This window comes from Mercurialis annua, linkage group LG8 (genome assembly GCF_937616625.2).
Source record: "Mercurialis annua linkage group LG8, ddMerAnnu1.2, whole genome shotgun sequence".
NCBI lineage: Eukaryota > Viridiplantae > Streptophyta > Magnoliopsida > Malpighiales > Euphorbiaceae > Mercurialis > Mercurialis annua.
The window spans coordinates 13039250-13111338 of NC_065577.1; the positions used below are offsets into that span (position 1 = coordinate 13039250).

Sequence of the window (72089 nt, forward strand, 5' to 3'; positions counted from 1 at the left end):
CGGATATCATCAACTTTGGATTCGGGACGTCGATGTCCCTAAGATTGCTTTCAGAACATGTTATGATCATTTTGAGTTTTTGGTCATGTCGTTTGGGTTGAATAACTAACCAGCAGCATTTATGGACATGATGAGTTAGATTTTCAAGCCGTTTTTGGATCAGTTCGTTATCGTCTTCATTGATAACATACTGATTTACTCTCGAAGTGAGGAGGAGCATGCTTTCCACTTGAGGACTATACTACAGACGTTGCATGAGCATCAATTGTATGCTAAGTTCTCAAAGTGCGAATTCTTGTTGGACCATGCTACCTTCTTAGGAAACGTGGTGTCGAAGGATGGGATTAAGGTTGATCCGGATAAAATTGAGGTTGTTATGGATTGGCATAGGTCGAGGTCAGTTAATGAGATCAGCAGTTTTCTTGGATTAGCTGGCTACTATCGTCGGTTCATGCAGGATTTATCCAGGATATCTGCACCATTGACTAAACTGACACAGAAAGGTGTTAAGTTTGAGTGGACTGACAAGTGCGAGGCGATTTTGGAGAAGCTCAAAGAGATTTTGACAACAACTCTAGTGATGGCTTTGCCGTCTGGCATTGAGAGGTTCACTGTGTATTGTCATGCTTCTCGTATCATTTTGGGTGGCGCGTTGATGCAACATGTTAAGGTGATTGTCTATGCTTCTCGCCAGTTGAAGAAGCATGAGGTGAATTATTCTATTCATAATCTAGAGTTAGTAGCTGTGGTTTTTGCTTTTAAGATTTGGAGGCACTACTTGTACGGTGTGACTTGTGAGATATTCACTGATCATAAGAGTCTGAAGTACATCTTTGATCATCGCGAGTTGAATCTGAGGCAGCGGAGATGGTTAGAGTTACTGAAAGACTACGATTGTTCTATTCAGTACCATCAGGGTAAGGCTAATGTGGTAGCCGATGCGTTGAGTCGCATGTCTTCGGGCAGTTTGGCCCATATTTGTGAGGTTAGGCGAAGGCCCATGGTTTGCGAGTGGCATAGTTTGTTAGCTTTGGGTTTCAATTTTCCAGTTTCTCAGAATGGCTGTTTGTTGGCACAATTGTAGGTGCAACCAGTTTTGATTGATAGGATTAAAGCTCTACAAGCTGAGGATCCACAATTGAAACGGATTATGGATGAGATTCATTTGGATGGGAATTCCGAGTTTGTGTTTGTGGATGGAGTTCTCAAGTACGGTTCTAGGCTGTGTGTTTCAGATTCGGATGGTTTAAGAGACCATATTCTGGAGGAAGTGCACAAGTCATCTTACAGTGTTCATATGAGATCTACCAAGCTGTATCATGATCTCAAGGGTACATACTGGTTGAGCGGAATGAAAATGTATGTTGCAGAGTTTGTGTCGAAGTGTTTGACTTGCCAGCAGGTAAAGTTGGAACACCAGAGGTCGTTTGGATACCTGGAACCGCTACCTATTCCATAGTGGAAATGGAAGCGTATCGCCATGGACTTTGTGGTTGGTTTTCCACATACCTATAAGGGGTATGATTCAATTTGGGTGATTGTTGACCGTTTAACCAAGTCAGCTCACTTCTTACCGATCAAGGTTACATTTCAAGCTTCGAAGTTGACACATTGTACATCGATCGGATTGTTAGACTCCATGGTGTATCAATGTCAATAGTTTCGGATAGAGGTTCTCTTTTCACCTTTTGTTTTTGGAAGGCATTACAAGAATTTTTGGGTTCGAGATTGGATTTCAGTACTGCTTTTCATCTTCAGACTGACGGCCAGTCTGAGAGGACGATTCATACTTCGGAGGATATGCTCAGGATGTGTGTGCTTGATTTTCAAGGTAGCTGGGGTACTCATTTGCCTTTGATTGAGTTTTCCTACAACAACAGTTATCATGCTAGTATCGAGATGGCACCTTATGAGGCTTTGTATGGACGCAAGTGTCGATCTCCTATCTATTGGGAAGAGGTCGGCGAGCGTAAACTTTCTGGAGCAGAGATTATCCAAATTACCTCTGAGAAGGTACCTTTGATCAAGCGTAGGCTTAAGACTGCTTTTAGTCGGCACAAGAGTTATGCTGATCTTAAGCGGAAGGACTTTGAGTTTCAAGTTGGCGACTTTGTGTTTCTTCGGGTTTCGCCTATGAAGGGCGTTGTGCGTTTTGGTGTTAAAGGGAAGTTAGCACCAAGATACGTTGGTCCGTATGAGATTATAGAGAAAGTTGGAACATTTGCTTATCGTTTGGCTTTGCCGCCAGACATGTCGTTGGTGCACCCAGTGTTCCATGTTTTATTTTTGCGGAAGTGCATTTCTGATCCTTCTCAAGTGATTGTACCACAGAGTATTGATATTGACCAAGAGCTGTCTTAAGAGGAGCAGCCTGTTTAGATTGTCGATACACAGGTGTGTAAGTTACATAACGAGGAGTTTCTGATGGTCAAGGTTCTGTGGCGGAATCACTCTATTAAGGAGTGCACTTCGGAGAAGGAGTTTGATATAAGGAATCGTTATTCTTTCCTCTTTCCTTGAGGTACGTTTGGTTTGTAGTTTCTTTTATGCTATGTTAGTACATCGGGTTTGGTGATTGTTTTGTGTGTTGCGTTTTATGGTTGATACTTTGGGTTTGTGTTATGTGTATTACTTTGGTGCGCTTATATGTGTTTCGTGCTTAGTTTTGTTCGTGTTAAATTAGAGGACGATTTTGTTTTTATGTTGTGGAGAATCTATTACCCCGTTTTGTTTTTCGGTCAGTTTCGATGAACTTTCCGATGTCGTTTTGCATGTTTGGTTTATGTTTGATCCTTCGGGGTGTTGTTTGGGCTTTGTTTTGGGCCAAGGGGGTCAAATTTGGGCCTCAGAAGCAAGTCGGTGTGCATCAGAAGGAGTGTCGGCGCGCCAGGTAAAAGAACATGGTGTCGCGACGCGACAAGAGGCGTGACGACGTGACACCAGTTCTGTTGCAGCTTTCGAATTGGGGGCTTATAAATAGACCCCCTAACTCGACCACTTGACCCCCAAACCCTAATTTTGACTATTTTCACTGAGAGTTCATATTTCCTTCATTCCAAAACATTAAAAGTGATTTCCAAACACTGGGTTTGATTTAATATTCTGATCGCGAATCCTACACTTGTTCTTCGTGGCGTTCTTCGTTCGGTGGATTTTTCTTATCATCATGTTTCAATCCAGACCTTTTGTACCTGGATATTATCACTCTTTCACATCTCATTAACATCTTAGGTAACCCTTTCCACTATTTTAATTATTAATTTTGTTCTCGGTTTCATTGTTGCGTTTCGGTCCCTAATCTAGGGTTTTTGAGGCATGATTTGTTGTGTATAATTGTTGAATGTTTGGCTACTGCTTACCATGATTATTATATTGTTTTTGTTGATTATAAACTGATCTAAAGGAATTAAAGATGAAATTGTTCAATTGATTATTAAATTGGCTAATTTGTGAATTTTACAAATATGGATCCAACTAATGATTTCAAAAACTTTGAATCTAACATATTCTGATTATTATGAGTTTATACACCTATAGCTACTGATTTAAAGAAGTTTTTGAATTAAATTAAGAATTGAATTTGTGGTTTTCGAAATCTCTCCGATTTGTGAAATTGGAGAATTTAAGGAATTTTAGCACAATGATTTCAAAATTTATTTCAAATGCTATACCTACTGATCTAAAATGTTCTAAGTGATATATTAATGGTATTGGATCAGTATTATCATATGTTGGTTCAGCGATTGTTGTTTTTGCATCGTTTGGCTAGTTTAGGCAATTTTTGGAAAAATTGTCAAAATTGATTAATAGAATACTTTGAATTAAGTTTGGACCTGATATATAATTGTATTATGTATTATTTGAGTTATACCTACTTATCTTATGATGGGTACACTTTGGGTGATGTTTTAAGGTTGTGCGTTTCGGTTAAATACTGAAACTAGCTAGTTTTACGCTTAAGTGAGTTTTAAGCTAAACTTGAGTTCCCTTATTTAATAAATTGAACATTGGGTTATTTAAGTGTTTTCAAATATATATGAAATGATTTTACTCTGGTTTGACGTTTGGGTTTGATTAGAATTGGGTCGCCCGACATGTGAGGTCAAACTAGATAATTTTGGTATCTTGCTAATTCACTACCTTGGAATTATAAACATTGGTTTATATCTTATTTAAGTGATTAAAATGTTTTTCAGATAATGTTTTAAAGGTGGGAACTCAGTTTGCTTTGGCATTCTTATGACTTGGGGTATGACAGGATTGTTTGATTGATCTACTTTGGTTGTGTTTAACTTGTAGTTTTAGATGTTAGTCCTATGTGGTGTCTAGTATTCTTAGAGTCAGAGGTTGAATGGAGTTTAACTTATATCTTGTTTTTAGACCCGTCGTCTACTCGTGCTTTGGAGTCTACGTAGGGTTAGCTTGCTTGCCAAGGTTATCACGTGGATACGCAAGCAGTGATTTTATAGTGTAATTTACCGCTTTATTGAGTACCGCAAATTATTTTAGTATATCAACTGTTTACAAACTGTTTTAAATGATTATGGATCTGGATTGGAACGGGCTACTCGATAGGCGAGTATCAAGACTGTGTGCACCGGTAAGTAATTTGGGATCGGCTGACTATAAGTCTGGCTTATTTTGGGCTCGATGAGGATTTTTTTCCCATCTACGTTGGGTTATATACTTTGGGTTTCAATTCAATACTATATTCCATAGTTTTAAGTATATTAGTATAAAAAGATTTGGTTTTAAGGGTTTTAATCTTAATAAATGTAAATAGCATTATGAACTATCTCAGTATATCTGACCTCGTTGTTTTTCCAATTTTTCTAGGCTTATGATTTGAGAGTGTTGGTCGATCTGTGATTTCTTGATTCCTTCGGAGGTTCTTTTGTTTTAATAAAACTAGTCAATTGTTTTATACTCTTAGACTGCAGTAGAACTAGTTAGTTTATTTTGTTTATTCATACTTACCAATCCGACTGTTTATTTATGTTTTGGCATGTTATATTTTGGATTCTATTATTATATAAGGCATGCTGTTGGAGTCTCATGTTTGAGACGAGCTTCGGATTATATAATAATTTATATAAACTGCTAGCTTTGGTTGGAGTCTCGGTTGCCCGTGAGAAAGTTCTATGCAGGTTTAATTTGTGATGATTGCTTATCCGCAAGGCTAGCTACGGGTTTTGGTACTACGATACCCATACCCTAGCGCCGGTCGCGATCCTTGAAATTGGGTCGTGACAAGAGCGTCGGCCTTATTCGTTTTAGAGAGCTACAAATAGGTCGGGCCTGCGTTATGTAATGCATTGTCCAAAATTTTCTTGGTTTTTGGGGGAGCGCGTGCTCCACTGGTGGGTTGGCCCTCGTGCGCGTATGGTTCTTAGAGGACCTCCTTTGTCGATGATGCGTGGCATGGACGTTTTATCGCCTTCTATTCGATAGGATCTGAGATGTTCTCTGGCTACAATTATGGTATATACCCCTCAGCTGAGTTACATAGATGACCTCTTGAGGCATCGTCTTCTGGCAGGCAGCCTTTAGTTGAGGTGCCTGGTTCTCCGTGTGTTCAGGCTCAGCAGGTGGCTATAGGGCCGTAGGTATGTATCCCTTTTCTGGCTTCATCTTTTTGGATTTCTACATCTGTTTGATTTTTCTTTTTGCTATTCTCTCAAGGAGGGGCTACGCACAGGACCCGTGTTGTCCATGCTAGGATAGACTTTCCTGGAACCCCTAGTCGAGTCCTTATTAGTGGGCGGACTGATTCTACTGACATGGTTTCCGGTTCCTTGAGACAAATGCCGGAGAAATATGCTCGTTATGATAACGCGCGTGGCCCATGCAAGATTATGTTCCTCTTTGCTACGTGACGCATTCCTTTACGCATACTGACTATACTAATGTAAGTGTTTTCTTCTGCCTGTGTTTGTTTTGCGGGCCTGTTTGCCCCCTTGGACTGAGAATCCTTTTTTAATTTTCAAGTATCGGGGTTAAAGGTCGTTCAGTTGGCTGATGCAGCTTACTACTAGTGTCATCGATTATCCGCTGTCTCTGCACAGGTGAGGGTAAAAATGCAATATGCCTAATATTTATTCTATCGTGTATGAATGTATGTATGCAATTATAGCTATGACTGCTCTATGGTTTCTTCTACAGTTCTACATCGATGATTTGGGAGATAAACTGCGCCGAGCTGAGATGGGTCCTGCTGATAGTGAGGATGATATTCCACTTGGATTCCCTAGCAGTGAAGGTGGCCATTTCCATATCGGCGATCGTGGCCTCAAAGCCCATGGTAGTCGAGGACCTGGCGTCCGTGGGGGTCGTGAAGACTTTGCCTCTTCTTCTAGTGGTGTGCAGACTGGGCGCGATGCTGATGATACGCTCTCTAGGAGCTTCTATGGAGATTCTGAGACCTTAGTGCAGGACTGGGACTCTGACGAGTAGAAATTTATCTTTTGTATGCTGGCTTTATGTTTGACAATGACTGTGTTTGTTAGTACATTGCTTTATACGTTTTGTATTCAAGATACCCTATATGTATAGGAAATAGCATGTTTCTTTTGCTTTATGTTATATTTTGCCTAGCTTTTCCAGTGTTTGCAGCTACGAGTTTATTGTTCTGGTGTTTGGGTTGTGGGAGACTTCAGTCTCTTAACTGGTGAAGACCTATGCCCCCCTAGTTTCTGGCTGGTGGAGACCTTATGCCCCTTGGAATCTAGCTGCTAAGGACCTCATATCCCCTAGTTTCTAGCTGGTAGAGACCTGATATCCCTTGATTTCTGGCTAGTAGAGACCTGACATCCCCTGATTTCTAGTTGGTGGGGACCTGATGTCCCCTGGTTTCTGACTGGTGGAGACCTAACATCCACTGATTTATGGTGCGGGCTTTTGATGGTGAGGCTTGATACGTGTTCTGGTTCTATAGTGAGGATGGCGCCTGTACTGATCATGGAGTAGAATGGAGGCTCGGAGCCTCCTGTTTCTGGAGGGTGATTACGTAAATGGAGGTCTAGCGCCCGTTTTGAGGAATTTGATGCCCCCTGTTGTTTGGATTTCTGTTTACGTGTAACGAAGGCATGTTGTTTATTCTAAGTGTTTCTTGATAACATAGACTTGGCGCCTGTTGATGTTGTTGATTCTAGGGGTAGAGGCCTGGCGCTTATTGATTTTGATGAAGAGTTTTGAAGATAAAGGCCTGACGTCTATTGGTTTTGGCATTTGTGGGGCACAATTTTGCAAGAATTGACCTTATTTTCCACTTTCCTGATGTAGGGAGCTCTTATGATAGAGTATGTGCTCTGTGTTTCCCCCTTATCGGAGCATTTAGTTATCTAGCCAGGGAAACTGGATGATTTAATGAATAGCCTGATCACTTATTAAGTTTGCTTGGGGCGGTGCTATTTGTCCTGGCAGTTTGTTTGTACGACAGTTTATGCGCATTTCAGTGTTTTAACTTGGCGCGACTGTAAATACATGAGGAAATTTGGAATTTTGAAGTTTTTTGTTCCATTGTCTCAAAGATTTATGTTTTAAATATTCATGATCCTTGTCTGTCCTTTCATGTGCTAGACAATGATTACGATATGCATATATTATAAAAGATCTATTTAGCCGGTTCATTCAATAGCTGGCACAGTTAAGATATTTCTTGTTTCAAAAGGTCGTACCCCTGTTATCAATTAGTCCTTGCATATTTTTGTAATGGACTATTTTTTCTCTCTCGCCATTTGTTCGTAAGCCGTCCATTTCGGATTTTCAACCGATCAAAGATGCCCCTAATTTGTGCCTGAGTCGTCCTTTGCAGATTTTCGACTCATCGAGATTTTTTTACGCATGAAATAGCTTTATCTTGTCAATGTTGATCGGTTTTGAAAATTCATTGCCCTCTAGATTTGATATTCTGACTGCGCCTTTTCCTAGCACCTTTTGGACTAAGTATAGGCCTTCCCAATTTGGTTTGAACTTGCCTCTGCAATTAGTCGTAAAAGAACGTGTATGTTTCAGAACAAGATCGCCAGCCTTGATCTCTTTTGTTCTAATCTTTTTGTTGAAAGGTTTAGCCATCCTTTTCTGTTACATCTGGTTGTGGAAGAGAGCCTTCAGTCTCTTTTCTTTAAGCAAGAGGATTTGGGCAGCCCTTTCTTCCGACTATGCTTTTGGAATATTGGATGCTTGGAGAACTCTTAGTGATTTGAATTCTACTACAATAGGATGGAAAACCTCGCATCCATAGACTAGAGAGTAGGGCGACATTCTGGTTGACATTCGATCGGTGGTTCGATATCCCAATAATTTTTAATTTTTCCGACCAGTCTTTATAAGTCCCGATCATCTTCGAGAGCATTAATTTAATATATTTTTTTGCTGCCTCGACCGCTATGTTAGCATGTGGTCTGTAGGGTGACGATTTGTGATGCTCAATCCCGTACTCTTTCAGGAGTTCGCCGATATATTTTTGGAATTGGACTACGTTGTCGGTCACCACGTGATGTGGAATCCCATACCTGCATATTAGAAATTTGTCAATGAATTGGGCCATCTGCTTGGATCTGATGTTTGTATAAGACTTGGCTTCGACCCATTTAGTGAAGTAATCTATGGCGACGATTATGTGTCTATGCCCGTTTGATGTTGTTGGCTTGATCTCGCCAATGATATCTATCCCCCATGCTGAGAATGACCATGGAGCCGACAGACTAGTCAATTCTCTTTGTGGAACATGTTGGATATTCCCATACATCTGGCACTCCGTGCAACGTCTCACAATTTTGATACAATCCCATTCCATCGTTGGCCAATTATAACATTGGCGGATGATTTTCTTTGCTAAGACATAACCGTTCATGTGAGACCCGCATACCTAGGAATGAACTTCTTCCATGATATCTGTTGTTTCTGCCTGGCAATGCATCTGAGCAATACTCCTTCGGTGGATCTTCTGTATAGTACTCCTGCGTGGGAAAGAAAGTTTATGGAGAAAAATATAAGGCTGCATTTCTTTTTTTGATCTACATCTTTTGAATATTCTCTTTACTCTATGAACCTTTGCACATCATAGAACCATGGTTTCTCTTCCTGTCCTAATTGTACGTTCATTACTTGCTTAATTTCATGTCATGGGCCCTTAGACCTCACCATGACTAGTTGTTTCATCTTCTTCTTCTTGGGATTGTCCTAGACAGACATTAATGTTGCCAAAGCATCGGCATGTTGATTTTCTTCCCTTGGGAGGTGAGAGAACGTGTAGTTCTCAAACCCGGATAATAGGCTGGTTAGCTGATCGTGGTAGGGCTTTAACGTTTGTGCCATTCTCCTTTAGCTTGATATACTACCAGCATGGAATCTCCATAGATCTGTACATTCTTTACGTTGACTTCTCTTAGAGCTTCTAGTCCAAAGATGCAGGCTTCGTACTCGGCCATGTTATTGGTCAACTCAAAATTGAGTTTCTTTGCTAGAGGTATGTGTTCCCCTTCCGGTGTAATTAGGAGGACGCCTACTCCTCCTACCTTCTGATTGACTACTCTGTCAAAATACATTGTCCATCCTTGGATTGAACTCAAAATCGAGTTTCTTTGCTAGAGGTATGTGTTCCTCTTCAGGTGTAATTAGGAGGACGCCTACTCCTCCTACCTTCTAATTGACTACTCTGTCAAAATACATTGTCCATCCTTGGATTGAAATGGTAGCTAGCCCTAAATCTGGGAATTTAAAATTCTATGGCTCGTCGTTTTCTACTGGATGGTGTGCTAAGAATTCAGCCATAGCTCTGCCTTTGATCACCTTTTTATGGATGTACTGAATATCAAATTATGTCAACAATATAAGCCATTTTGGCAATTTCCCAACTAGGTTTGGCACTTCATAAAGATGTTTGAGGGGATCGATCTTTGATGTCACTTGGACTTGGTAAGGCTGGCAGTAATGTTGTAATTTCTTGGCAGTCCATATGACTGCTAGACACATCTTCTCTACTGGTGAGTATTTCTCCTTGTATGGCAATAATTTTTACTAAGGTAGTAAGCGGGCTGTTCCACGCCAAACGCATCTTCTTGTGTCATCATTGCTCCTATGGAATTTGTCTTCATGGTTAGATAGATAATTAATGGCTTCTCATTCTGAGGTGGCGTCAGGACAGGTGGATTGACTAGGTATTCCCTTATTTTATCGAACGGTATCTGGCATTGTTCATTTCAGATCTTTGGTTGATCAATTTGAAAATTGGATAGCAGATTGTTGTCAATTTTGGATGAATCGGCTGATGTATTGTATGCTTCTAATTAATCCCCTTACTTCTGTATTGGTCTTCAAAACTTGCATTTCGCGGATGGCCTTCACTTTATTTGGGTCGATCTTAATCTCGTGCTTTTCGACTATTTGTCCAAGCAACTTTCCCTCGGTCACCCCGGAAATACATTTCTTGGGATTGAGTCTTAGGTTGTAGCATTCATCTCATGCTATAAATTTTCGAGGGCTTCCTAATGGCTCTCCTAAGTGTTTTATTTTACCATTATGTCGTCGACGTAAACTTTGACCTCTTTGTGAATCATGTCGTGAAAGATGGTCATGGCCATCCCTTGGTAAGTGGCGCCTGCGTTCTTCAAATCGAACGATATTACCTAATAACAATAAGTGCCCCATTATCTGAGAAAGGCCATTTTGATTTTGTCTATCAAGGCCATCATGATCTGGTTATACCCGAAGAACCCATTTATAAATGAGAACAATGCGCTGGAAGCTGCGCTATTGATCAACACGTCTATGAGCGGTAGTCGAAAGTGGTCGTAGGGGGTTTCTTTGTTCAAGTCTCGATAGTCAACACTTTCTCTGGTATTGACACTATGTATGCTAGCCATTCTGGATACTATACCACTTCCAGAAATGTTTCTTTAAACTGTTTCTTTGAACTGTTTCTTCACCTCATCTTTTACCAATGACGCCCATTCGGGTCTGAGTCTCTTGAGCTTTAGCCTTCTTGGCTTCGCGTCTGGTTTCATGGGCAAAAAGTGTTCTGCCATTTACCTTCTGATACCGCGCATGTCGTCGTAAGACCATGCAAATACTGATTTCCTCTTCTGAATGACCTGTTCAACTCTCTTTCTTGCCTCGGGGTAAGATCACTGGAAATAAAAATTTCTCTGGGATTTTCCTTTGTACCAACATTGGATGTTGCTGGCGCAGCGGGACGCGAGGGTCCGGATCGTACATTTTAATTAAAAACTGAAATTCCAACAATTTGGATCCAGAAATTAATCATATCAATAACAAATGGATCGTCGTATCATTTAGTAATTAAAGCACGCATCTAGAAATCATAAGAAGAATACCTATGTCGATTCTCTAACGATTCTTTTATTCCCGAGACCTCAAGTTCGTCCACACGAGTATGCGTCCGATTGAATCCTCGCCTTGAAGTAATCCGCAAGAGTTTCCCCTGCCGAGCAACCCTAAGCTCAAACTCTCGCTGCAATTACGTCTTTGCTCGGATATATGAAAAACTTCGCCAAGCTTTCCGTGATTGATGACTTCTTGAACACCTTCAAGTATGCTCTCTTAAGTGTGCTGTGTAGAGAATGAGAAAATGCAACCTCTATTTATAGGCAAGAGTTTGTAGGAAACTCTGACATCTCACATGTTAGGTGTTACCCACCAAGCAAAGGTATTGCCACCATACGATACCTCACATGTTAGGTGTCACACACCAAGCATAGGTGTTGCCACCATTAGACACGTCAGATGCTAGGTGTCACACACCAAGTATAGGTGTTGCCACCATCCGACACGTCGCATGCTATGTCATAATCTCATGACATCATCACATGACATCATCAAATCACTAATTACATTAACTTGGATGAAATACAAATAGCTTCCTACCAATTTATAACTCTTACAAATTAGTCCCTTATTTGTACTTTTTTTCATCGTAGATTAATTTCTGAGATATGCTAGCATCTATATGAAATCAATCTCTCGTAAACTCAATCGGTTGCACACCTTATTGTGTGTGACTAACTAGGTTCACATTTATCTGGCAACGAGAGACATAAGAAATACTTTTTTATATTTAATAATTAAATCCCATTAATTATTAATTTTCGCAGATCGAGAGTGACGTCTAGCAACATATCACGACCTATAAATAGATATGAATGTTTTGATGAATTCTTTATGAACCAATATTGATAATTACCGTACACTCAAATTCCCTGCATCTAAGATTCCAATCTCGACTAGTGTCACGGTTAAGTCAAACACCGTTTGTCTTGATCATATGACCTTATCTCTCAGTTCTTATTCTTGATAAATATGACTTACACAATAAACAACTTTCTAAGTAAGTCATATACACTTGTGTAGATTTATCATCCATCAAGAAGAATTTGAGATAGCATAAAATCTTTTCTCCGTTCATCAAGAGTGATGAATCCTCTCTAGGTTAAACTCCTATCTTTATATATAACTAACTAGAGCCAACACATCCCGCCACCCTAGCTCATGAAAGATATAGGGATAAGGAGTATCAAACTCTAATCACTTATATACAAGATAGTGTCACCGCAAGTCAAAGGACATGTGTACAATTACGAACTAGATGACATTAAATTGACTTTGATGAAATACCATGTATAAGTCATCTAGCATAATTTGTTCGACTCACTCAACCCCCTTGAGTTTCCACATGTTTAGTTTGATCCCTATCAAGTAGTATGAGACTCACTACTTCCTGTAATTAGTAAATCTTTACTAATCAGGAGAATAAACAGAGGTGACAATCTTTCTGGGATAATGTGATGCCTTTATTCGTAGGACCCCATCGATCGTGAACGGTTATTTAGACCGCGTGTATTATAGAATCTATCACTCATAATCTTAACACCTTAAGAATAGATTCTATCACAATGTGATAAGGACAATACGTAATAAATGAACATTGAGTTGATAAGACACTTAGTTCAAATAAAACATATATATCGTTTGTCATTGGGATTAGTTCTATGAATATACACGATCAAATGGCCCTAGGGCACATACTACTAACAAATGTATCAGTTTTAATGGATCTAATGTCATATATTACGTATGGGATGATCATTGAAAATAATATGTCTAATAGGCAAGACATCACACAAATGTGCATAATTACTGGTTATATCATCAAATTTGGAAGCAAAAAGGTCGCCATCCTCATAAATGGATGCCGATAGTACATCAATTTCATAGAATAAATCAAAAATATTTCTACATACAAACTTTTCCAAGCTCGCCATGGTATCCTCCACAAGGGTAAGGTCACAAGACGTGCTGTTGAATAGGTCTTCGACGAGTAGGTCGTGTAGGGGGAGGGGGTATCCTTTGCCTCTACTTTTAGGTCTTTGAGGACCTCTCAAAACATTTTGAATCCCGGTGTCTGATTCTCTTCCTTCGTGATCTCCTCATCTCTTCAAGAAGATATTTCCACTTCGGTTTGAGCTGCAGCCTGGTTCTTGTTATCGCGGTATGTCATCTTGAGCATTTAAAATCATGGACCTTTGCCCGTGTGAGTAGCAGTCAAAGCTATATTTCCTATAAGGTTGTTTCTACAAGGGGTTAGTATATGACTTCTATAATACTGGATGCATCAGATGCACGAATTGCATATCCATGAAGTGCAGGGTGAGTTCGAACATTTAGCAAGTAGCACGTAGTACAATTGATATGACAAAGAAAAATTGTTCCTTCCAACCATATTCCTCCCACATACGTGTTCTGGGCGAGGTTTTTTCCCAAGGGTTCTGGTATGGACTTCTGCAATCGAATGCTATGATTGTCGTACACCTGCAGACTTTCTTCTAGCAATTCGAGGTGGATCTAGCGATCCATTTTCATATCTAGGAAAGTAATTTAGCCTGGCGGCTATTTCTGATGAAAGGAGTTTTCACTAGACTGGTTATGAGGGGTTCAATCAAGCACAGAGGTTTTGCTTGATTGGATCTCGTACTTTTAGGTCCGGCCTAACATGATATTATTTTGAAAATCTGGTTTTGTAAATTGGAAAATGTTGTTAGGCCAGACATAAGACAGAGATTGAAATAGTGTTCTTTTTAAACTTGGATTTAAAATATTTACATTAACAACATGCCTCAAATACAATTGTTATACTGGGTATGTTTTTAGAGGGTAGTGTCTAAGCTTGAATGCATGTGGGATGAGTCATGGGTTTCGGTAGTAACAGGTTTAAAGATCCAACAGACTAATATACCATTTATGGGTCTCCTCAATCACGAGTGCAAGCGACCGAGGTATTGGGCTGTAAGTGATACTACTCCGCGTAAGACGTTATGGACATTGGAGTGCAACGCTAGAGACTGAGAGTGGCTATGAGTATCGGGGCTGGATAGGGACTCCTAGAGAATGGCTGAGAAGATAATATTTCTAATGCTATGTAAGAGGTGCGAATACATTCGGTAAAATAAAGTGAATGATAAGTCACCAGTCGTGAGGTCATGTCCATGGAAACTATCTTTGAAAATAATTCTGAAAACGTTTTTATGTTTCATGTTTTTAAAAACAAGTAATTTAAAATCCTTAGTGAAGTCGCCACTGTGAGCGAAGGAGGGTTCGAGGGCCGCTCGCCCAGACTTATGGCAGGACTCTATTCTGGATAAGGTTTGAGAAAATGTGGAATTGCCACCTAGCTTTGCTAGGAATGCGTTTTATACCGACTAAATGACATCACTCGCATATGGGTGAGATTATCGTACGCCCGACCAAAAGACTGGGTTTGTGGACATTCTATCAAAAAAATCTTGTACTTGGCTTATCACTTACGTTTGCTTTTATTGGATGTATTTGTTTTATCTCATCTCAACATTCATGTAGTTCACAGTATAAATTGCGGGAATTTAAACACAGATGAAAGCAGAAAATGGACCGAATTTAAGACGCCATATCACTCGATTCTGGCAAGTAACAGATACTTCAAAGCATTCATCTAACCTTAGAGGTTTTTAACAAATAACAAGGACTAGTTAGTGTGGATTAATTACATGCACAAAGTCTAATAACCAAGTTTCTAGATATGGTCGATCTTATTATTTAGTCATCTTGAATGCCTATACAACCTTTAACAACTTTTTCATGATAGCCCTAAGATTTCTAAGTGATTTGATGGATTTGATTTGATTAAGTTAATTAATGTGATTAGTCCTTTACCCTGTTAATAGTGGATTGGATCATGCGTTTGGAATGCGTTTAAACATTGCAAGCATATACAAGGGCAATTGATATACATACAAGGTTACAAATATTTTTAAACCTTGTAGACTGGAGTGTCTGGCACTCGATGCGTTTTGACCGTCGATGTGATCAGAACTTGTTCTCAAACAGCAGATGAAAGTTGTCCGTCTCGTCAGTACGAGTCCGGAGGTTTGGATCAGGGTCAATTTTGTGTTCGGATGGGCTCGAAATGGGGTCTGGAAGTTGCTGGTTGCGAAGGATATGGGCTTCAGGGCCCGGTTGGATGGTTAGATTACAAATTGGGCTATGAGGCCAGAAATATAGAGGGACATTCCCATTACATTTAGATTCAAACTAGTCCTAATTCCGACCTCAAACGAACCCGGAAACACGAAAAAGGGATCAGGTCCTGTTTGGATTGATCTGGAATCGATTCTGAAGGATGGCAAAAGAAGGCGACGACGCCACTCACACTACCGGCAGCGGAAGTGTACTCTGGCAGCGCCGGCGTCGTCAGCAGGGGGCAACAACTTCAGTGTTTCTTTGTTTTGGCTTGGTTTTTCATGCAAAAACACTCAAAACACATAAAAAGAATAGGGAATGCAAATAACACGTAATGAGATTATTTTAAATTGCTTAAACTCGAATTAAGACACTTAAACAGCTGATTTCGTGACAATTTAAGCAAGAACACACTTGAGGTAAATAAGCATAAAACACCCTAAAATGCATTCTAAGCATTGTAATCATCATAAATTCGGATATGGCATACAAAGTACATTAAAACTGCCTTATAACATACTATTTTCCAATTTATATAACGATTTTATCAGGAACACCCAATTTGAAAATTATGGAAAAAATAATAAAATAAGCTAATATGCATCATAATACAAAAATATTTAGCAATTGCAATAAATATGGCATAAAAGTGACAGAAAATATTTTAGGGTCATCAGAAGTACCGTTCTGAGTCCTTATCTTGTTTACTGGCAAATTGGATGTGGAATTCAGCTTTGAATTTGCGTGTCAGCTCGTACTTGATTGATTAAAACGTTCTAGCTTCATTCTTCTGACTAAATCGAATAATTTTAGTGTGTGTGTGTGTGTGGAGGGACGGCGAAATTAGGGCTTCTACCTCGGGTTTATGCCTTTTTTGGTCTTCAATTTTCAGTTAAATTTTCGGTCATTAGTTAAGCTGACTAGCAGCTGTATTTGTAGTGGTTAGGTGACCTAGGGTTAGATTAAATTATTGTTCTACCTTTTTAATTAATAATTAATGTTAATGAGATAATTAATAATAGAGTTTGGAAGATGAAAAACTACATTAAAAGCGATAAATTTCGTACTAAAACTTGATGGCTAAAAAAACATGCCTAAAAGTCATTTTTGGTGCCCAAAAGTGTATAAAACGTCTCCTACGGCCCTACGGGTTTGAGTATGGTCAATTTTAGTCCGTACAACTTGCGAATTGGCCCATAAAGTTCTAAGATATTGCAATTAATCCAATTTCTGGACGTATATTACAAGCTCTTTGGACTTTTATCTGCTATTCACGGCTAATTATGTTTTAACCCTTCAAGTTCGTAACTGTACACTAATTGCGCCTGTCTGAATTCCAGCAAGAAAATCGATAGCTCGTCACCTGGACAAATTTTTCTAGAAATCATTATTGGACGCTTCAGTCCCTAATCACATTTTACCTGTCCAGAAAATAGGTGTCTACAATAGCCGTAAAAGGCTCTTCAGTCAAGTTAGCCTACGGAATACTACTTGGCCTATTCCGACACTTGCGTGCTCTATGACCCAGTTTTCCACAGTTAAAACACAGAAATGGTGGAAAGTCATTTCTAAAAGGTGATGGATGTCTCACATTACGATTCCTTGAAGGATTACCATTCTGATTCATCTTATTAAGGTTTATAATTTGGTTCGAGTTCGAATTGCGATTCTGGTTCTTAAAGTTTTTGCCATTTGGCTTCAGATTCACCAAACCAAACTTTCTGGTGTTGTTAGAAAAAACAAGCAACTCATCTTTCTAGTCCTGTTTTCTTGCCTCTTTCTTAATCCGAAGGCGAGTGATCAAACTTTCTAACGAAAACTCCTTGCTTTTGTGCTTGTGTGAATTCTTAAAATCTTTCCACGAAGGAGGTAACTTATCAATCAAAATAGAAACTTAAAATTGTTCGTCAAGAACCATACCTTCAGAGACAATCTCATGAGCGATTTTCTATAATTCATGGGTTTGCGCTTCGACATATTTGTCGTCAGTCATCTAATATTTGAGATAGCAGCTAACTGTGTACTTCTTTATCCCCGCCTCCTCAGTATCGTACTTCTTTAGCAGCGCCTCCCAAGTCTCCCTTGCATATTTTCCATTATTGTAATTATCGTATAGATCATCACTCAGTGCAATAAGAATAAAAATCTTGCACAAGTAATCTTTGGTCATCCACTACTGTAATTCAGCATTTTATTTTTTGTTTTTCTTCATCAGCATCAGTTTCATCAACGATAAGCATTTCCATTGATAAAACTGAAACCACTTTTTTAATGGTTAAAAAGATTTTTATCTTTTGTTTCCACCTTTTGAAATGTAGACCTTCAAAGCGGATTAGTTTGTTGGTATCGACAGCAGAGAAACCACAAATACTGACCTGATTGGAATTCATGGCAGCAAATGTAAAGGGACATGTCTAAAACTTGTTGTTACAAGTGCCGAGCAACACGTTTGAATTCGATGAGGCTGAGCCGGGGACTATATCGCTTTTTTAAGACATTTCGTGGCATAGTTCGGCGGTGCAAATAAGACTAACAACTGCGGCATCCCTAGGATAAAATAGCTGGAATACTGTTATTACTGCACTTTGACAACAGCTCTCGAACACTCTCTGTAATGTTCGTTCTTATTTTGTATTTTTCTGTGTTCTAGTATGTTTACAAATGAAAATGGGAGCATGTAGCATCCCGTATTTTTAAGGGATAAAATATTTCCATATGTCTAATATTTTATTAGGTGGGAGTACGTAAATTAAATTTAAAGATAAATTTAATTTACAAGTGTCCCTAATAGTATATTGTGACAATAGGATTTCAAATTTAAATTTTGAAAATTTAAATTTGCATATTTATATAGTTAAAGAGGATAATATAAACCTATGAATTGAGTGCAGAATAATTCATAAGTTCCGTGCGAATATTTTTGGTGTCAATATTCGCGAAATATTTTAAAAAGGTTATTGTGAAAATTTGATAAAATTTGGAAATAGAAATTTTATCAAGTGCGGTCAATGTGGACCTAATAAATCGAAAATGATTTATTAAAAATAAAATATAAGTCGGATGAAAATAAAAATTATATTTTTATTCTTTTATATTTTACTAGATTTTTGGGTAAATTTTCACGAAATTCGGAAGTCGTTTCTGTTTAAACTACGGACGACTAATTAAGAAGTTGGCTTAAAGTGCATGATTGAACTAGTATTAAAGAGTATTTTAACATTTTCTATATATATAACATTTCAAAGGAAATGTTGGGCATCAGAGCTCATTTCTTTTATTTGAAAGAAATGGAGAGTTGCTTAGCTCCCTGTGTGTGCGACGTGAGTTAGGGTTTCGGCCGATCCGTTTCGTCTGTTTCTCGATTCTAACTCTATTTTCTCGACGATTATTCAAGTAATCGAGATATTAAACTCATATTAAACGTTTATTTTGATATATTTTGAATATATATATATATATATATATATATATATATATATATATATCGTTATACACAGTTGCCGAATTGAACGATTGAATTATACAACCGAATTGCGTTTGGATTGTGATATTGTGAACTAGGACGTAACTATACACGTTTGCAGCGTTCCGGGAACGTCGGAAAAACCAAGAAATCATGTTTGCAGGGCTAGAAACACGGCTGCACGAACGTGCAGTCATGAGCTGCACGAACGTGCAGTCATGAGCTGCACGAACGTGCAGCCTAGTTCCTGCACGAACGTGCAGCTAAAGCTGCACGGTCGTGCAGCGACCTGCTGTGCCACACACAACAGGTCCGATGCTGAATGGGAAGAGGACTTTCGGGGGCTTTTTGGCCTAAGGGTCCGATGTAATATTTTTAAACCTAAACCTAAATACTTATAAAAACGAAAAGAGATTTAAACCTAAACCTAAGTACTTTTAAAAAAAGATTTTAAAAGTAAAGTTAAATGTTTAAAAAGGACTTTAAAAAGAGTTAAAGTCAACGTTTAAACGGTTTAAAAGAATTAGCAAACGATGTGGCTAAATAATTAGTATTCGACTGGGAATTGTTTTGGAAATCAAGTCGATACTATTGAATGAATTTATTTAGGTATCGTCATACGTAAATGGACTTCTAGCGCGAAGTATGAACGTTTTCTTGATGTGAAAATGGTTTAAATGGTTCTTAAAAATAAAGAGACCATAAGTGTTATGTGTTATATGTTAGATTAAACCTAGGCTTCTAGACCTATATGTTTATACTAGAAATAAGTATTGATGTATTGTCTTGTGTGTTTTTGTATGTTTGATCCGACTAGCTGTCCAGCAGTCAGACCAGGACTAAGAGAGTCTGTCACACATACGACGAGGCTAAGTAGTAACTTAGCACTACTGTTAGTTTAAGTGTTTACTTTTGAATATCAGTATTCAACTGTTTTATAACCATAATCGCAGTAGTATAACTTAGCCAAGAGAGGTCCATTGGAACAAGCTACCTATTGGGCTGCAATAAGACTACATGATCACCAACACCGATTCTAGATGTACTTCTGTCGAGTTATAGAGGTATGTCTGTCGTGTTAAGTTATTGAGAAAGTGAATGTCCTGACTTCATGGGTAAACCTTGGGATGACAGTAATACAATTACGGTCGCTGATTAAACTGCGATGGCAGTTTCATGATTACGGTCTATGTGCCAGAGATATAGAAGTGGAGGGCAGTGATTTAATTCACGGTCATTATTCCGTAGTCTATAAGCTCGTGATGTCAGTAAGTCTATTAGGACAATTGTGAACTAAAGTTTCATATGGATCGACGAATTGGTAATATTTTATATACATATAACTGTTTTATATATATTATGCGATTTTGGTATTTATTTGTAAACTGTTTACTCACTCAGAAATATTTATATTTCGGATCCCGTTGTTGTTTCCCATTTTGAGGCAACAAGCTTGGAGGTCAGTTAAGCTTCCACATTCCTACTTCACGGAAGCTCTTGTTTTGGGTATATATAATTTTGTATTCTTAGTATGCTGCAATAGTATAAGTGTGATATGCCAGCAGCCATGCCACTAGTCCCTGTTTAGATACTACGATAGGATCTAGTGCACTTGTGCGTATACCGTCTGGGTGGCTGCGTAGTGGCATATTGTATCTAGTTACCGAATCGTCCTCTTGTGTTTTTGTGAGGGTCAAAAACAGTATATTTTATATATGCCTGCTACGTGTAACCGGTCCGCTGTGTATTTTAATATGTTTAATACCATTGTTGCGAGACGCAGAGGTGTCGGCATTATTTACTAAACATATTAACAGTGGCGTGTGGTTTGGAACGAGACTGCCTATGTGTTAAGCCAAGCTAGATTTAAGTCTATAGTTTCCAGTGATCACCACGTCAGGTTTTCAAATGGGAAGCGAGGGTTAAGATAACGCAGTTATCCAACCCGTACTTCTGAAAACCAGATTTTACTTATATATATAATTTCAGAAATGTGTTTCCGTTAAAAGAGAAAAGTGAAACGGTATTTTCTAAAAACGGATCGCACGTGAGGTACGATCTTGTAACAATAAAAACTTCTAGAGGTTCTAGACTTGCTATGGGTTTCGGAAAAGCCATTCCTATTCCCTTGCACCGGTCGTGACTTGGATTAGGGTGGAATTTAGGTCGTGACAGAGCAGGATTTATAGAGAAAAATAAAAGATCTGTTATGCAACTTAAAAGAAACATTTTCCATATTCATTGTAGTCAAAAACCGTACAGGACAAGTGGAGGAGATCATGGGATGTGTTGTGATTCAAAAATAAAAACCATTACACCTTTAATAAATAAAACTGTCATGAAAGCAAAAAATACTGAACCACCCAACCTAGATCAGGCGGACAGCGCGTGCATGTGTGGTAAATTGGGAAGTATATATCTCCCAGGTGTTCACAAAACTAAGTACCCCTTAGAGTTTAAACCCATATGAGATTGTCCAAGTTTATAAACTCAATAAAGTAAATTCTCCTAAATAATGTGGAAAAATATAAAACTTTTCATTTTCTTATTTCACACATAGCTCTTTTTTTTTTAATTCTAAATTCAGGATTTTCCCAAGAGAAGTGATGGGTCTTAATCGGACAACCCTTTTTTTATTATTGTTTGAGAGTATATGGGTGTTTTTAGGTGTATTTACATGTATATTTTTGGTGTTGTTTTAATCGTTTTTATTTATTCCTTTTTTGTAATTTGTGTAAGTATTTTGAGAAATTATGTTTTTGTACCTTTTTGATAATTTTTTATTTTCATAGAACATGTAAAAATCCTTAATTTATTTAGATTTTTTATTGTTTTGTAAAAGTTAGGGATGAAGCTAGATCATGTTTTATAAAAGAGAAGTTAGATAATGTCAACGGATGAGGATAAGTTTCATAGTAAACTTTGTCATTGTTGTAAGAAATGGGTTAGAAACATGAGTCGTTAAAATTTAACTAAAATTTCAGAAAGAGAATTTAAGATTTATTTATTTCTTAAGCATACCAAATTTTAATTTATTTATCATTGGTAGTAGTACTTTAATAAATCTAATAAAAAAATTGACGTTGAATCGGAATATAGATTACAATATTTTTAAATAAACAAAGTAAAAAATAATATGAAATAAATCTATTAATTATAACTCCTTTTTCAATTTAATTACAAACTTTAGAACGTCTCAATTGTATGTAGGTTCTCAATTTGATGCATATATTAACACTCATTTATTGGTGTAATTTGTTGAGGTGGATATTATTTTTGACATCCATATCAATATATTATGACCTCATGTATCGAATTGAGAAAAAAAGAACCTTCCAGCATACAATTGCGACATTTTAAAAGTCCGCGATTAAAATAAAAATGCATACATAGTTTATGATTTTCTATACCACTATCCCAAAAATATTTATTAGGATTACTTTTAAAAGGCTTAGATGCACCAAACATCACCAACTTTCGCGTGTTTTGCATATTTAACATAAATTTTTTGATTTTGGCATATTTAACACGAACTTTTAAATTCTTGCAATTAAGACCACGTATGCTGTTTTACACCCAAAACGGTGCTGCTTTACATCTAAAACGGTGCCATTTTACTTCCAAAACGGTGTCATTTTACATCCTAAACGGTATCGTTTTTATATCCAAAACGATGCGATGACTTAATTGCAAAAATTGCAAAGTTCGTGTAGTTTTTTACTAAAACTAAAAGTTTATGTTATATATACAAAACACACAAAAGTTGGTGATGTTTGGTGCATCTAAGCCTTTTTAGAATTTTAATTAGATGTATCCTAATATATTTTGGATAATTATTTTTTTAGATAAATGCTGATTTATTAGCACAACCACAAGAAGTGGGAGGCAAAGAGAAGCCAAACAAAAACTAGTTCAACTTTACAAAGCAATTTAAGCATCTAAATACGTCATTTCCTGAATAAGGGATTCTAGGATGAAAACAAGCATAATACATAACAGCTCTAGAAATAGCTAAATGCGCTAAAGCTTCAATCTGCGTCGAATCTCCTCTGAAAACACGCCTGCTTCTCGCCTTCCATAATTCCCAAACGCAAAAGAACCAAATGAGCTTCCACAAATCTTTGTAAGCGTTTAAGGAGAAGTCATTCCATAGGATGAAAAAACTCTCAGTGGTATAAGGAGAAACCCAAATGATGCCACATTTAGAAAAGATGAAACACCACAAATTCCAAGCAAAGGAGCAATGCAATAAAATATGCGATGAAGTTTCCTCGATGTGACAAACCGAACAGCCTATAAGAGAAGGGTTAAGAATACCTCTCGCCCCTAGTGAAGCATTACAAGAGATGCGATCCCAAGCAACTAACCACATAAAAAACTGAATGCGCGGCAGGATATTAAGCTTCCAAATAGAGGGAATAAAGATTCCTAAATTCAGCTGAGATTGCAACTGACCACTAACCTGAAGAAGCTTAATTTTCAGGGAATAAGGAGTAAAACAGTACTAGAAAACAGCGTTTTAGCGACGGATTTTAGTGACAGATCTAAAATCCGTCGCTATTTTTTTGATTAGCGACCGGTTTTGCGACGGATCTAAAATCCGTCGCTAAACGCCCAATTAAATTGGCGGGATTGATCCCGCCAACATTAGCTACGGATTTTCCGTCGCTATCCGCCAATTATTTTTGTAAAATTTAGCGACGGATTTTAAAATCCGTCGCTAATTATTGGCGGGAGTATTCCCGCCTTTTTGTTTTCCACAATTGGCGACGGATTTTAAAATCCGTCGCTAAATTACGCCTTTTGCGACAGAATTTAGTGACGGATTTCAAATCCGTCGTTAATTTGCATTGTCAAAAAAAAAAATTAAAAGGTATTAAAAATATTATTTAAGATAGTATTTAATAAAAAATAATTTTTTAATTTTTTAATAAAAAATAATTTTTTAATTAAATTTATAACGTTTTTATTTATAAATTAATAATTAAACCTTATTTATAAAATAATAATTACAAATTATTTATTTATTTAAAGTATATAAATATTTTTAAAAATTATTAATTATAAAAAAATTATTTTAGAATGCGGGATTAAATTATGGAAACAAATATTTGTTGTTTTTAGTTACATTTAAGTATAATATACATAAATATATAACATGAATATGAGCTGGTTAAGGTGGAGTTACGCGCGGGAGAACTACAAGGTTTAAAGAGTCTTGAGTGGGAGCAATGGAAGTATGGGTGACCTACTGAGAAGTTAGCGAAAATTGACAGGTGGATGCGGGTGGGTGATTTAACTCGGGTGGGTGAGTGACGGAGGGCGCGGATAAGTGATTAATTAAATAAAATTTATTTTACGATGTAATTTTAAATTTTTTAAATTTTTTTAAAATTAGTGACGGATTAAAATCCGTCGGTAAATCCGTCGCTAATTAGCGACGGATTTAAAATTCCGTCGCTAAAACCGAGATCAAAATCCTTCGCTAATTTTTTTTTTCCGTCGTTGCCAAACGTTGCGACCAAAAATGTAGCGACGGACTTTTTCCGTCGCAAATCCGTCGTTAAACGTGTTTAGCGACGGATTTTGGTCATTTAGCGACGGAAAAATCCGTCGCTAAATGATTGTTTTCTAGTAGTGAAACCTGCTGCCTTATTCTGCCAGTACGCTTCATCAGGACTCCCAGGGAAGGAAACAGATCGCAAATCCGATAGCAGTAGCTCTAAATCCTCCTCCTCGCCAATTCTTAGCCGACGGTTCCAGGAGGTGCGCTCAAAGACAGCAGCTCCTTGACTGAAGAAGTCAACCACCATGCTGTTTTTAGATCTGCGGATGCGATACAGATTAGGGAAACGATGCCTAAGAGGAACGCTATAAAGCCAAACGTCATGCCAAAACTTGATCAAGTCGCCTGTACCCACACGGAATGAAACACAAGAAGTAAAGCTTTTCCATTGCTCGGAATCTTTAACACAAGCATTAAAAATGCCTTTCCAAGTATGCGAAAGAAGATAATACTTAGAAGCCTCAATATCGTGCCAAGAGTTTAAGGAGCAACTCTGACAAATAACCGAGAACCACAATTGGTTCGAAGGAGAGATCAACTTCCAGATCCATTTATAAAGAAGGCTCTTATTCTTTATCCGAAAAGGGGTGATATTCAAACCACCTAACGAGAATGGAAGACAAACCTTCGACCAAGATATTTTACAAAGACCTTTGCCATTAGGAGAACCACACCACCAAAATATCTTCATGCAACGATCCAGTAAAAGAAGGACTGATTGAGGCATATAAAAAGAGCACATAAAATAAACCGGTAAACTACTCAGACACGCTTTAACAAGTATCAGTCTTCCAGCGGGCGAAAGCAGATTTCCCTTCCAAGAAGCTAATTGGTTGTGAAAATTAGTAACAACAGGCTGCCAAAGAGCTGCTTTTATCGGTCTCAAAGAAAGAGGCAATCCTAAATACATGATCGGTAAGCTGCTGATAGGACAATTAAGGATGGAAGCCGCCATTTGCAGAGAAGCATCATCAACATTGACGCCAAGAATAGAACTTTTCTTATAGTTAATATGAAGGCTGGAAACTTTCTCAAAACAACGGAGAATTCGGAGAAGGTTTACGATCATATTCATGTCATTAGGAATGAAAATTAAAGTATCATCCGCGAATTGAAGAATAGAGACCGGATCAGGATAACCATCGATATGAACACCGTCAATAAAAGAGTGAGAAATAGCTTTATCAAACAAAGCTTTAAGCCCTTCTACAGCCAACACAAAAAGCATAGGAGAGATCGGGTCGCCTTCTCGCACACCTTTTCCCATGAAGAAGTTGTGAGTAGGAGAACCACTAACCAGAACCGATAGCTGAGAAGAATTAAATAGCAAAGAAATCCAATCAATCCAAAGCTTAGGAAAATTCATTCTAGCCATCATCATAAGAATGAAATCCCAAGAAATGCTGTCGAAGGCTTTCTTAAAGTCAAGCTTAATAAGGAAGAGCTGCTCCTTTCGACGAGACGCTAAGTGCAGGATTTCCGAGGCTATCATGCGGCAGTCGTGGATATTGCGACCCTTGATGAAACCAAATTGATTAGCAGAGATGATGGAAGGCAGTAAAGGAAATAAACGATTCGCCAACACCTTACTAAGCAACTTGAAAATGCCATTAATAAAACTGATAGGTCTGAAGTCAGAAAGCTCTGAAGCTCCGATGAACATTGGATAAGCACCAAGAAAGCCGTGTTGATGCCTTGAGGGTAGCTACCCGTCTGATGAAAATTGTAGAACAAGGACATAATATCGGAATTCAAAACATGCCAGGCTTTGTTATAGAAGAAATAGTTAAAGCCATCAGGCCCAGGAGCTTTGTTATCATCCTGACCCAAAAGAGTCGATAACACCTCATCCTCCGAGAAAACCGAAGTCAAAGAAGCACCTTGAGGTTCGGACAGGCTAAGGATCGGCAGGGAAGCAAGAGAAAAAACAACACAGTTGCTGCGCTTATAAAGATTCTTGTAGAAAAGATGAACCTGATCCTTTATACCCTGAGCTGAAGAGAACCGGATGCCGTTCACAAATAGCTCAGAGATGAAGCTGTTCTTAGAATGCACCGACGCTGAGGTGTGAAAAAATTTCGTATTACGGTCCCCATGAAGATTCCACTTAACTCTGGATTTTTGACGCCAAAGAGACTCCAGTTGGTTGGAGATTAAATTATTTTCCGCCCTCAAGTAAGATAACCGATCCACTTCCATGTCAGTTAAGGCGTTAAAATCTGAAGCAACTTCCAAGGTTTGAATTTCCTGATCAACAGAAAGTAATTTTGTGTTAAGATCCCCAAAAACCTCTTTATTCCAAACCTTAATCATAGATCGCAGCTGACGCAACTTCACCACCAAATCTCCAGGAGGAAAATTAACCGAAATATTATTCCAAGCATTCAAGATGAATGAAGGGAAAGCAGAGTGATCCCACCAGGCATTGATTGACTTGAAAGGCTTAGGACCCCAATCAGAGACTACTTCAGATTTGAAAGCAATCGGGATGTGGTCCGAGTAAGATCTGGGTAAAGCCTGTAAAATTGAGTGAGGCCAAGAAGCTAGTAAAGATGTTGAGGTGAAACACCGATCAAGCTTGGACTTAGAGACACTATTCTGCCAAGTAAAGTGGCGCCCTTGAAGCGGAGATTCTATCAAACTAGAAGCCGAAATAAAATCAGAAAATTGCTGCATAGAAGCCGAAAACTATCACAATGAAGTCTATCTTCTGGACATAAAATCTCATTGAAATCCCCCAGCAACAAGCAAATCATGTGTGGATCAATCTCCAGTAATAATTCCTGCCAAAAATTAACTCTTTCCCTGGCGCAGTTACTAGCATAGACAAAAATGACTCGGATAGGCGTAGAGAACCAAATGAATTCCAAACTAATCCAACGAGCTCCCATTCTAATCCTATATGGATTGAAGAGAGTTTTATTCCAGACACACAGAATACCTCCTGAGGCACCAACCGAAGGAGTGAAACAGTAATCAAAGTATAAGTTAGGCCAAAGTCTACGAATAAAAAAGTCGTCAAAAGAATCTCTCTAGGTCTCAATTAAACCGATAAGACAAGCATTATTTTTGGTGACCAGAGAACGAATAACTCGCTGCTTCCTAGCAAATGACAAACCGCCTCTAAAATTCCATGAAATCATGTTAAAATGATAAGACATAAAGAATGGCTAACCTGGAAGAGAAAAAATCTCTAAGAATTATTCTGAATCCCTTGCGAAAGAAGAGAAATTATCTGCTCCTCATTCTCCTCACCAAATAATCCTAAATCAAACCCAATCTTCCATGTTTTTCAAGCCTCTGAAGCAACGTGGTCAGCAGTACCCTTGCTTGCCTTAGCCTCTTTAACAAGACGGATACAATTATCAATTGATGTCTATTCTTGTCGTTTGTGTGGGAAAATGAAGTATAATTCTATTAGTATTCTTACTCTTTATTCCTTTTAACCTAATTTGATCTCTATAAATAGACAAGATTTATGGCTTGTAGAATTAAAAAGTGTGGCAAATCAACACTTAAGCATTATTTAGGTTTATTTTTTTCTTGTTGGGCTTTGGGCATTTAAGTGAATCTCTACCACTCATTTAAGGGTTTTTTTTATACAAATCCCCTAAAAATGTTGGGGCTTTCTACAAAAACACTTGAATAAGGGGTCTATATAACTTTCATACGCTGAAAAGGAAGTTTGTGCATTTTTACGCTTTTATGTAAGAAACTTTTGCATAAACACTCCAGTAAAGAATATGACAGTCCCACTGATTGGAGTCTTCCCGCCAAGACTAATAAAACAAGTAGGTCAAGAGCACGAAGTCAGAAGGCGCTGACTTTGATTATTTAACTCTTGTCCATTTGTAACATACTAATTAATATTGTTTTATTAACCATTATTTATTATATATATATTATTATTATTAGCCAATCAAGATTATTTGCATCAAGCTAAATTTAAATATTAAAATTTATGTATCTAATAAAAAAATATAAGGGATAATTCCTAAAAAAATCACGAATTTTACACGAAGTTTCATTTTAATCATCACCTTTAAAAGTTGCCATTTAAAGGCACGAACTTTCATATTGTTTCAAATTCATCATTTCAGTGTATTTTTATTGACTAAATTCTTCACTAAATCATTAATGAACGACCCAAATTATTAATCAACATCAAATCTTATTATCTTTAGGTTAGAGTATCTAGGATTAGGAATTTTTAGTCAGATAAAATACACCGAATTTTACTTTGGTGATAAATTTGAAATAAAATGAAAGTTCGTGTCTTTAAATGACAACTTTTAAAGGTCATGATTAAAATGGAACTTCGTGTAAAGTTCGTGATTTTTTTAGGAATTAACCCAAAATATAAAGTATATAACATATAATCTACTATATAATATTAAAGTAAGTAAATATTTTCTTAAATTTATTCTTAATAAAATATATATTTTATATTTTTTGCATAATTTCATTATTATAAATATTGTTAAATAAAATTATTTAATATTTTTTTTATTTTCATTTAACTTTAATAGCCAATCACATAAGTTGTATAGTATTCAATTTATTGCATTTATAAGTTGCAGACAACTTTAATTACTAAATAAATTGAACTTATACATTTTACTAATATATTCCGTTATTAGATTAAACATCCAATGTTATATTCTTATTAGTTTTTAGTCAAAAATGAAGTTTAAGAAATAACTAAAATGACACAACACAAATGATGATTCAATAGTTATCTTTTATTTTTTACTTCACGTTTATATTATATATATTTTTCAGCTAATAAAATTCTTTAAAAATGACGAAATGTTATGATTTAATTGTCAAAATTTCTTATCAACATCTTAATTTCACAAGTGTTAATATCTTTACGTAAAATATTTTGATGCCCATACTAGTTTCAGTTGTATTTTGGTTACGGAATAGTGTTTTTGTTGCTTTATAATTGCTTTTTTTGTTGTTGTTTATTAGTTGCTTTATGGTTGCCCATTGGTTGTTTTGCAGTTGCTCATTAGTTGCCTTTTAGTTGCTCGAATTTTTCATTTATATTTTTCTTTTTTAAATTGTAAAACTTCGATACAATGTCATATTCTTTACTCATGAGAACTTATCCATGTCAAAATCTATAGACAACATCATATCATGAACCATTATATCAAGTCTCAAATTGTTTAGTGTACTACAAACCTTAATTACAAGAGAAAAAAATATATTCATCAACAAAAACTCAACGACCCAATATCTTTAAGTAAAAGAACAAATAAAATTAAAGTGATCTATTTTATTAAACCCAAAATTAAAAGTAGAAAGACAATTTAAATCAAAACCACTACATAAATATTGTCTAATGGAAATTTCATATATTTAAAGTTATACATTAAAACTATAAATCAATTAATATCGATATAGATAAATTCTAAAAGTATTTTGATAATTTTATACTATTTTTTCTATTTTTATAGGACCAAAAAAGAGCTATTTTTTCTATTTTTACGGGACGGAGAGAGTACTAAAATTTTATCCAAGAATAAATAAAAAATGTAAAATAACAAGTGTTTCATTATTACATATAAGTATCTAAAGATAGAAACATATGCTTAAATAATGGAGAATTAATATCTATAAATAAAAACAAGTGTCTATAGAAAAAAGACAAACATCTAGATTATTTTAACATTATAAAGTTTTTGCAAGGCTTAATTACTTAAAAACCACCCACCTTTTAACTTTTTTTCATTTATACCATGACCTAGGAAAATTTTCACTTGTACCCTATTTTAAATTTTTATGTTTCATCTCTACCCTAATGAGTTGAATTGACCTATTTTCTTTTGAAAAAGAGTTTAAATTAGTCCTTCATTTTTAACCTATATTCTAATAAAACGTTAATGTTAATCATTTATGTATCTTGTTTTTAATATTTTCATCTTTAAATTAATTAAATAATCAAAAAATTTACTCTTGGGGTACAAACGAAATATAAAAATCGAAAACAGGGTACAATTGAAAATTTTCCTGGGTCGTGGTATAAATGGAAAAAAGTTATAAGGTGAGTGGTTTTTAAGTAATTAGACCTTTTTGCAAATAATATGAATTATGCTAATTCTTTTTAATTATCATAGTTATAATATAATATTAAAATAAAGTAAAAAGGAAGTTACATGTGATTTCTTAATGAGCATTAATTATAAAATTTATGATTTATTTTAGGTTACATGATTTCTTAATATTTATAGAATTAAAATTATTTGTTAATTTTGCAGAATATATTTGATCTGAACATCCAAAAAGTTTTGGTCCGTAAGTTTATAGTGATGATCACATGGCCACTAAAAAGAAAAGAGAGAAAACATTAAAAGGCGTAAATATGAAAACAAAAATAACAAAACAAGCACGCTTGCAAACCGAATTTTTGTGAGAGTAAGTTTGCAAAAGTTACAAAAAAGGGGTATAAGATGTCATTTCCTCAAAATGTTGTAGTGTTATGTTTTTAGCTCAACGTTTTTATTTTGGCAGTAATCCCTCAAAAAAATTAAAAAAATTTATAGATACTCCATAAGCTATCTTTATAATAAATTAGGACAAGTTTGTTCTTTTTATAAAAAAAATACATGATACATTATTTCTTCCAAATAAATAACAAAGAGTCATCTTTAAAAATTCATCTTCTCCATCTCACCTACTGTTCTATAAATTCATCTTCTCCATCAAAAATCGGCACCTCCACTACCCAATTAAACCATGGCAGTTATAACCGAATTTCTCTCACACCTCTACATAGTAACCATAATCATCCTTCATCTCTTACTCCTCGAAGCCTAAATTCTATTCCGGTGAATTCAATTCCGGTCAGTCACTGTCACTGTCACTTTAATCAACAATCACATCAATAAACAAAGAATCAGCACAACAAAGTGGGTTATGAGTCAAAATAGGATGGCTTAATTCCTTAAAAAACCCCCACTTTGCATTTTTTCTTCGTTTATACCCTGACCTTGTAAAAACACCATTTGTACCCAATTTTGGGTTTTTATGTTTCATCCCTACCCAAAAGCATTAAATTGTACTCTTTTTCATTTGGAAAAGAACTTAAAACATACTTTTTTCTATTTTAAAAAATACAAATAAATCCTTAAACTTAAAAAATAATCAAATACATCCAAATAATTAATTAATTTTTTTAATTTTATAAAATAAAAAAAAATTAAAAAAATTATTATTATTTTTAATTTTTTTTTCGGAATTTTAAAAAAAAAAATTAAAAAATTAAAAAAAATTGGAAATATTTTTTTTAATATTTTAAAAAAATTATTATTATTTTTAATTTTTTGAAGAAAATGGTATTTTTGTACTATTAATAACATTAATATCTAATTAGTATATAAGTTAAATATGAAGGATTGTTTTAAACTTTTTTTCAAATGAAAAGAGTACAATTTAATGCTTTTGGGTAGAGATGAAACATAAAAATTTAAAATTGGGTACAAATGGTGTTTTTACAAGGTCAGGGTATAAACGAAAATAAAATACAAGGTGGGGTTTTTTTAAGAAATTAAGCCAAATAGGATCCAACCTTTATCCCTTGTATAAAAATGGTACCTAACCTTCTAATGTTTGTTTCAAAATGGTCTTTTTAATCATTTCCGGCGACTTTTAATGACGTGGCAACCGGAAAACTAATTTTTTTATATTTTTACCACATCACATGACAAATAAAATTTTATATAATTAAAAAGATTAAAACGAACTCTTATTTTATATCAATAAAAAAAATCAATTTTCCGGTTGCCACGTCATCAAAAGTGGCCGAAAAATGTTTAAAAAACCATTTTGAAACAAACATTATAAGGTTAGGTACCATTTTGATACAAATTAAAGGTTGGGTACCATTTTGATACAAAATGCCTGTTGGGTTCCATTTTAGCTAATAACCCCAACAAAGTACATCCATCTAATCAAAGAGAAGAATCCATAGCTCATCCACAGTTGTAAGCAATCAACGGTGGTGGAATGCACGGTGTGCTTATCGGAGTTTGTCGATGGCGATTATATTTGGAGGTTAATGAAATATAAGCATGTGTTTCATAAAGACGATGTTGATAAATGGATGTAGTAGTATTCAGCCGCGTGTACTCGTTGTTGAACTAAAGTTTTGCCAGATGAAATTGTGGCTGTTTTTCATGAACTACGGACGGGATCATCGGGATGGGCATTATTTTTATCATGTGTCCTCTTTGTAAAGTTTTATTGTCTGTTTTACTGGTAATGGTTTACGAAGAATTTTTTAGGTTCATTGTTTTTGTTTTAATTAATTTTTCAATGCAGGCAATCTTTTAATAATTAATATATATAGTGGATTAAAATTATTAATTGTTATAATTATTAAACTATTGAATATTACATAAGACATAATATTAGAGTTGGTTTTATGAAATTTTATTAATTATTAGAATTATTAGAATTATTAATTTATTGAATATTATTTATTAGAAGGTCTACTATCTATGAATATAACTTTTTAGATTTATTGTTTTTGTTTTTAATTAATTTATAATATGAATAAAAAATATCGGTTTATTGTTTTTGTTTTTAATAAATTTTTAAGTATATGAATATAATTTTATAGATTAATTTTTAAATTTATAATTAGTTTACTAAAAAAAAATTTACATTAATTTATTTTAAGTTTGCATTAAGTTTATATTATATTCATATTGAATTTAAATTAAGTTGATATTAAATTTATACACATTAAGTACTTACTGACCACAAAAAAATCTTAAAAATTTTACTTTCAATTTAATATTAATTTATTTATCACTTTATAAGTCTATTTTACATAGTGTAAATTTTGAATGAATTAATTTAATTAGAATAAAATATAAGTATATTATGTTCATATAGACCACAATATATTTTTTTTTAAATTATTTTAAATTTATTACTACTAATTTATTTTTCACTTTGTATATTTTTAATTCTACTAGTATATTTTTTTAATAAATTAATTAGATACGAATAAATTAGTTTTAAAATTATAATTCTAAAAGTTTAATTTAAATTACTTTATTTTGAGTTTACATTAAATTTATATTAAGATTACATTGAGTTAATATTAAATTTATATTAGATTTATATTGAATTTACATTTAGTTTATATTGAATTTATATTAAATTTATATTAAATCCACATGAAGTTTATATGAAATTTATATTAAAATTATATTTATTTTATATTTAATTTATATTTAATTTATATTAAAAAAATTGAGAATATCACAAAAATACTAAAAATGGCTTACATTTACATCAATTGCCATTCAGTTCAATTATTTAATATTACTACCAAAAAAGACAAAAACATCTTAATGGATAAGGGCACGCAAGTCAAGTAATTTTCTCTCTTCTTTTTCTTATTAGCCAATTACAGTCACCAAGGTACTTGAGACCCAACTCTCGTACGCGTCAAACCATAGTACTTGTAAGGTTGTTTTACTAAATTTAAAATCTTACTAAATTTCTTTAATACCCTTTGTTTATAGAATTTTGATTTTAATTTATTTTCTTTCAGAATTGATGCCTCTTGTATGCTTTAGTTTTTGTTTTGTAACAATGTTAATCTTAATTTTAAAAATATAAATATATTAAAAATAAAAATAAAACACAAATGATACAATTTAAAAAATAATAATTTTAAGAATTATGGATACGTTATTGATTCATTACCGAATACGTATAAATTATATATTAGAGATGTAGCTATTAAATACATTTATAAAATATATCTATCATGTATAAATTAAATATCATTAATATATCTATTATGTACATTTAAAAATATATATTTTTAAATATTAAATATACATGTTTGATACACATTACATATAACTCAAAAAAAATATCAGTCATATATAAATTATATAGTAAAAAATTGTATCTACCATGTATAAATAATGTATCGGCAATGTATCTATAATGTATATTATAAAAATGTATTATCGTGTATAAATTATGTATCAAAGATGAATAAATATAAAAGCGAACTGATCAAAGTAGTTGATTGATTCAATCAAATCGATAAAAATAAAAGATAATAATTAAAAAGTTTGATTAATTTGGTTGATTAAACTCTAATTTTACTACATCTAATCAACTTTCTCGATCAAAGATTTTAGAAATGAGAAATAACCATGGTTGTCAGATCCGAATCGGACCGGCCGGTTCGACCGGAAAACCCTCGAATCGGTCATATCAACGGTTCGAGTTGCACTAAAAACCTTTATAATCACAAACCCGCGGTTTTTAATCAAACCGGCCGGATAACCGCTGAATTGGACTAATTAACCGATCAATTAACCGGAAAAACCGGTCCGGTTCGGTCAATCAATTAAAAACTAGAGCTCTTATTAAAAAAAATAAGAAATTTAAATGCCATTGCTGAGATTTGAGTCTTAGTTGTTTAGTATTTTTAGTGGAAGCATTCAATACCACCAAGCTAACTTGCTATTTGTGTCTATATTTCTTATTGTATAATATATATATGATTATTAATATTTCTAATTTTTTACTTTTTTATTTTTATAATACGGGTTTAATTCCGGTGTAACCCCGGTTGAACCTTTAACCCTTGACCCTCTAGTCTCACCGGTTTTATCACCGGGCCGGGTTTGACACCCATGGAAATAACCCACCTACTTGTTGTTTATCCAATTATATTTTAAAATAATAAATCAATAATTGTCTAATGTATCCGAGATGTATATAAATTATATCAAAATTGTATTTGAAAATTATCGGAGATATATCTGAAATGAATCAGAAATGTATCAAAGATATATCTACTTTACAAATAATACTCCAACGATGTATCAGAAACGTAGTTAAGCTTTTACAAAAACATTTAATTAAACAATAAAATAATTAACTATTGATAATTAGTCTCCATAATCAATGTAATTAAACAGTAGAATAATTCTTAACTATAAAAATGAAACACCGATAAAATCTTGAAGAAGAACTTTGTCTCTTAAATTAAATTGTTTTTTCCCTTACTCCTTCATTCCCACCATTTCTACAACTACTCTCGCATTAGTCTCTCCAGTTTCTAACTTTTAAGCTCTATTCTTTTTTGCTTTGTTGATTTTGGTTGTTATATGATAATAACATTTTGAAAGAAATGAAGTATAAACAGATCATAAAGTCTCCTTCTTCCAAGACCCAACCAGAGGTAACATTTTTCTATCTCTTCCCATTTAGATCTGGTTCGTATAGAAAACCCATTACCACAAACTTACCTAAACCACCATCTAATTCATCAAACAACAAACCCAATTCATCATAGTCAAGTTCAAACAACAGAAGCCACAATTTTGAAGTGAGGCCTATTAACGCAATCGTCGTATCGGCACTGGCTGTCACCGGTGATGAATCTGAGGCATTTGAAGGCTCATCAGAGAGCACCAATCAACCCCTCTATGGATCCACCGTAGAACATAGCAAAAATCGTAAAGCCGTAATTGCAGCGAAAAAAACGGTAATGAAGAAGAAGTAAACGATGTAATAGGGAAAAGGAAGAGGAAAAGATGGTGCTAATGAAAGAAAACTGATAATTTTGACATAAAATGCAAACTTTTTGAAAAAATGGTATAGTGCGAAAACAAAGTTCATTTTATGAGTTTTCTTATTATTTTCTCTAAAAAATTATATTAAGATTACTTTATTTTAGAATTATATTAATTTACTAAAAAAAATACTTTGATTTGAGATTTACTTTACATTTAGTTGACATTAGCTTTACACTGAGTCGACATTGATTTGACGTTTAGTTGACATTAAATTTACACAAATCATCGCGAAAAATCTTGGATAATTTGTTTTCAATCAACTATTAGTTTATTTTTAATGATATAAATTATATAAAAACATTACTATAATAATAAAAAATAATTTCATTTTAAATTTATTATAATTTATCAAAACATTTATGTTGAGTTGACATAAAATTTATTTAAAATATTTTTTTTGGTAATAACCTCGAGATAAATTAACTCAAAAACGATTACACCAAAAGGAGGCAAAACTGCCAGCAAAACTAAGGCCCGAAAACAGACTAACAGGCCCAAGCAAACAACTCTAAACAACTATAGCAAGCAACAACTCTCTACAAAACAAGGAGCACAAAACACTTTACAACAAATGCCAATTCTGATATAATCTAACAAAAGCAAGGGAATTGATAGCTTCATTCTCAAAAACCTTTCTATTTCTAGCTCTCCAAATCTGATAAATAGAACTAATGAAGGCAATTCTTCTAACTCTAGCCATAATGCTCTTACCAGAAGCTTTCCTGCCATACCACGCCCACTCCCTTCTCCATCTCTCAACATCCTTGAAAATCATACAAGCTTCCAAGACTTTCTTAAAGATCCTTCGAGAAACATCACAGGTAAAGAATAAATGATCCACATTCTCTTTATCCTTGTTGCAAAACACACACACATCCTCATCAATGCAGCCCCAACTCTTCAACTTGTCTTTGGTTCTCATCTAGTTCTTTATAGCCAGCCAAGCTATGAAGCTTTGCTTAGGGATATTACCAGGCCCCCAGACTACTTTCCAACAAGTAACTCTCTCTCCTTTGTTTCTTAGGTGATCCCAAGTAGCTTTAATTGTAAATTTGCCAGATTTACTAACTTTCCAGATAATCCCATCTTCCTAGTTGTCATTTACTCTGTATTTACTTTGAATAAGCTGCCAAGCTTCAGCAGTTATATCATCAGTAGCCTCAGGAAGATTCCAAGCTCTACTACTCCAAACATCTTTCACATAGGCATTCTTAGGGATATCTGCATCAACATAGGTCATGGTTGGATACATATCATGAAGAGACTTACCTTCTAGCCAAGGATCATGCCAAAAAGATAAATATCCTTTCCCTAAAACATAAGAGCAACAGCCTTTAGCTTCAGATCTAAGCTTGCACATACTTCTCCAATTCCAGCTTGCCACTAAAGGTTTAGTAATCCCTCAAAATCTCATGAGCTTGAGCTTGTTTCTGATGATCCACTGAGCCCATATAGACTCTTTCGCAGCAATAATATCCCAAACATGTCTCAGGATGGCAGCTTTATTCCAGATAGCAATATCTTTCACTCCCAAGCCTCCCTCACTTTTCAGCTTGCAAACTTCCTTCCAGGCCACCAAATTCCCATACTTGAACTCAGCTGTTCCTTTCCATAGGAAATTCTTACACAGCTTTTCAACACTTTTAATAACTGCAACATGCAGAATGAACATAGAGCTCAAATAAACCTGCATCCCAAATAAAACTGCATTGACAAGCTGCAACCTTCCTGCATAACTCAGGTGTTTCACAGTCCAATGAGTAATTCTTTTTGTTATCTTCTTGATCAACTCTACACAGTCACTTTTTCCCAGTCTTTTGCTAATTAGAGGAATTCCTAAATACTTCACTGGGAGAACTCCCTCTTTGAATCTCATCTCACTCAAAATATTACTTTTAATCTCATTCTTAACACCACTGAAGTAGATGCTACTCTTCTTGTCATTAACCTGCAAACCAGAAACCTCATAAAAGTGCTTGAGGACATGAGCAATCTGCTTAACACTCTGGACTTCCCTTTTGCTAAAGATGAAAAGATCATCAGCAAAGCACATATGCTTTACCTTTAGCTCTTTACACCCATAGTGGTATTTAAAGCTCCCATCACACAGAGCAGACAAGGCCCCAGACAGATACTCCATTACAAGCACAAAAATTTATTTTAAATTGACATTGAATTTATATGACTTTATATTAAGTTTCTTTAAATTTACAATGAGTTGACATTGATTATACATTAAGTTTATATCCAATTCATTTTAAGTTTATTTTAAATTTACTTTCGGATCATTTTAATAAAATCTTAGATAGCTTAATTTCAAATTATTATTAATTTATTTTTCACGCTATGAAGTATTTTTAATAATAGAAATAATTAATAAATTAAATTTAATTAGAGTAACTTAATTTTAAAATTATCATTAACTTATTATTAATTTATTTTATATAGTTTATTTAGTTTACATTAAGTTAATGTGTTTTCAATATATTAATTTTAAAAAGACCACCACAAAAAATTTAGATAATTTATTTTACATTTATTAATAGTTTATATATCACTAGATATACTGATTATCAATAACATAAAATTTTAATTAATTAATTTAATAAGATTAAGTTACTATTCAATTTAATATAAAATTATTTTAACTTAATTTACTTTAAGTTAATATTTAGTTTATATTTTATTTACACTAGAATTCATTTAATTAAAATAAGCTAATTTAATATTATAATCAGTCTAATAAAAAATTATCTTACATTATTTACTTAATGTTGACATCAAGATTACATTGGTTTTACACAAACCACAGCGCGTCCCACTACCACGTATCCGACCAGGACCACCTCGGATTCGACCACCAAACCACTACATATTTCAATTTTGACAAGTGGAATTATTAGTCTTACTCATGTATTTTTAAAGAGTGTAAAATATAAATATAAATATAAACATATGTATATTTTTTTTTATTTTGTAAATTTTTAATTGATAAATTTAATTACACTAATTTAAGATTAAATTTATAATAAATTTAACTAAAGTTGATATTTAATTTATATTTAATTTACACTAGAACTAATTTCATTCTAATAAGTTAATTAAATTTTTCAGGTATATATAGACAATAATAAATCTTTGTCTTCGTAGTAAAGCACATGATCAAGTCTCATTGATTATAAAATGGTGTTTTGTTTAATTTTTAATTATCTAACTAGTGTTGGTCAGACCACCAACCACTGTTGGTTCGACCAGTGGTGGTCTTATCGCTGTTGACTGCCATTGACCGTCGTTGACCAGCAGCGGTCCGCTCATTGACCGCGGTTGACCAGCGGCTATCCGACCAACTATGGTCGACCAGCATTGATCCGGTTATAAGTGTTCCGATCTATAGAAAATGGTGTGGGGGGGATTATTACGTGTAATAAAAACACAATAGGTAAAACATACCTTAATAGGGGGTAATTATTGAGTGTATAGAAACACAATAGTACACCATAGGGATAAAATAAAAAGAGAATAATAAAAGGGTAAGCATGGAAACTTGTTTTAAAAAAAGGAAGATTCCTGATTAATTTTTCTTTCTGAGTCACTAACTGTAACACCCCGTACTTTTTCGACTAGCTCCAATGAACTTTCCGATGTGTTTTTATTTGATTATTGGTGGTTTGATTTCTTAAAATATGGTTTGGTTTGCATAACCTTTAGTGTGTTGATTTGATTGGTTTCCGTGCTTATTCGAACCAGTGTTCGTGTGTTTTTCTGAATCTGTCATGCTTTAGTAAAACGTCCACATCTCCCAATTGCACCGTCAGATCGGGCTGCCATTTGAATATGTTGTTCCTAAGAGAATTTGATAAAACCTGTACTGTTGGATCGTCATTTGAATAAGCTACGTTGGGTCCAACATGCCTCATAATAATATCGCCCCTTAGAAGGCACGATGGGAAGAACGCGCCTCGCGTCGAGTCTCACCTGTCAATTTTTATCGGGGCTTATAAATAGACCCCTTATCTGGTCTAAAACTTTTTCCACTTCATTTTATAAATCCTACCTGACCTATAGACATTAAAATACTCTGATTTGATCGTTTGTCCACCTTTCCTTTCGATTTTGGCTTCCAGTAAGTGATTCGCATATCTCGTTCTTTGTGTATTCTTGTGTTCTTGATTCTATTCGTGTCGTTGCTTATGTACTCATGTTTTCCAGTATTCTAGCATGGTTTTAGACTCACCTAATCTGATCTTTTCGTTTTTGATTCGTGAGGCATTGTTGTTCACTCATTTTCCTTGGTAAGTGATGGATTCTTGCATTATAGCTTATTAACTATATACTTTGGGTGTTGTTTTGATTGGTTACTATTTTTCCATGTCTACATCTATTCTTGTATGTATGAGATTGGTTTATTATGATCACGGTTGAATTATACCTTGGGTAATTGGTTTTGTTGTTGAAGTTAAATCCGGGATTGTTTGGTAAGTTCATGCTATAAATGTTGTCTCATGATTAAAATTGATGTAACGTGATTAGATTGATGTTATAGCAATTGGTAACGTTTGAGTGTTCAAATATCGGTTTTTGGACATGGGTTGCTTTTGTATGCTATGGATAAGTTTGTTTGTTGTTTGGTATTATAGTTGCTGCTCATAGAAATGATAAATACAATTATCGGAAACTCCTCACATTAACTTCTTATACTTAAAAACAAAATCTGAAAACATCACTTTCTTAATTATAATGTAGCCAAAATCTAATATCTGTACTTGCACTGCTGTGACGATTATGTGTTCTTATTTTACCCATAATGGTTGTGCCATCATACTATGATACCCATTTATAATTTAGAATTATTAATTTATAATTTATTTGGTTTTTAATCTACTAACATTTTCATAAATTTATCCTCATGAAGCAATATTGGTATGAGCCTTTGTCAAAAATTAAAGGAAAATTACCGATTTAAAGGGGGCTTCGGCAATTGGACAGGTATATGAATAATGCTTAATTTTTCTCCAATACGTTTTTTACTGCATTGAATTATTTTATAAAAGGCCAAATCCTAAAAAAATACCAAACCTATGCGATTTTTGTCAGTTATAACCAAATTTTTCAAAATTTCCAAATATGATACGCTTTGGCAAATTATGTTCTTTTTATAGCCAATTCGAATTAAACCGACTTTATTGCCAACATGGCAACTATGTGTATAAATATTAAATCACAATAAAATATCAAACATTTGCGTGTTGTGTCATAATAAAAGGTTTAAGCATAATAAAACAAAATCGATTCAAAAATTGCTACAAAAGGAACATAATTTGCTAAAACGGGTTATATTTGCAAATTTTAAAAGGCTTGGTCATAAATAACAAAAATCGAAAAGGTTTGATCATAAATAACAAAAATCGCAAAGGTTTGGTATTTTTTTTGGAGTTTGACGTTTATAAAATTGTTGCTTAGTACGTTTGAATTTTCGAAAGTGACGCACTATAGAAAAGGGATGTAAGGGGACGAAATTAGGAGACCAAAATAATTTCATTGTCCCCAAAAAATAGAATTCAATAAAAATGGGGAGTTATGAAAAAATTATCCCCAATTCTTCTATTGCAATATTATAGGGGACGAAATTGACTATTTACTTTGGAATGAAAACCTAAATAGAATAGGGGACCAAATTGTTAAACTATCCAATTAGCTAAGAAAAAGCGGCAATTTTAGAAAAAAAGAAAAAATTAACGGTATTTTGTTTGGTGCAAACTAGTAAAACACCGTGCTTTTTTTAGTGAATACGAGTGATTCTCTAGGGCATACTCTCATTGTGGGACACAATTTTTAATTTTTTTATCAAATTCATGTTATGTTTGGTTTTACAATTTTATTAAACATGTTTTTATATTTTTTTAGAACTCAATCTCAATGCTCTTTTATAGAAGGAAAAATTGGAGTAAACAATTGATTTGGATAATCAGTTTTATCTAAAGAGCACGATTGTATTTGGAAACCACTTCTTATGCGAAAAAAACATTGTGGGTCATCATCTTTATAAGTTTATTTTTGTCCTAATTGATTTTTTCTATCCTTTTCTTTTTGGGTTTTGGTTCTTCAATCATAATTGATCATGCTTGAAATAAGTATAATTGTTTTGTTTATGTCATGTGTTATATTATATGTTTAGGCATTGTGTTTTGTGTTGATTGCATATGAAACTAAATTTGGGCTTGTTGATTTGATTGAGTAAATTGGTAAGTTAATAAAAAAAGTTACTTGTTTATAATGCCTATTAATTTTTTATTTAAATAGAAGGGTTAATGTAAAAAAAAATCACGAACTTTACACGTTTTTTCATTTTAATCAGGCAGTTTAATTTTTCTCATTTTCATGCACGAACTACCACTTTTTTCTCAAATTCATGCACGGTGCTGAGGTGACACTCATTCATTGGTGTAAAATGACCTCCACCCACTACAAGAAAACAGGGCTTTAGCGACCGTCGCTAAAGCCCTAAATTCCGTCGCAAAACCACCTTTGCGACGGATTTGCGACGGACCGCATCCGTCGCAACATAATTGGTCGCAAAAACAATTTGCGACCAAAAACGTGTCCGTGGCTAATTTTGCGACGGATATTTCCGTCGCAAGATCCACAAACTCCGTCGCAAATGTGTCTCCAAATCATATCGTTTGGAGACAAATTTGCGACAAAATTTTTGGATTTTGCGACGGATATATCCGTCGCAAATGCCTCAGCCTTGGAGACAAAAGCTGAGGTATTTGCGACGGATATCAGCGACGGACCACGTCCGTCGCCAATTCATCAGCTTTTGTCTCCAAAAGCTGATGAATTGGCGACGAGCATGTCCGTCGCAAATACCGAAGTCCGTCGCAAAATTCATTGTTTTTCGGCATTTTTCTGCCGTTTTACGCTATTTTTTTGCTGTTTTCCCATGTCGTTTTAAATACAGTAAAACAATTCAATTATGAATTACAATCAATTAAAACTGACAAATATATATATATATATATATATATATATATATATATATATATATATATATATATATATAAGAGTATACATATAAACGTCAGAATATAAAAAAAAACCGTATTATATGTTTGTAATAAAATAAACTAACACGACACTACAAAGCTGGTGTGTCGTCATCGTCTGGTGGGGTAGGTGGGCGTTGTGGCCGATATTCTGCCGGAAGGTTAGGAATCATCCTGGCAATCTCCTCGCGTATCATCTGGGCCATGTTCGCAGCCTGCTGTTCCCGAGCCAGTCGCAGACCCTCTTGAATGCCGGCCTGCACACGGCGCTCGACCTCCTCGTCTGCCTGCTGCGACGTCCTAGAAGAGCTGCCTCGCTGCACCCTGGTGCTTGGCCCGGCGTACCTGCTGCTCGCAGAACCCAAGCCGTACACGCGTTTCTTCTTGTTGATGCCCTCGATGTCTTGAAACACCTGGATCTCGTCCACTGCAGCTGGGCTCGAGGAGCTACCCTCTCCGGTCTGAGGCTGTGTCGCAGCAGCAAGCCTCTCAGTGATGGCGTCCTACAAAACAATAAAAAGAATATCAGTTTAGTTTTAAAGCAACCAAAAATGCATAACATATTACAAAGTAAACCTAATTTCTAACGAAATTTCGACAGCATTTCCTCTGTAATATGAGCATCACCCATTTTTCAGGGAAGTCCTGCAAGCAAATTCCAGTATATAATCCAATAATAAACATGTTTAACAGCTAACCAACAAGCATTTTAAATCTAATATATCATTTCCGAATTATTAAATTCAACTTAGAGAATTACAAGTTTAATAAAAACTTACAGTCATATCCTGAGCCCGTTTGTCGACCGGCTTCTTGTCAGCCTTCATGGAGTGAAGGCGAGTGTACAACTCCGTCGCACTCGGTTTCCGGCCAAGCTCCCTTTCCTAAAATAAAAAATACAATTCAATTAGTATCAAAATAAAATAAATACGTTATTTAAGTATTTTAATTACTGAATTTTAAAACAAACCATCACATCCATATGCTTCATGTCACGACCCAAATTTATGAGTCGCGACCGGCGCTAGGGAATGGGAGTGGTAGCTCCGAAACCCGTAGCAAGCCTAAAATCCTGTGTAAATTTTTCGCAAATCAAATCATTTTTCATATATCAAAATACATGTGACCCCATTTTACAAAAATATCAGAGTTAAAATGCGCTAGACAAATACATAGAAAAAAACATCTAGACTACTGCGGACCGCTAGAATGAAAACCTTCTTTCACTTCTTGTGCAAATGACTTCCGAGAATTAAAACTTCGGAAGCTTGACTCTTCAAATCATATCATACTATCCCTGAAAAATGGGAGGAACAACGGGGTCAGTATAAAACTGAGTGAGTTCACCAAAATTACACGCAATATCACATAAAGGGTTAAAATCCATTGAAAATCCATTCTATATATCAAAAATAATCTTTTGACATCATATTGCGTATCTTCTTTACTTTCCTTCATAATTCTTTGTTTATTTCATAAACTTATAGTTTATAAGTATTTGTCGTCCTTGATTTCTTATTATGATATTAATATTTTTCTTTCTCGTTTTGTTGCATTAGTTTTCGACCGAATCTTAAATCTAAGTTTATATTATCATGATTCTAAGTCAAACTAAATCATTGGCAAGTCTCTTGTGACTTGATCCTTATGGTTGGGTCCCGAGATAGTTCAACCGAGTTACCCATAACCATATGGTACAGTCCCGAGATAATTCAACCGAGTTACTTGTACCATTTCTCAATCCCAAACGATCGATAGGAGTCCCGAGATAATTCAGCCGAGTTACTCCTTAGACACGGGTCCCGAGATAGTTCAACCGAGTTACCTTCATGTCTGCATTCGGACTCTGCACCCTGCAGGTCTTTTGAACTTAACTGTCGATTCATATAATTCCTATTGTCGTTTAATAGGAATGTTTGTTCACATTGTGTCTCGATCTTGTTTCGTATTAATTCTCGATGTATCGCACTTACTTTTATTTCGTATAAGTTCCGAAGACTATCATCGAGAATGGATGAAATACAGGTCCCGGGATAATTTTACCGAGTTCAACCTTGTATCTCAGTTCTTATTATTGGGTGTACCATAGTACAATTCTCATTTTACGTTTACTAGTTGATTTTGTATTTTTCGTTATGTTATATTGATCCTTTATGGACCATGGCATGCACATTACATCTACAAGCATACATCTATAACACACGCACGTATGGGTATTTATATTGTTTGATAGTACATATCGGAATGTACTATATTTCCTTATTCATATTTGATTCGATTCATGTCATTTTACTTTACCCATCCCCGGTGCCTTAACATTTAGGTTATTATCAAAATAACACATTACGATAAAACATCATTTTCAAAGCATACATACGTATACATTTTAAAAACAAAAATTTCAAATATATAAATATTCATATAGCCTTTCGTATGAAAATACGCGGCTTTATGAATATTGACGAGTAATTTAAAGTGTACTCACCACTTGCTATCCAAATTCTTCAAATAAGCATGACGATATTTTGATCCGTTTGCCTCGAGCCTTATCGATAGTCGCTTCGTTGAGTCTATGCAAATATAATAATAGCAAGAATTAATAAAATTCTAGCTATTATTAACTTATCCAAAATTATGTTTCTAGCCAACTTCGGCTATTGAAAATGCTTACTTAAAATAGCCCGTATTCTAAATAAATTGCACATATCTATAGTCTACAACACCGTCTACGACTTTCATTAAGACTCAAACTTCCTTCGACATCTCTAAAGTCTCCAAAATCTTACTCAAAAATAGCTTCTTAATCTTCCCTTTTTAATTAATGTTTTTCGACCAATTTTGAGCTATTAAAACTGTTACTTAGAATTATCCAAACTCTAAATAAAAATGACATTCCTAAAGTTTGGAATGTCGTCTACAACTTCCGTTTAGACCTTGGTTTTAAATTAGCCTTCGGAAGTGTCGGAAACTAGTTTGGAAGTTGCTACCCCGGACTAGTCTTATGGATTGCAGAATTTAGTCTTATGGGCTGCTGTGTTTGCAGCCCATTCTGCTGCTGTTCTGCCACTATTATGGCAGCAGCTATTCCGCACTTTCATTCTCAATATTATAACGAACAAAACGACACCAAAATCAACTCATTCCGACATTCCGTTAGCTCACAATCTTATTTCAAAGTTTGCTCCTTAAACATGTTTTAACTCATTTCTTTAACTCATAATTTCCACTTAACTTTAAATGCGTCTACCTCATTTTTAATCCGACTTTTCCGAAGTCGATATCCTTTTTAACTTCGATAATTATCATTTCACACTCCTGATTACACAATTTATTTTATTTGTCTTTTCCCTTAAAATTTAATATTTTTCAAAGTGACTAACTAGTCAACTTTGAACCAATAAACGACATACTTAAAAACGTCCAAACATCAAACAAATTATGTATTCCTATAGTCAAACACCCCGACTACAACTTCCGTTAAGGACCAAATGAATTTAGACGGACGTATGAGCGGCTGGGGGCTGCTGAAACAGCCCCCCTGGGCTGCCCTGTTCTGGGCAGAATCTGCCCAGAAACAGGGCAGTGTCTGCTCTGGTGAGCAGGGCTGTTCTGCTCACCGGAGCAGACTGGTTCTGCTCGCCGGAGCAGAACCGTCTCCGCCATGATGTACTCCGACATGCACACGACCAATCCGACTAGTTTCCTGCCGTGAAAACCGACTCTAAGCCGACCAAAACGCTGCACAAAGTCAGCTTCTTAAGAAGGTTCAAAACAGTTTTTATACTTAACTTAATCTCAACCAAACTCAATCAAACTCCCACAAAACACATCAAAACCTCCATAAACTATTAAACTCCAGAAATTACCTTGAGCTTGATAATTTAACCTCTTGGCCAAACCAATTTCTTCAAGAATTCATCATCAAAACTCCAAAATTTGCTCCAAAAACCATAACTTTCCACCTTACAAACATCAAACACTTAACATCAACCTAAGCTCAAAAAAACTTAATTATTCTTATCAAGATACCTTCAAATATGATCATAGAACTTAAAAATTATTAGCTTACCTTGGTTCCTCATTGTCTTATGATCATTTGGCCTCTAACATCATCAAATTCCATGAAACAAATGATGAACTAAGTGATGGTGATGGTGATCGGTATTCATGGAGCAAAAATGAGAAGTTTTAGGTTTTCAATTGCTTTTTAAAATCTCAATTTAATCTTGGCTAGAGAAATGAAGAGGTGGGAGTAATAGGTGTCTTCATTTCATAGACCTTGTGGGAGAAAAATCCATATAAGTGCTAGAATTTGGCACCTCTTAATACTCAATACCTCAACTTCTAATTTTTTTTAATTATATTCCAATTTGATTTTATAATTAATCGGAACATTGACGATTTTTGTTATCGATAAGTAATGGACTTTCCCTCGTTATTTATTTATCCGCGTCCATTTATTTATCTATGGCATTTTTCCTTTTTCCGATAAATAAAACTTCGTTTGATTATAATATTTTTGTCCAATATTTATAATCTTTATTCTTAACTCTTTGACTTCATTTTACGAATTTTATAATAAAATTTATTATCTCGGGACTTTCCAATTAACTTATTTCCTTTTTCTTTAGTCCTGATTAAATCCAATTTATCGCATAATCATTTTCAATTAAAATTATTATTTTACGATAATTCCAATAGACCCACTTCGGTCTAAGTCCTTATTATCCAATCTTAATCCGATATTCTCGTTCTTAATCTTTACGATTATGCCTCGTGGAACTTCACGTAATACCTCAAAAATTTAGGTTATTACACTTCAGAGCAGAGCGAGATCCACCAGTATGGCGGACAGGTCCAGAACCGGCGCCCGCTGGCTCGCTCATCCGATTTGCTCGGGCTGTTTCTGACCTTTTCTTCTCTTTCTCTGACTTCCAGAACGCGTTCCAAGCATCCCAGATCTCCTGGGTCACAAAAATATGCTTCTGTTGCGTCCTCCTCATTCTGTGGATGTTGTCTTTGTAGCGGTTGGCTGCATGGACCATGAAGACCTGTCTAATGACCTCCTCGCTGTACGCCGCACTATCCCACCAGAACTCTTTCTGCAAACAGTACAAACATGTTGCATTAGTTAGTTTTTTCAAAAAAAACATAATTTAAACGTTACGAAGCTGTAAATTGAATTACCTGGAACTCCTGGTAGTTCGTGCATGAAAAATGAGAAAATTTAAACTGCGTGATTAAAATGAGAAAACAAATAAAGTTCGTGAATTATTATGACATTAACCCTAAATAGAAATTGGTTTATGATTACTGTAACAAAATAGAATTCTAATTCTGCTGCACAATTTTTGCTGCAGAATTGGATTTCTAATTCTTGCAGAATTAGAAATCCAATTATGCAGGAGAATTGGAAATTCAATGCTGCAGCATAAACAGTTATATAATCTTTTTTATGCTACTGCAAAATTAAAAAAATCTATTTTATTTGGTTAAAAATTATGATTTAGAGAGCCGATAAATTAGATAATGATTTTGAATTTATGTATAGATGTTAATGATGATTGTCTTTATCTTTTTTTTTTTCAATTAATAATATTAATTGCTTTTTTATTTTGCTAATCAATATGATTTTGAAATAGTTCTAACTTGGGTTTAATTACATAGCATATGGCTCCAGAAAAATGTTGGATAGAGATTGATAACCGTAAAGATCCCATATATATTCAAGGAGTGGATGACTTTTTATCTTATGTATTTAATCATGCTTCTAATGAAAAAGTTATTCGATGTCCATGTATAAAGTGCATAAATGTCAACTATAGGGAGAATTCTAAAGTTAGGTATCACTTATTAAAATATGGAATTGTTAAAACTTATACTCGGTAGTATTTACATGGCGAGTCCTCAAATGAAGCCACAGATATCAATGATGAACCAAATCTAAACAATGATTCTTTCTTTGATAATGAGATGATTAGATTGGTAGAAGATATTCATGTTCCTTCTAGCCTCAAAAATGATGGAGAACATGGTTACAATTCTTCAATTTCTAATAGAGTAGCTAAGGAAGAAGAGCTTAAAGGATATGCTACCAATTTTCACAATTTGCAAAGGGAAGGGAAAAAGTTGCATTCAGAATGCGAGCTATCGATATTGGTTGTTATAGTTAAGTTGCTTCATTTGAAGAGCTTGCATAGATGGACTAACAAATCTTTTGATGAGTTAGTTAAGTTACTGAGGGAGATTATTCCTAATGAAAACATATTATACTAGAGTCATACAGTACTGCTCTAGGCCTTAATTATGAGAAGTATGATGTTTTCTTGAATCATCGTACCTTATATTGGAGATCATTTTCTAATGAAACTTCTTGTGGAGTATGTGGATTATCAAGATGGAAGTATTCTCAAGGGGGAGATAGCAGTAAACGAATCCCGCATAAAGTGCTTAGATATTTTCCTTTAAAGCCTAGACTGCAAGATAATTTATGTCTAGTCAGATTTCCTCAAATATGTCTTTGCATAAAAATAAACGGTATGATGATGGTGACAAGGAGATAATGCGACATCCATTAGATAGTCTTGCTTGAAAAAAATTTGATGAGTTACACAGCTCATTGGCAAGTGATGCTCGCAATGTAAGATTAGGTTGAGCCAACGACGGTTTTCAGCCTTTTGGGAATTTGAACTCTCCACATAGCATTTGGCCTGTTATCATAATACCCTATAATTTACCTCCTTGCATGTGTTTGAAGAAATCTAATATGATCATGTCAATGATATATCATGCCCGGACCACATAGTACAGGAATGGGAATAAATATTTTTCTACAACCTTTAATATCGAAGCTTAAAGAATTATAGGAGGTTAATGATGCACATAGCAAGAAAAATTTCAAATTACATGTAACAATCATGTGGACCATCAATGATTTTTCAGCATATGCAGACTTATCAGGGTGGTCAACTAAGCGAAGCCTTTCCTTGTTGTCACAAACTTATTTGTGACAAACACTTACCTGGATCAATGAAGTTATGTTATATGGATCATAGGCGATTTTTTCCTCGTAACCGTAAATGGCGAAAAAATACTACATCATTTAATGGTGTAAGAGAAATGAGAAAAAATCCAAAGCCATTGACTGGTGATGAAGTGCTAAAGGAGTTTAATAATTTCACTCAACTTCTGTTTAATAGAGGTATTAAAAGGAAGTATGATGCGTCTAATAACTTTGAACACTGGAGAAAGAAGAGTATTATTTTAGTTACCTTACTGTAAGACTCTTTTTATACGACATAAGCTTGATGTGATGCATATTGAAAAGAATATGTGCGATAGTGTGTTGGGGACTGTGATGAACATAACTGAATAGTCGTTATAATCTGTTAGTTTGGGCATTAGACCTGAACTTTATCCAATTGATAAAGGAGACAAGGTTTGCATTCCAATGGCTCGTTATACATTATCTAATAATGAAAAAGATGATGTGTGTAAGATGTTGGCTAGTTTGAAGACTCCGGATGGTTTTCTCTCGAAAATTTCCCGACGTGTAAATTTGAAAGAACACAAAATATCAGAGATGAAGAGTCATGATTACCATGTTTTCATACAAAGACTTCTTCCTCTTGCTATTCGTAGTGTTTTGCCAAAATATGTTTGCGAACCTTTAATTGAATTAGGTGCCTTCTTTAGAGATTTATGTTGTAGGAATTTAGATGTTTCTAGATTGGATCGTCTCCAGAAATAAATAAATTTAACTTTATGCAAGTTAGAGATGACTTTCCAACCATCATTGTTTGATATTATGGTGCATTTTCTCATAAACTTACCCGAGGAAGCTAAACTTGCTAGTCCTGTTTAGTATAGACGGACGTATCTAATTGAGAGATGTTTATTCAAATTAAAATTATTGATTCACAATATGGCCAAGCCAGAGGGTTCAATTGCTGAAGGTTACATAGCAGATGAGTGTTTAACATTTTGTTCAAGATATTTGGTTGGAGTTGATATCAAATTTAACCAGCCACCAAGAAATGATGATGGATGTACTGAGAATGCCACTACTTACGGGCTAAAGATATATAAAATAATTGGACGTCCAATAGGAAAAAGCGAGCACTTATGGCTTGAAGATGATTGGAGGAAAAAGGTGTAACTTCATATTCTAAATAACTATGAACTTACAAATGTCAAATGACAAAAAGGACAAGTTAATTGTCTTCATACCTCCTGAGAAATATTTTTCTCCAATTGGTAAGCATGAAAGAAAATTAGCTTTATGGTTGGTTATTGTGCTAGATCTGTTGGACCACTAATTGAGTCCTAGAGAAACATCGAAAGGACTAAGCGCTATTATTATTTAAAATGGTAAAAGTAAAATATTTTAAACTTTCCAATTATTTTATTTTTCTTTTATTTATCATTCTTAATGTTTATTGTTTATAGTTGCAGTATTAATTGATATCAAAAGAATTCATTTAATCGTTCTAGACAACAGATTATAATATTTACTGGTCCAACTTCTTTTGTTTAAGTTGAATATGATATAGTAAATATAAAAAAATTAATACAATTATTAAAAGAATTTTTTTTTATCCTTATATATAAATTATTTTATTATTATTGTAATAAAAATTATACATGGATGAAGAAATTGGTGTACCACCTATTTCTGAAGTTTTGAATGACATTTGTGAATGCAAATGGTGCGCAAGATTTTCATGATCCGGAATCATTAAGGATATATATATATGATGTTTTTCATTACAACTTGTTTCATTTTTATGATTGATATCAATTATATACTATTTAATAATTAATGTTAATTTTATTTTTGCAGAAGAAAAGCAAAATATTTAAAAGACAAAACCCATGCGGAAGCCCCTGTACTTTATCTGTTTTGTTCGATAGGTCCTTGTGCCAAAGTTTTTCGCTCCGGGCTCCCTGTACTTGTCATTTTTGCCATATGGATGCCCTTTTGTGGATGGAATTTGGCAAGTGCATCTCACTTGCCGTTAACTATTAAAACTGCCGTTAACTCTTAAATTAAAAATTATATAATGCCACATCAAATTGCCACATAACCATTCCCTTTAAATAAAATAAGAAAATTTGAGGGGGTAAATTGATATTTTGCCATCTTCTCCGATTCTAATCTCCAATTCTTCACAAAATTTCCCACCTGCATCCTTGGCTGGAAAATTTGAGGTAGCAAATTGCCACATCATTTTTCCTTTTAATATCTCTTCCTCTAATTTTTGGAACCCTAATTTGTTCAATAACCTTTTTATTTTCTCTTACCTCCGCCGCCGCCTGTCCATTCTTACCGATCCATCATCGCCTGCCGGTTAAACAAGCATCATCATCGGCAGTTTTCAACTCCCGCAGAAGCGACGAACGGCGAATAAGCAACATCGACGAATAATGGAACAAGCAGCAGAAACGATTCATCGTGAAAAAGAGAGGAAGAAGGCGGAAGTAGTAGGATCTTAAGAAGGCACAACGGCTTGCGTCGGCTATTTATTTTGATGAACTGATAATTGTTTGGTTTTTGTACTGTTTGATTTGTTTAAATTTAGTTTGTTTAGAAAACATTATGCCAAATGGAAACAATAGTGGTCTTGTTTGAATTTCTTTAATTTTTCTGCTGTTGGTTTTGTTTAATTAGTTTGTGCTTGGAACAAATAGGGAATGAAGAAGAAGGCCGGAGTTGGTGGCCTCTAATGGTAGAGGCAGTGACTTATGTTCATAGATGAGGATTAGCTTAATTATACTTTAACTATGTTTAGTTAGATTAAGTAGGAAAAAAGGCAAGACTGATCCTTCATTCAATTTTTGTCTTTGTTATGGCCCGCCATTTACCATATGATTAGGATCCATATACTGACATGGCTACAAAAATAGTCTGATTACTTATTTGTACTCTCTTTAACGGTAAGTGAGATACACTTGCCAAATTCCGTCCACAAAAGGGCCTCAATATGGCAAAAATGACAAGTATAGGGACTCTAGCGCGACAAACTTTCGCACAAGGACCTCTCGAACAAAAGAGGTAAAGTACAGGGGTTTCTTCATGGGTTTTGCCTATTTAAAACCAATCAAGAAATGATGATGAACCAGTTCCTAATTCAGATGATGTCTTAGAGGAGGTGTGCGGAACAAAATCGGATTATGTTCGTGGTAGAGGTGTGCGGGATTGAGGCATCGCGTAGCAGAAATGACTTGCTCGTATACAGTTGCGAGAATAACTCAATATATAATTCTTAAAAAGACTTGATAGCATGCATAATGGATTTCAATTTTCAAATAGTCTTGTTATTCCGTAAGTTACTAATAAATATGTCTATTATTTTCTTATATTTGAATTTTATTAGGTTATGTTTTTAATATTATTCATTTAATTTGTCTTTTGCAGGATAAAGTGTGATTGAATCAAAATATATAGTCAATTTGATTGAAGACAGCTTAAAAGTTAATTATATTTATTTTTATTGTTTATTGTTTTAGTAGAGCAACTTTTTCATTTGAATATTCTTTAGTTTTTTTTATATTGGACATAATTACTAATGACAATGAATTTTTGTTTTATACTTCAATGAAATGGTACAGTAATATTAAATATGTAAATTTTTTTATTTTTTAATATTGTTTTCTTGTTGTGTTTTAATTAAATTATTATAATATTATTTGCATGGACAAATTAGTATCATATAGAAAATTAAAATTATCATTATTTAATTGGGATGAAATTTGTCCCTATTTAATTAGGATGAAATTTGTCCCTAACGGATAGGATGAAAGTCGTCCCTATTAATTAGAGATGAAAGTCGTCCCTGTTAATTAGAGACGAAAATCATACTCTTAACTGAGGACGTATGTCGTTCTTATTAGTTAGGGATGAAAGTCGTCCTTATAAATCAAGGATAAAAGTTGTCCCTATTAAACGGGGAAGATATTGGTCCCCATTTAAAGGGATGATTTTCGTTCCTAAATCTAGGGATAATAATTGTCTTCAAAATAGAGATAACTTTACTTTTTTGGTCCTTAAAAGAATAGGGGACAGAAGTAATAGGGACAAATCATAAAAATCAATTTAATTGTCCTTTGACGAATAGACGATTTTTTTAAAAATAAGAGGATTATTTTTATAGTTCCTTCACATCTCTTTTTTGTAGTGACGGTTATAATTATATATTCTATAATAAATACAAAATTTATTTCTATTACTCTTGGTAGTTGGTTATTACATTTAAAAATTGACATCGATGGTAAGAAAATTAAAATTTGATTTGTCGAAAACAAGCTCAAGTTTTGTACCTTTTATATTGAAGAATAAAAATTATGCCACAAGATAATTACCCAAGCATTAGGAAGGTTATTTTTAATTATTTGCTACAATATAGAAGAATTTTATACTAAAATAATATGAATGGAAGTGGCAAGTAGCTTTTAAGCATTATAATGAAATAAATGAGATAAATGCATGTTTTCATGTTTAATAAAAGCAGGTTTGATTTTCATTCTCAATGAAAAAAAGGCACAGCTAGCAGTAGTTCTTTTTTAGATTATCATTTACCCTTCTTTTCAAAGAATTTGTATGTTGATTTGATGCACAATTAGGCCTATAAAATCTTTAAGGAAGGGATTGGATGCAAGAAATTTTTGTATTTCTTTTATAGAAAAAAAGACGAAATACCGGCAAATATGATCAGAAATTCGTGATATTTTTTTTTTGATGAATAAAAGTATATTAAAAGCCACAAGATGTGGCAAAAGACTATTTTTCAAAGCTTTCGCACAAGAATATATCAAAAACTGAAAATTCAATTTGAGGAAAAGGTAGATTTGTAGCTATTTTTTTTTATTGTAATTACATGTGATGCATGTTTCTTATGCATGCATGCTTAGATTTTGACAACAAATTAATAATATTTGTGTAGCATCTACCGTTTTTCTATATAATTTATTTTGCAGAAGTGAAAACTGCAAATATTCATCTATGTTTAAATTTATAATTACATGAAATTCAAATTAAGGGAGGGCTTATATATATATATATATATTGTTCGCCTGAAAATATTTCTGATTCGAATCTTTGAATTTAAAAGTGGGATCGGTTTGAAGTTTGATGCTTTAAAAACTTGTAAAAAGATATTCACAAGGCTTTCTTGGTTAAAAGACTTAACCAAATTATCTAACAGTATTAATCTGGGATTTAAAAAACTCAGGCGAGATTAACGTCAAAACTACTCTTAAATTAAAACAATCCGGAAATTGCGGGATAAAAAGCACTAAATTTGGTTTATGATTAATTGATTTATTATTTTAAAATTATAAAAGCTCTGAGCTATTTATAACTCTACAAGAATCAAGATTCCTAATCCAATTCTAACTAATATTCCTAAAAAAAAGTCCTAATGAGGTACAAACTCTTATTTTATATCAGAAAACTAATCTAAGATGCTTTTATTAAGCCTGATCTCCTAAATAAGTTCATGTGATGCTCTGACCCATATTATTTTGGGCCGGTGTAAACAATGCCCCCAACAAGCCTGAAATAGCAATTTTAGACTTGTTTTACTCAATTTATGAAGGCCTAATTCTTCTTAGAACCCGTTCGCCCACGGCCCATTTTTCTTGGCCCAAGGTGTGCGCATTAATAGTTTGTTCGGTACCCCCCTCAATGTCACATTAGCGCATGAGTTGTCACTCCACTAACCCATGATTTCAAGCATGGACTCTTCAAACTTTTAAGAAAAATAGCAAGTCGTTTTTTCATTACTTACTTCCTCTGCAATTTCCGAATCTTTTCTCTCTCTTCTCTGCAACCTTAAGCTCTCTACAACTTCGAACTTTGGTAAGCATTTGCCCATCATTTTTGTTTAGCTATCATCTCCTTTTACGAACTTGGCGAATTTTTCTTTGAAGCTACCATGGCTACTCCAATGATGCTGCTGACAACAAACTATGTGTCGGCCCCATTCTTACCTCGCCCAGTCAACCGTGCGAAATAGCAATCCCCTTCCATGATGAAGCCCCACCATGCTTCGCTTTGCCTCACCATTCCTATGTCTGGGTGAATATTACCTTCAGGAACTAGCCAATCGAACACCGCGGATATCAGAACTGGGTAAACAGACTCAAGCCCCACTTCACCGATTTATGGGCCGATGTTGGTATCTATGATATGATCAACTTGTGTAAGTCAAATCGGCCTATCGCCAAGCATTATATTATGGGATCATCACATTTTTGGTCATGTGCGGTAAATTGCTTCAACTTCAAGTTCGGCGCCATGATAATCATACTATTAGATTTAGCAGCAATTCTTAATATCGCGATTGTCGGCTAGTGTATCTCCTCTAATATAGATCACGATACCCCAGTATTCAACCTGATCAAGGCACAGAGGAGCTATGTCTGTTCATCAAACTGTTTATGGGCGAAGATTTTACCAAGCCTGATCAAAGAGAGCACATTGCCTTCCTTGCCTTTTTTGTGGCAAAATTGTCCTGTGCACCTTCTCCTTCAGGGTTACCCAGGACCTTTTCACCCTTGCTGCTGCACTTGCCGAAGGCTGACGATGCAACCTGGGAGAATTTATGCTCGCCCATCTGTACCGCGCTTTGACTCATAGCTTTTTGATGTTGGACCCCAGATCAAAGCTAAATTATGTGGATATTCCCTAATCTCAACTGGTACTGCCTTCCTCATATTCCAGATGTTATGGAGGTTTTCACCAATTCGGTCAGGTGTCCCGAATTTATTACCCAATTCTTACTTTGAAATATCCTCCTTCTTGGCTATTCCTCGGCTGGAATAGTGAGGACACAGAAGAAGCACTCGCCGATCCAAAGCTAAAACTCGGCGGTCAATATTGGGGCAGCTCTCTGAAATCTCGCAACTTGGTTGCAGGCCTAGAATATAATGGGATAGAAGCATACTGCCCTAACTATATCGCTCGTCAATTCGACTTTAATCAAGGAATTACCTATCCTTTGTTGATCTCCATCAATGATCGCAGGACCCATAGACCCTATCTTGAAAATTACCCAAACCTCCAATTCATTGCTCGCCTTAATAGAGCCTATCTACCCCCAATTTTTGATCTTTCTCGCCCCTCTGAGTCTCCTGGTTGTACTCTTGAGTATGAAAGATGGCGGACTTCAGTCATCGAGTCTTATTTTGACCTCTTCCCAAAATAAATTCTCGGTCTTCATGATTTTTCTTTACCTCCTTTGTCAAGAAACCCTACTCATGCCGATCTGTTTCTTTTGCAGGCCCCAAAACGTTCCAAATTTGAAGGCACACTTTTCCATCTTTTTTAAATAGCTAAGTTTGAGCGTTTCTATAAATTTGAAATATGATCCCCTTGATCTCCTTGGTATGAACCATAAAATGCAAAAACATAGGCGAGTAGCTCGGTCCAACTATAATAAACAAATGAAAAAGGTTTTGGAAGATATATATAAAGACACTTATTCTTACAAACGTTTCTTAACCCATATTCGCCATAGGTTCAAATACAAAAGTCCACCAGTACCTAAATGTAATATGTCTTAGGTTGTCCCCATTAAAACACCTAAGAGAAAACTTAAAAAATCAGACACAAACATAAATAATAAAGATGTGTTATACACTGGCATCACATGTCCTTCTGATGTCCAATCAATAAACGAACTAGTCCGAATCGGCTACAGTAGGATACCAGGTAAAACGTGGTTCCCTTTTCTAAGTTCTTTTTACATCGCCCTGTTTAACTTTTATTTTTGGGCGTACCAGTATGGAACAAAGGCGAAAACTTCGACACCGATGGGGAAGAGAAGCCTGAATCGAATCGGGCGAGGCAGAAACGGCCAACAAATAAAAAACCTTCCAAAAAGGAGTCAAACCCCAAAAAACCTCGAATGGAGGCGAGGGGATCACATATGATCGACCCTAACCCGGCCGAGGTGGAATCTGCCCCCATACCTTCACAGAGCGCTCATTCTTCTTCAAGGAGCGATACCCAGACTAGTGATGATCAAACCGGCGATGAAAGCAATCATGCTCAGAAATTCCTTTCTTCTCAGCCAACTTCTACCGTCTCGTAGATGCAGACATTTTTGCTGCTACCTCTTATGCTATCGCCACTTTGCTCAGACTTGCTCAATTTGCCGGCACGAATAGCAGCCAAAACAATCAGTTTACTGAGAACTGGGGCGAGCACTTGGACGTCATGACCCAGATGAAGAACAAAGGCATCAGTGTGTTTAAGTCGCCCGAATATGTCCAAATATTCAAGATGTCTGCGGACGCCTTAGCTGATGATTCATTTGATATCCTACGCGAAGAAGCTCGTTCTTCGGTGGCGAAACTTTTGGTATCGCTCCCCGTGTTTCAAAATATGTATGATGAATCCGTGTCTGCCCAAGCTGACCATGATAAGTTTCTTCGCCAATAGGCTGAGGCGAAAGAAAAGATTGAATCTCTGAAGGTGAACGTCAAATCGGCGGCCTTGAAACTCCAAGATCGTTGCAGTCGTGCTAAGGAGCTAAGTGCAAATGCCGAAGCGTCTGGGAACGGAGGAATGCAGTATTGACGATCTTGAAGCGTCTCTAGATAAGGACATGACTGATGGCCTTGCACTGAAGAAATGCCGAAGCATCCTCAAAGGCGATATTGCAAAGAGCCAACCAAAAGCTGAAGGGGCTCGCCAAGAATACAACCAAATCCGCAGCGAATTGGGCGGTTTTTTCTGTTATTTTTGATAACTTTGTAATATTTGTAAGTTCCGAACAATGTCTGGTTTATGCCAATTCTGCACGTTTTAGTACATTTATCGGCTTGGTAGCCGAATTTTAGCAGTTAATGAATTTTTGTTATATTTTCAAGTTGTGCCCATTGCTAGTTTCTTACAAGTCATATTTATCGGCCTTGTAGTCCGATATATTTAAGCATATCACTTGTAAACAACATATTAACTTTGAAGTATTCACAAATGGTTGAGAAAAACGGGTAACCCTTATAAAAACTCAACTTACAATTAAAACGGCCAAATTACACAGTGAATCTGCCCTGTAGGTTCGAAAATGAATCGGCCTTTACATAAATATGCAAATATATACCATATTCATAAAACTAAGGATTAATGTCATAGTAATTCACCAACTTTACACGTTTTCTCATTTTAATCACACAGTTTAAATTTTCTCATTTTCATGCACGAACTACTACTTTTTCTCAAATTCATGCACGGTGCTGAGGCGTCACAATTCCATGTGTAATTTGCTGAGGTGGAGGTCATTTGACACCAATGAATGAGTGTCACCTCAGCACCGTGCATGAATTTGAGAAAAAGTGGTAGTTCGTGCATGAATATGAGAAAATTTAAACTACGTGATTAAAATGAGAAAACGTGTAAAGTTCATGATTTTTTTTGACATTAACCCTAAAACCAATTGGTCATCAATGTCCGAAAATTCTTTCCTGAGCATAGTTATTCTTCGATAGCTTCAAAAAATCGTCGATCTACGTTTTCCCAACATCTAGGAACGTATTTCTTCAAAAACTGACCGTTGATCGCCCTGTCGTGCTCGTCTCCATCGATATTGGCAAAACCATATGCCCTATTGGCCAATGCTGTAGTCACAATCGAAGAAACTCTTAGATTTGAAAAGTTTGTTGTATGCTCGCTCTACCCTCTTTTTTTGGGTTTCCAGGTGATCAGATGCTGTTAACCTTTCTTCGTCCAAGTCAAGGGCCTCTATTACCATTTTGTCAAAGTAATCGCCCTTGGATAGTTTGTTTTGATGAAGATGGTGAGTTGACATGACCGACAATTTCATTTGCAGTATCGCGTCGTGCCCATATACCATCCTGAAAGCTGAAGTTCCCGTAACCGATTTTTAACTGGTTCTATTCGCCTAGACAACCTCTGATAGAAAAACGTGCCATTGTCTTGGATTATCTTCAATCATCTTCTGGACGATTAGCTTGATGGCCTTGTTAGTTGCCTCTGCCTTTCCGTTACCTTGCGCGTATTACAAAGTGGAGTGCAGTAGCTTGATCTTCATCTGTGAGGCACATTCTACCATGTCTCCTCCTGTGAACATCGTCCCTTGATCGGTAGTTATGGACTATGGTAACCCAAGACTATGTACAATGTATTCCTTGAATAACTTGATCACCGCTTCTTGCGTGGGCAATTTAAAGGGTTTAGCCTCAATCCATTTTGTGAAGTAGCATGTGGCGATAATTCAGACGAAGAAGGGTATATTTTCCCTATCAGATCCACATCCTATCCTCGGAACGGTCATGGCTTGATGATGGAGTGCAATTCTTCGACCGGAACATGCTGAATAGGCCCACATCTTTGACATGCGTCGCACCTCTTTTCGTACCTGATGCAATCTTACTCCATCTTCGACCAATAGAACTTGTACTTGTGGATCAGCCACCTCATTCTTGGTCCTGCCTGGTGGGCCCCTACTATCCCTCCAAGAATTATGATACTTGTAGTAATCCTTCCCAACCATCTCCTCTGGTGGTGAAATCATGTGCCCCTCACTCAAGGCGATCTGATCGTCTTTTAACAAGGCATCGAATATGTCGTTGGCCTTAGTTAAATCAAAGGAACACTCCTTTTGAACTACTGCGGTCTTGTTTGTCTTGACGAAATCTGATTTGCGTAAGGCCAAACACTTTAATGGTTTAGTGCCCAAAAATTCGGCCATGTTAATTTCGTCCTCTGAACCACTATCTTTGCTGTCCGAGATCACTTCTATGTCCAATTGGTCCTTGTAGGAAGTCCCTTTGGATGCCCCTCGTCTCTGTTCCTTTTCCTGAAGAAAATGCTCATAACTCGTGACTCTATTCGTCAGTTCGAATAGGTCTCAAAATCGGTGCCCTGCGAAGTGCTCCCTCATGGAAAAGCTCATTCCTCTGACCACCATGTGTACGCAATCGGCCTCGGATATCTTTGTTGGACACCTGGTTCTCAAATTCCTGAAATGACCGATATATTTGTTTGTAGACTCATTGGCAACTAGGAGAAGCGGGCGAGACCCGCCAAAGTAACGTCTAGAGGTGCTCTGTAAAACTCCTCATGGAATAAGACCTCCAATTCCTTCCAGGACTCCACAGAGTTCAGCGTTAGCCTGGAGTACCATGTGAACGCCATTTTCGTTAATGAGCTCGAAAACAACCTCAATTTCCAGAAATCGTGGGCTGCTGCCTCACCACACTGAGCCGAGAAACGGGCGACATGCTCGACTGTTGATTGCCCGTGCTCTTCTTCAGAGAACAAGCTGAACTCTGGTACCTTGTATGCCTTTGGGAACGGATATAACTTGTCTATCCAATCGGGATAAGGTTTCATGTAGAAAGGGTAAGGTATCAGCTGTAAATCCATACCGAGCTTCTCCAGCATGTCCACCAACTGCCCCTGATTTTATATGCTCGGCTTGCCTACTTCCACAGGTTGGCGTTCGCCGAAGTGTATGTCCTGGGTGCTGGCTCCGGAACCACTTTCTTGCGGCCTGGTCGCCATCTAAGGAGCTGATATGCTTGGACCCATTGGATCGCGCTCTACCCGTTGAATCAGCTTTAGGTCTAGTTAGAAGCTTGACGGACCCATGCATGTACCCTAACTTGTTGGGCTACTGCACCTGCTCGGCCGAACTACCAAGATATCTAGATCTATTCGGTGTTTGGGTTTTGTTCGGCCCTTCTACAACTCTGTTCGGACACTGACTGTCCGGAAAAGAACTTGCCCAAGTTTTTCATCCCCTTAATCAAGCCGTCCAAGTTGTTCTGAATCTATCTTTGGACCGATGCCTAATCAGACATGATGTTCTTCATAACCTCTGACATTTGATGAATGGCGCCATCAAACATCTGCTTATTCACTTGGGCGATCTCACCCTTCATAGTCGAGCAATCGGCCTTTGATAAAGAAGGGCGAGATAGGGGAAGCTGGCGAGAGTAATCTCCGGAGTCGTCGGCCACTTCAACATATTTATCCGTTGGGATAGTCCTATAAGCTAAAACAGGGTTCGTCCCCTTTATTTGTCTGAGGTTGCTGCTTATCCTTGGCCATGATCTCTATTATGTCCGAATCGAAATCGTCTATTAACTTGTTACCCTGTTGTACTTGTTGTCGGCGTATAGACCGAGCGTGCTTGGAATCATCGTTAAAGTCTGTATTTGTGCTAGCCCTAAACAAGTCCCCAGTGGAGTCGCCAAAAGATGTTCGCCTGAAAATATTCCTGACTCGAATCTTAGAATTTATAGATGGTATCGGTTTGATGCTTCAACAAACTTGCAAAACGATATTAGGGATTTCTTGGTTAAAAGTTTAACCAAATTTTCTAACAGTATTAATTTGGGAGTTAAGAAACTCAGGTAAGATTAATGTAAAAACTGCTCCTAAGTTAAAATAATCCGGAGATTGCGGGATAAAAAACTCTGGGCTTGATTTTTTATTGATTGATTCGTTGTTTTAAAATTATGAAAGCTTTGAGCTATTTATAGCTCTACAGAATCAAGATTCCTAATATAATTCAAACTAATATTCCTAAAGAAGAATAGTCCTAATGAGTAACAAACTCTTATTTTAAATCAGAAAACTAATCTAAGAGATTTTTATTGGGTCCAATCCCCTAAAGAAGCCCATATGATGCTCTAGTCCATATTATTTTTGAGCCGGTATAAACATAAATATATATAAATTAATGTCGCTTTACGTGTTTCACACGTGGCCCGTAGTGTGACTCATCAGATTATCAAATAAAATTTAAAATAATAGTTAACTTGAAATATTTTATCTTAACAAATACTTAAGATAACTGTTTTAATTGTTTAAAAAAATTTAATTAGTATTCAAATTTTATAATTATAGAAAATTTTAATATTGGTTATACAATAATTAAAATTTTAATGATGTAACTTTGTAAATTTTTAATTACTGGAGGCTAACATTGTAAATTTGCCCCCACCCCGCTCTTATAGTATAATTTACCGTATTTAAAATTCTATACGATTAAAGAATAATTAAAATAATAATCAATAAATAGTCAAAGTAGTGTATTTAATTAGTACTCTAAACAATTATTTCAACATAATAGTTTATTTTAAGTAGTATTCTAATTTTAATGATTATCTTAATAGATTTTAATTAATAAATAAATTTTATAAGTGAAAAGGATAATAACGTAAATTTGCCTGCCCCCCCCCCCCACCATTCGTGCTTTTATATATAATACTAGCGTTTCGCCACGTGCTACGCACGTGAGCAACATTAATATGACCCGTTTTATATTTAAGAATAATTACAATATACAATGAAATAGTGTTATTTTAAAAAAAGTTAAAATGAAATAATGTTGTTATTAAATTGTTATATATTATTTTTATTTGTTTGTGCTATACATATGAGTAATAATTATATGATTTAAAGTAGTCTTGTTTAATTTTTTATACTCTAGAATAGTCTTATTTAATTTTTAATATATATATTATATTAATTTTTTAATAGAGTCTATAACTGTAATTTGCTTGTCCACCCTGCTTCCCATTCATATTAGCTAGATGCTGCGCATGGGAGTGATATCTACGAGATCCGTTATATAAGTTAAATATCAATTAAATTATAAATATGATAAATTAATTATTTGAATTGAAATTATAGAGCATGAGTGCTATTTATATGACCCATTATATATTAAATATTAATTAAAGTAATATATACTATAATTAGCTTTTAATACATTATTATTTTATTTAACTTAAAACTGTTTTTTATATTTTTTAAATTTAATTTTTGTTTTTAAATATAGTTCTAAAAAATTTAAAAAATTTAAAATATTTAATATTTCTTATTAATTTTGTTTATATGTGGTGATTTGTAAAGCATGAGTAAATTAAGATTGCTATGTAGATATTTGAACTATATCAAATAAGCTCAAATAGTCCTCAAATAAATTTCTATTAGTAGTCTTATGGTAATTTTATAATAAACTACGGCTGCTTCTAATGTGCAGTAATATGCTGTGATTTTTTTGTTAAGAAATAAAAACATTTAATCTGAATTAAGAAAATAAGAGTTATTGGAAGAATTTTATCTATATCTATCTATACTATATATAAAAGCACGGATGGGGGGGGGGGGACATGCAAATTTACGAAAGAACCCTTTTTTATTTATATTAAATAATAGTTTTATTGTTATTAACAAATTAGTTATTTAATTAATTGCTAAACAATTATTATAATTAGAATTTTAGTTAAAATAAAATTGTATCATAACTAAGGAATTGAGTATAGAAAAAATAGCTAAGCTAATTTTTTTTAAATTATTAGAAATATCAATCTTTTGATTTGACTACACTAATACTATATATAAAAGCACGGATGGGGGGGGGGGGGGACATGCAAATTTACGAAAGAACCCTTTTTTATTTATATTAAATAATAGTTTTATTGTTATTAACAAATTAGTTATTTAATTAATTGCTAAACAATTATTATAATTAGATTTTTAGTTAAAATAAAATTGTATCATAACTAAGGAATTGAGTATAGAAAAAATAGCTAAGCTAATTTTTTTTTAAATTATTAGAAATATCAATCTTTTGATTTGACTACACTAGCAACGCAATTAATATTGTCCAAATTTTTGTTAGTTATGTGTAAAACTATAAAGAAAATTAATTTGATTTTTTAAATTTTATTTTAAAATAATAATACATGAATTGACGAGTCACGTTACGAGACACGTGCGTAACACACAAAGCGAGACAAGTCTAAATAAAAATATAATTAAAGAGATAGTAGAATAGCAAATAGCAATGTTAGAGTCCTATGTATAATAAACATACAAGGCTGTAGATTTTAATTGGGGGTATTTTAAATGTTTATTGAATAATGATTGTCCTGTCTAAAAGTTAGCTAATTTAAACTACTTTAAATTCAATTAAAATACTTTTCTATTTTATAAATTTGTCTCACGACTTCATTATTCTGAAACCATTTAATTCTCCAATTTCTCCCTTTCTTTCCCTAATTCCATGGTATTTCAATAAGGTATTTTATTACCATTTTAAACTCATTTTACTAAACTACAACTATTAGTATAATATACATTGTTAATCCAATAAAAATTTCTAGCTTATTTAACATTAGAGTTAGACACCTGAGATCAGTGGTGCTCGAAATAACAAATATAATGCACTCTTACAAAAATATTTTAAAAATTTTTTGGTGATATTTTAATGATATAAGGAAACTACTAAATCTAAATTTATGCATATTAGATTATTCTATTTATTTCCTTTAAAAACTATAATTAATTTAATATTAATTATAAATAAAATAAATAGTTATAATTATAACGAATTTACTTCATATAAATTGACAAGTCACGTTACGAGCCACGTGTGTAGCACGTAATGCAAAACTAGTATATACAAATACATCGATATATACTTGGCTTAATACATAATTTGACCCCTGAACTTGTACCCTTTTACCCATCTAATCCCTAAATTTAACGTCTCACCTATCAAACCTCTAAACTTGTTAAATAATCTGATTTGACCCCTGAACTTGATAAATACGTAAATATTGAACCCTTTAGTGTCCACCTGTTACTTGAAACATTCTAGAAGAAATTGTGTACGGAGGGTTCAATGTTTACGTATTTATCAAGTTTAGAGGTCAAATCGGATTATTTAACAAGTTCAGGAGCTCGATAGGTGAGATGTTAAGTTTGGAGGTTAGATGGGTAAAAGGGTACAAATTCAGGGGTCAAACTATGTATTCAGCCATATATACTTACTCACATAGTTACATGTATGCATTATGGGAAAGTTTTACCTAATTCCGGTACATGAATTTTCCATGCACCTACCTAATGAAGTGTTAGAAAATTTAACACAATTTTCTCTCTTTTCTCATTATTTTCTCGTTTCTCTAACATCTTATTGGATAGGTCCATGACTTTTCATGAATCGGGTTTAGGTAAGAACTTAAGATATCGGTGAATATATTGTTCAACTTATTTAGTACTAACCTTCCTTTTCAGTTTAGAGTTTAAAAAATCAACTCCGATTAAGATTGAACTCTTATTAAAGTAAATTTCTTTAATGAAATTAAGCTTTTTTAATTTGTGCTTAATAGAATTAAACTTGTAATCAATTTATAGTTAAATTTTATTAACATTTGATTTGTACTTAACTTTATAGTTAATATTTTAATTATCGAAAGCCAGTGTTGTAATTTTATAAATTATATTATTAGTTAATTTATATAAACTTGACTTTTATTTACGAAAATTTATTGTTTCACGTAAACTGATTTATAATTTTTTTATTAGTAGCACACATTTACAACCTTATCTTTTTAAGACATTGTTAATTTTCTATAATAGTATCCCAATTTTTATTGCATTTAAACTTTTAATTATTTTAAATGAAAAATAGACTCTAATTAAATTACAATTTATAATAAATTTTTAGACGTGGACAAAAGTCAGATTCTTTATTCGTATTTTTGGACACACTACATGTTGCGGAAGCTCAATCGATTACGCTAGCGAATCACGTATTGTGCTAAATAATTATAACGGAAAATTCCCAGGAAAGAATGGTGGGTCACAAGTGGACCACTTAAGTACCAAACTCCTTAGACAGAATTTCACACGATATAACTAACTTCACAATATATAACTCCAACTAATCTGAGCGTTATCTAATAAATAAACAATAAAGAGAACACCAACCTTTTAATGAGGTTCAGCCAGAAATGACCGGTTTACATCCTTGGGCACTGCACAAAATACTCCACTAATTGTTTGTAACAAAATACAAACTAGAGAGAGAACCAACAAAGCCTTAGGAGTTGATAAGGCTTGTTGTGGGATAAGTTTCAATATGTAAAGGAGACTCTCTTTTATAGGCTAAGAAAGTCTTCACCCATCCACTCCTAAGCAATGTGGGATTTCTACGCTGTATGTATATAGCTCAACAATTACAAGTCCCTTTTCTAAACAATGTGGGACAAGTCTAAAATGAGCCATATCCAACAAATCTCCACCTTGGCGAATTTTCTCTCTACCATCTCAGACTATCTTCAATAGTACCTTTAACTGCGCTTCAAAAGCGCCAACTCTCAACTGTAGCAGTCAAGTACAAATGTGGGATGATCTTACTTCAACACTCCCCCTCATGCATAGCATGACCGAGCAGAGCAACCAATCCCCCCTCACGCATCGTGTAGGCCGGGCCACATTCAAATCTCAAATATTGAGAACACTAATCAAATTCAAACAATGTTTGAACTTGACCTCTTTCACAATCTTTGTCATCATATCTGCAGGAGTTTCGATGGTCAAAATCTTCCGAAGTAAACTCCACCTTCTTCAATAACCTCTGGCACCAAATGATATCGAACATCAATGTGCTTCGTCCTTGCATGGTTGTAATATCCCAAAATATTTAATTATCTAATTGGACCACGTGTCCAGTTTTGACTCGTCAGAGTAGCGATGTTAGAAGAATTTCCGAAAAGATTAAGTAAATAAAATCTAGTAGGTCGGTTTCAGGGAAATAATTGTGCAGAAATTAACGTTATACTTCAATTTCAAAGTTAGAATTGAAATTAAAAGGAAAATGTCAAGAAAAGCCCCAAAATAAAGTCCAAGGACTAAAGTGGTAATTTAGCCACTACGTCTCAAAATGGAAATTTATAAGTTTTGACGGAAAAATATAAATATTGGGATTCGTATTGTTTATCGGATATAAATAATACGTGTAAGTTATGATTAAAGTGTTAATTGATTTAGTTATGGACTAAATCGAACAAAATAAAAGTTTTACGGACATTTTGTAACAAATGAAGAAAAGAGGAATCAAAGTGGAACTTTTACAAAAATATATATATACATATCACATTTGAAAGTGATAAACAGATAAACGGACCGAGAACAGCAAAGGCCAATCCACAGCACATCTCGGACCCACCGAGATAGGCCAATCCACAGCACATCTCGGACCCACCGAGATAGGTCAAACATAACAAATAGAGCACACCAGGGGCGACTCACAACACATCTCGGACTCACCGAAGTACACCAAACGCAACTAATAAGAATAAACCGGAATGTCACGACATCACAAACCGATCAGAGCGATAACCTAAAAATGAGCATATCCTTGTAGTCACCGAGCACAACCACTCCGAACACACGGGACAAATCTGTCAGAATGTACTCTGACATTCCAGACAAAACAGCTGCACAGAGAAAGAGAATGAAGTCAGACCTGTCGGCCCAGACAAAGAGAAACAAAGAACTTAGTATAAAAGGCAAAAGGAAAGTAGGTAAAAAGGTTAATTCTCTTTCTCTCTCTAAAACTCTTAGCCTCTTTTCACCTCTTATTCTTTCTCTCACTAAAACAGTTACTAACTAGACCGTCGGAGTGGTTTGCCGGAATCCCCTTCCGGCACCCTTCTCACGGTTGTTTTGTACCTTGTAGGTACGGCCTAGAAGTATTCATCAGAGCTAGCTACGATTCAAGGTTACAAGTTATCATTTGGCGCCGTCTGTGGGAAAGAAAATAAGAAAGCTTCCCCCTTTCTATCCTTCTGGAAACTAATAGGATGAGCAGAGTAGAAGGAGATGATCCCGCAATCGGAGACAATAATACGCAAAGCAGTAGAACGGGAGAGGGGCTCAACGCTCCACCGAGAAGAGCTAGCGGCGAAAGCTCGTTTTGCCCGGTCACTACATCGATGGCGGGCGTTCACCCGAGCCCTATTTCAGGGGTTACCACTCATTACCCGTGGGGAATGCCATCGTCGGGTAACATTCCTCCAACATCATACTCCACCCCTACGCACCAAACCACTCAAACTTTCTTAAGACCGGGTGTAACCCCCATCAACCTCGCATTCACCCCGAACACCACCCCCGCACCTGGACAAACCACCACAGAAGTCCAAAATCCTACGCCAGCACAAATCCAAGAATACATCGAATTTCATACTCGGCAGCTAGCTTTCCTTCAACAGGTACAACAGGTCCATACTCGACCAACAGCCCCAACTGCAACCCAGGATAACACTACCACTCCACCATACATACCGACCGCACCACCTTACCCACAGGAATTCTACCAAGGCCAAAAAACACCCGAGGAAGCAAACCGCGAGAAAAATCCACGAGAACAAAACCCAGAGCCAGCACAGACCGGACATAAAACTCCAGAGGGGCATAAAAAGACACCAAAACGGGTTGAGATCGAGGAGAGCGTACACAGCTCGGGCGCTAATTCACCAAAGAAAAAGAACCTGGAGCAAGAAATCACCGAAAGAGTCAGAACCGAGATGGAAAAATGTAGAAGGAGAGAGCCGAGAAACACAAGCTTCCTAAACATCGGAAACCCACTGTCGGCAGAAATACGAGAAGAACCCTTCCCCTTAAACTACAAAACACCGCAGTTAGACGATTACAATGGAACAGGGGACCCGATCACGCACTTGAGTTGTTTCCAAGTGGTCATGATGGTACAATGTTTGTCCGAAGCGGCCGTCTGCAAACTTTTCCCGACTACCCTAAAAGGACCAGCTGCCATCTGGTATCAAAGCCTAAAAGAAGGCTCCATCCGAAGCTTCGACGAGCTGGCAAGAGCTTTCCGAACACATTTCGCACCGAGCATACAACGAAAGAAAAAGTCCAGTGACTTAAAACTTTGCTACCAGAAACCAGGAGAAAGTCTGCAGAGTTACATCGGCCGATTCAACGCAGAAGCGGTCGAAGTGGGAAATTTGAATGATGATACTGTGATAGACGCAATGAAAGACAACACAACAATGATGGCCTTCCGGGATAACCTGATAACAAACCCAGTACAAACTTACTCCCAGCTGATGGACCGAGCCTGGAACTACATAAATTTAGACGAAGAACAGCGGCGAAAAGCCGCACAAACTACAACATCGTTCCGAACACCAAGGCCTAACTTCGATCAAAGGGCCAGGCACGACAGATTCGGACCAAGAAACCAACAACAAGCCGGTCCACAGCGAGCAGACCCACACCGACCAGTAAAAGTAGAAGACCAAGCCTTCATTCCACTCAATACCCCGAGATCACACATCTTGATGTGGATACAAAATAACAATGAGCCAGTGAGATACCCACCCAAACTACAATATGAGGGAGACAGAAAAAAATATTGTCAGTTCCACGACGGTCACGGCCATGTTACCAACGAATGCGGAAGCTTGAAAAAAGAAATCGACCGTTTGGTACAAGTCGGTCGGTTAAAAGACTTTGTAGCACAGAGCAAAAATTACAACTCAGGAGGAAGAAACCAAAGGGATAACAATGGAAAAAGAGAGGAAGCACCGCCACCAAAAAGACAAAACGTGTCAGGAATAATTAACACAATAGCAGGCGGAATGACGGACCCAGAATACAAACGAGGAAGACGGAAAAGGCAGAAGATGGTGATGAACATATCAATGGCGAAAACTATGCCAGAAGTAAGCTTCGGTCCAACTGACGGGGAAGGAATAGATTTTCCCCACCAGGATCCGCTGGTAATCTCGGGTTTGATAGAAAATTTCTGGGTGATGAGACAGTTGGTAGACGAAGGAAGCTCAGTTAACCTCATCACGAAACAGGCATATCTCGGAATCGGCTGCTCAATACTGAATCTTAAACCAGTCAAAACCCCCTTAGTTGGACTAGGGGGAACACCGGTACAAGCCGAAGGAGTAGCAGAATTAACGGTAGAGCTGGGGACAGAAAACGGATCCACAGAAGGAGGCCTGGTCGGCATCACTAAGAAATTTAAAACACTGTTCATGGTTGTTGATATGCCGCTTGCTTACAACGTCATACTCGGCCGACCTATGTTGTATAGCACAGGAGCTGTCACATGCATTAAATACTTGTGCATGAAAATACCAACCGAGGAAGGAGTGGTAACAGTCAGGGGAAGGCAGGACATAGCCAAGCAGTGCTACTTGGTATCGATGGAAGCGGTATCAGAGACAAGAGCCATTGAAACAATGGAGATACCAGACTCGGATGAAGGAAATCTCGAACCACACGGAAAGATAGAAAGAGTTAGTCTGGCAGGTATAACACCAAGATCGGTCCAGATAGGCGCAGAACTACCTAAGCCAGTAAAACAGGAGATAACCGACATGCTGATCAGAAACGAAGTCGAATTCGTCAATACACCAGGCGAAATAGAAGGAGTCGACCCGGCCATAATATCACATAAACTCAATGTCGACCCAAAACACAAACCAGTCAAACAAAAGAAAAGAGCATTCGCAATAGACAGACAGATCGCCATCAGAGCCGAGGTAGACAAACTGCTAGCAGCAGGCTTCATCAGAAGAGTATATTACCCGGAGTGGCTATCCAATGTCGTGCTCATAAAAAAGCCGAACGGAAAGTGGAGACTGTGCATAGATTTCACAGATCTAAACCGAGCATGCCCAAAAGACAGCTATCCCTTGCCAAACATCGACCAGTTGGTCGACTCAACCAGCGGCTACGAAGTCTACTCGTTCATAGACGCAGCCCAAGGATACCACCAAATCCCAATGCACAAAGATGATGAAGAAAAAACTAGCTTTGTTACCGACAACGGCACATACTGCTACAAACAAATGCCATTCGGACTAAAAAATGCAGGGGCAACATATCAACGTCTAATGAATTTCGTGTTCAAAGACCAGATCGGTCGCAATATGGAAGTTTATGTAGACGACATCATCGTCAAGTCCAAAAAAGTAGAAGATCATGCGAGAGACTTGGAAGAAGTCTTTACAAAGCTAAAAAAATACAAACTCAAGCTAAATCCGGACAAGTGCGCCTT

General features: G+C 35.3%; 2 protein-coding genes and 1 long non-coding RNA gene across 4 annotated transcripts; all 3 read right to left on the bottom strand.

Moving 5' to 3' along the window:
- Nucleotides 1–22880: 22880 nt before the first annotated feature.
- LOC126661653 (uncharacterized) lies at nt 22881–37088 on the bottom strand. The gene is made up of 10 exons (XM_050355507.1): nt 36762–37088; nt 36657–36702; nt 35837–35971; nt 28239–28318; nt 27815–27881; nt 27589–27662; nt 27358–27483; nt 26302–27209; nt 24625–26233; nt 22881–23435 (listed from the first exon to the last, which is right to left on the bottom strand). The coding sequence occupies exons 1-10, from the start codon at nt 37086–37088 to the stop codon at nt 22881–22883; spliced, it is 3927 nt and encodes a 1308-aa protein (XP_050211464.1).
- A 6172-nt stretch (nt 37089–43260) lies between these two features.
- Nucleotides 43261–44164, bottom strand: LOC130014716 (uncharacterized). The gene is made up of 2 exons (XM_056103918.1): nt 43992–44164; nt 43261–43715 (listed from the first exon to the last, which is right to left on the bottom strand). Exons 1-2 carry the CDS (start codon nt 44037–44039, stop codon nt 43305–43307), a joined length of 459 nt encoding a protein of 152 aa, XP_055959893.1. The 5' UTR covers nt 44040–44164; the 3' UTR covers nt 43261–43304.
- Nucleotides 44165–44187: 23 nt separating this feature from the next.
- On the bottom strand, nt 44188–47478 carry LOC126660084 (uncharacterized). Of its 2 annotated transcripts, XR_008789649.1 has the most exons (4): nt 47282–47478; nt 47079–47174; nt 45698–45782; nt 44188–44509 (listed from the first exon to the last, which is right to left on the bottom strand). It is a non-coding gene; the product is annotated as an uncharacterized LOC126660084 (long non-coding RNA). The 2 variants fall into 2 exon arrangements; XR_008789650.1 differs by lacking the exon at nt 45698–45782 and having other exon boundaries at nt 47282–47471.
- Between the last annotated feature and the right edge of the window lie 24611 nt (nt 47479–72089).

Bases quoted from the DNA above. Each gene is read 5' to 3' on its own strand.
- LOC126661653 (XM_050355507.1), bottom strand. From the start codon at position 37,088: ATGAGAACCAAAGACAAGTTGAAGAGTTGGGGCTGCATTGATGAGGAT. The intron at 27,882-28,238 runs GTAAAAATGCAC...GTCTTGTTAAAG, and splicing joins AAAGTTTCTTACATAAAAGC to AGGCTAAGGCAAGCAAGGGT. The intron at 27,484-27,588 runs GTTTAATTGAGA...TTGGTGCCTCAG, and splicing joins AAATAATGCTTGTCTTATCG to GAGGTATTCTGTGTGTCTGG.
- LOC130014716 (XM_056103918.1), bottom strand. From the start codon at position 44,039: ATGAAGGCTGACAAGAAGCCGGTCGACAAACGGGCTCAGGATATGACT. The intron at 43,716-43,991 runs GTAAGTTTTTAT...ATTGTTTTGTAG, and splicing joins AACGGGCTCAGGATATGACT to GACGCCATCACTGAGAGGCT.